This window comes from Camellia sinensis, chromosome 4 (genome assembly GCF_055761805.1).
Source record: "Camellia sinensis isolate YWXY chromosome 4, ASM5576180v1, whole genome shotgun sequence".
Lineage (NCBI taxonomy): Eukaryota > Viridiplantae > Streptophyta > Magnoliopsida > Ericales > Theaceae > Camellia > Camellia sinensis.
Window position 1 is genome coordinate 201,175,307 of NC_138964.1, and position 72,089 is coordinate 201,247,395.

The 72,089-nt window shown below is 39.2% G+C and overlaps 3 protein-coding genes across 13 annotated transcripts; all 3 read right to left on the bottom strand.

Annotated features, from left to right (window-relative positions):
* Positions 1 to 6,439: 6,439 nt before the first annotated feature.
* On the bottom strand, positions 6,440 to 7,237 carry LOC145824378 (uncharacterized). Its single transcript, XM_082924020.1, has one exon. It carries the CDS (start codon positions 7,235 to 7,237, stop codon positions 6,440 to 6,442), a length of 798 nt encoding a protein of 265 aa, XP_082780146.1.
* Positions 7,238 to 10,819: 3,582 nt separating this feature from the next.
* On the bottom strand, positions 10,820 to 18,790 carry LOC114317053 (uncharacterized). Of its 11 annotated transcripts, XM_082867337.1 has the most exons (8): positions 18,596 to 18,790; positions 16,898 to 17,114; positions 15,424 to 15,569; positions 12,735 to 12,798; positions 12,517 to 12,641; positions 12,249 to 12,343; positions 11,579 to 11,751; positions 10,820 to 11,498 (listed from the first exon to the last, which is right to left on the bottom strand). In XM_082867337.1, the coding sequence occupies exons 2-8, from the start codon at positions 16,917 to 16,919 to the stop codon at positions 11,242 to 11,244; spliced, it is 882 nt and encodes a 293-aa protein (XP_082723463.1). In that variant the 5' UTR covers positions 16,920 to 17,114; positions 18,596 to 18,790; the 3' UTR covers positions 10,820 to 11,241. The 11 variants fall into 11 exon arrangements, with proteins under 11 accessions (XP_082723463.1, XP_082723465.1, XP_082723464.1 ...); XM_082867339.1 differs by lacking the exon at positions 12,735 to 12,798 and having other exon boundaries at positions 11,579 to 11,739; positions 12,517 to 12,678; XM_082867338.1 differs by lacking the exon at positions 12,735 to 12,798 and having other exon boundaries at positions 12,517 to 12,678.
* Positions 18,791 to 28,708: 9,918 nt separating this feature from the next.
* On the bottom strand, positions 28,709 to 29,188 carry LOC145824379 (uncharacterized). The gene has a single exon (XM_082924021.1). The coding sequence runs from the start codon at positions 29,186 to 29,188 to the stop codon at positions 28,709 to 28,711; it is 480 nt and encodes a 159-aa protein (XP_082780147.1).
* Between the last annotated feature and the right edge of the window lie 42,901 nt (positions 29,189 to 72,089).

Below are 72,089 nucleotides of genomic sequence, written 5' to 3' on the forward strand. Positions count from 1 at the left end.
CCGAGCTACTCAATTTTGAGCCGACATACAGATACAACAACAAAAGGAAGACCAGGGCAACAGATTTCCTTTTGGAACCTTCACCTGAACCAGATCCAACCCTTCCACAATTCAACCTTATTCCACTAACCGAAGAACAAGAGATGACGAAGCGCCGAGCTGTGCGAGCCCTAATTACCGAAACAAATCAAGCTGGTCAAGCTCAAACCGAGGTACCACAAGCCAGCCAAACAAACGAGGTAGTGGTAGCCCTTCCAACGGCCCGAGCCTCGTCATCCCGACCGAACAAGCGTGCTCGTACTTCATTGACCGAGCCACAACACCTCGTGGATGAAAATGACACAGTGCTCCCTCCACCCCCGCAGCCGTGCCCAGAACCTGCGCATTCTGACTGGGCTAGCTCCTCAGAGTGGGTTACAAAAATAACCTACAAGAACCGAGCCATCACGAACACAGACTCAGTGGTGGCTGATAAAGACCACACACTTGCTTTCAATTTGGCCAAGAGCGTATGTCTGCCACCTGACATGGAACACCACGACCATCTTACTGAGCTCAAGGCCATCCGATCGGCTACTAAGTTGATGGTGCTGGTAAGTGCTCAACTCTATTTGTTTCTCCATTTCCATTTTTCCCAATAGTTTGCTCGGTTTTTGTCCTGATCTCACTTCCTTTTTGTAGGCCATGCAAAACAACCACGTTGCTCATAAGCACATGCTGGAGCTGCATAAGACAGCTCGGTTGGCCGTAGCAGACGTCAATACCAAAACAGCCAAGCTGAAAGAAGCAAAGGAAAAAATGACCGAGATCGAATCTGAAGTATCTGTGCGAGCTGGCCAAGCTCAAGAAAAAGAAAGATGCCGAGATCGCCAAACTAAACAAGAAAATAGAGGACGCTCAAGATAGGGGCTATAAGGAATGCGAGGCCACTTACATCGTGCAATATGAAGCTGCAAAAGACATATTCTTCAAATGCGGATGGAAGACGGCTGTGATGAAGCTCGGTTATGGCGAAGAAACCGAGGTCTTCTAGAACCCTCCACCCCACTTCATTTCAACCTGTATGGCGGGCTATGCGAACGCAGTCCAACAAAAGTTTCTTTAAGAAGGGGAGGAGGACAAGGACCCTGCTCCCGAAAACAACAGCCAGCTCGGTCGTCAGTCTATCTCTCCCACTCCAGTGGACTTCATCCCACCTTCGCCTGTTGTGACTAATGTGGTGCCTTCGATCGAGCTCAACCAAGGTGCGCTTGCCACAACCGAGCTACCTTTGGGTGAAGCCCGTGTTGATTTGGACGCCGATTTGGAAGATCTTTTCTCCTGATTTTTCTTTTTCTCTTTTTTTCTGTTATCAAAAAAGTTTGTAACCAGGCCATAGCCCCACATTTTGTAATGCACTTTGAAATGAAATCTTCAATTTCTTCATCTTTTTGTTCGGTTATGCTTTGTCTTGTAATCTGTTTGGTCATACTTGCCAAGTCTCTTCAGCCTAGATCCTTATCTCGACTGAAAAGTACTCAAGGTTGGTTATTCCAGCCAACCACTCTTCAGCCTAGATCTTTATATCGACTGAAGAGTACTCAAAGTTGGTTATTCCAACTAACCACTCTTCAGCCTAGATCCTTATCTCGGCTGAAGAGTACTCGAGGTTGGTTATTCCAGCCAACCTCTCTTCAGCCTAGATCTTTATCTCAGCTGAAGAGTACTCAAAGTTGGTTATTCTAACCAACCACTCTTCAGCCTAGATCCTTATCTCGGCTGAAGAGTACTCAAAGTTGATTATTCTAGCCAACCTCTCTTCAACCTAGATCCTTATCCTAGCTGAAGAGTACTCAAAGTTGGTTATTCCAACCAACCACTCTTTATCCTAGATCCTTATCTCGGCTAAAAAGTACTCAAAGTTAGTTATTCTAGCCAACCTCTCTTCAGCCTAGATCCTTATCCTGGCTGAAGAGTACTCAAAGTTGGTTATTCCAGCCAACCGCTCTTCAGCCTAGATCCTTATCTCGGCTGAAGAGTACTCAAAGTTGGTTATTCCAACCAACCTCTTTTCAGCCTAGATCCTTATCCTGGCTGAAGAGTACTCAAAGTTAGTTATTTTAGCCAACCACTCTTTAGCCTGGATCCTTATCCTGGCTGAAGAGTACTCAAAGTTGGTTTTTTCAACCAATCACTCTTCAGCCTAGATCCTTATCCTGGCTGAAGAGTACTCAAAGTTGGTTATTCCAGCCAACCACTCTTCAGCCTAGATCGTTATCCTGCTGAAGAGTACTCAAAGTTGGTTAGTCCAGCCAACCACTCTTCAGTCTAGATCCTTATCTCAGCTCAAGAGTATTCAAAGTTGGTTATTCCAGCCAACCACTCTTTCACTCTAGATCTTTATCTCGACTGAAGAGTACTCAAAGTTGGTTATTCCAGCCAACCACTCTGCTATTGCCCCTAGCTAATACTGTCTAAGAACAACTTTACAATGGAAAGAGAAACTACTTGTTTTACAGTGGGAAGGTTTTATGCTGAAAGAGAAACTACTTGTTTTATTGGAGAAAGAAAAAATTACAAGTATTTAAAGGAAAGCTAAAAATAAAATAATTTGAGATTGGCAGTGTTCCATGGCCTGGGTACAGCCTTGTTGTCTTCATCTTCCAAGTGATATGCCCTTTTTGCTGCTAAACCAACCACTTTATATGGTCCTTCCTAATTAGGCCCTAACTTGCCATCTCCGAATACCAGAGTGTTTCCTATTACTTTGCGCAGCACCCAATCTCCAATCTTGAATTGCCTCGGATGTACCATCTTGTTATATTTTCTGGATAACTCTTGCTAGTATGAGGCAATGTGAACCAGTGCTCTTTTTCTTCTCTCTTCTGCAAGGTCAAGTTCCAAGGTTATGGCTTCTCTATTCAAGTCTGGGTCAAAATTTTCACTTCTAATGGTAGGGAGGCCTACTTCCAGTGGAATTACTACCTCCATGCCATAGGCCAAAGAAAAAGGCGTTTCACCAGTTGACCGCCGAGGCGTGGTGCGGTAAGCCCATAGAACATGAGGAAGCTCCTCAGCCCACTTGCCTTTTGCTCTTTCTAACCTTTTCTTCAAACCATCCAAGACAACTTTGTTTTATGCTTCTGCCTAGCCATTTGCTTGAGGGTATGCTGGTGTAGAGTTGTAGAATTCTACCTTGTATTCCTTGTAGAAGCCCCTGAAGATCTTGTTGTCGAACTGTGTGCCATTATCAGATATTAGAGCTTTGGTATGCCGTATCGGGTTATGATATTCTGCCATACGAATTTATTAACATCTTTCTCCTTTATTGATGCGAGTGCTTCAGCCTCTACCCACTTCGTGAAGTAATCTGTTGCTGCGAGAAAGAACTTTTTGTTGCCAGGTGCTGTTAGAAGTGATCCTACTATGCCCAAGCCCCACATTGTAAAGGGCCATGGGCTAGTTAATGGTAGAAGCTTTCTGGTTGGTTGATGTATTTGGTGTGCAAACTTTTGACATTTCTCGCACTTCTTGACATACTTCTCTGAATCTGCTTGCATGTAAGGCCACCAATACCCTTGGTGGCTTCCACATACGCCTTCGTATATCTCGAACAAGAATGCCTCAACCTTGCTAGGATTGACACATTTCAAGTAAGATCCTATGAAGGATTTTTTGTATAACGCCAATGATAGGGAGAGCCAAAATCACTACGACTTTGCTCTGATCTTGTTGGCCTCTTACTTTTCTTCAAGCAAGATGCCGTTTTTTAAGAATGCAATAATGGGATCCATCCATGAAGGGCCTAGTTCGGCACAGCATACCTCTGTTACTTCGGGTTCTTCAATGCTTGGTATGGGTAAGAAGTCAATCAGTAATGGATGTGGGATAGATGTATCTGCCATGGAGGTAAAACCTGTCAGTTCGTCTGCTCTATTGTTTTCGTCTCGGCCGATCTGCTCTATTCGCACTACTTCGAACTTCATGATCTCCTTTCTGACTAACTCTTGGTACTTAGCCATCCTCTCATCTTTTGCCTCGTAATCGCCTGAAATCTGGTTTACTACCAGCTAGGAGTCACTGTAAACCATTAGCTCGGTTGCCTTCATGAAGAGTGCTGATTTTAGGCCTGCTAGAAGTGCTTTGTACTCTGCTTCATTGTTTGATGCTGGGAAGCCAAGGTTGACAGCTTGTTCCACTATCAGGCCATTTGGTGAGATGAGAACTATGCCAAGCCCTGCACCATGCCTATTGGATGCTCCATCCATGAAGAGCTTCCACATCTCTCCAATGAATAGCTTCCAACAAGTGGAGGGGTCGGATGATGTCTTGGGGTCATGAACGTTGCTAATGTTTTCTTCCAAGTCCATACCTACTGTTGGTGTTTACTCTTCACTCTCTGACTGTACCAAGTTTTTACTTGTTGATGAGTCTTTGCTGGGTATAGCATGGTTTACCTCTTCCTTCCTTTCTTCAATCCGGTATGACTTGGGATGTAGCTGGGCGTCTTGTTTGAAGGGCTGCGCAATTCCTGCGACACTTTTTATCCCCTTTTCGGTTGTATCAGTTAAGTCAACGGGGCAGATGTGATGGCTTCCTGGGGTGAACTTAGCCACAAAGTCTGTCAGAACTTGGGCTTTTATTGTGGTTCTGGGTTGAAACTTGATGTCGAACTGTCCCAATTCCACCGCCCATTTCAAGATTCGTCCAGAAAAGTCCGCCTTCTCAAACAAGGCTTTTAAGGGAAAAGCTATCAGGACGATTATGGTGTGGGCGTAGAAGTAATGTGATAACTTCCTTGAGGCCATCATCAAGGCTAAGGCCAGCTTTTCCAATGGTAGGTACCTAGTTTCTGCCCCCAGCAAGGTCTTGTTGACATAAAAGATAGGCAGGTGTTGGATCCCTTCCGCTCTGACCAACGCTGCGCTGACCACATGTTGTGAAACTGCCAAGTACAAAAAGAGTTCTTCTCCAGGTACTGGGGTTACTAGCAATGGAGGAGAAGTCATGTAGTCTTTCAAGCTTTCTAGGGCACGATCGCATTCTTTATCCCACTCAAATTTGGCCTTCAACGCTTGGAAGAATGGTCGACATCTGTCTGATGACCGACTTATGAACCGGTTGAGTGCGGCAGCTAGGCCAGTGAGATACTGTACCTCTTTTACTGTGTTGGGCCTCTCTAGATTCTGGATTTCCTTGATTTGAGAGGGGTCTGCTTCTATACCTCGGTTGGTCACCAGGAAGCCTAGGAATTTGCCTGATCCTACGCCGAACGCACATTTAGATGCATTTAGACACAATTTGTTCTTCTTTAGGATTTGGAACATTTCGTCTAGGTCCTTGAGATGGTCTTTCTCATCCTTGCTTTTGACCACCATGTCATCTATGTAAGCCTCCATTGTTTTGCCTAACAATGGTTCAAACATTTTGGTGACCATCTGTTGGAATGTGGCCCCTGCATTTTTTAGGCCAAAGGGCATGACCTTGTAACAATACAATCCTCTGGGCATTGTAAAGGATGTGACCTCCTGGTCTGGCTCATACATAGCGATTTGCTGGTAACCTCTATATGCATCAAGGAAGCTAAGCCGATTGTGCCCTGTCGTCAAGTTTACCAGTTGGTCTATCTTGGGTAAAGGAAAGCTATCCTTTGGGCATGCCTTGCTGACTGTTTTGTAGTCCACGCAAACACCCCATTTTTTATTCTTCTTTGGCACTACTACAGTATTGGATATCTACCTGGGATAATGTACTTCTCTGATGGCTCCTACCTCTAACAGGTTTCCCACTTCCTCCGCCACTATCTCCGCGTGGTGGAGTGCTGATCTGCGAGTGCGCTGTATGATTGGTCTGACGTTTAGGTGGACATTAAGTTGGTGGCAGATGAAGCTAGGGTCTATGCCAGGCATGTCATATGGCATCCAGGCAAACACTTTGATATTTGAGATTAAGAATTCCATTAACTCAGTTCTCTCAGTGCTGGGCAAAGACGAGCCTAGAAAAAAGAACCTTTCTGGTTCTTTTCATCCACCCTTACCTCAACCAAGTCCTCCACTGCCTTCTGTTCTGCTGCCTTGCCAACATCCGCAAATAGTTGATTGCTCTCTGGCTCTTCTACCATCTACACATATCCTTTTGCAGTCCGGCTGCCGTTTACTGTGATGAAGCACTGTTTTGACATGATTTGGTCTCCCAAGACCTCTTCAATTACTCCGGCTTTGTTGGGGAACCATAGTGCTTAATGGTAGGTTGACGCTACCGATCGCATGGCATGCATCCATGTTCTTCCCAAGATTATTTTATAAGTGAAAGGGACCTTCAATACCCAAAATTCCACTTGTTTAGTCATGGTCCCAGCTTTGACTGGGAGGATTATCTTGCCTACTGGCCATTCTGGCATTGAGTTAAAGCCAACTAGGGGGGATGTTGCAGGGGCCAACTCTTTGTCCTCTAGCTTCAGCTATTTGAAGGTTTCATAATACATTATCTCGCATGAACCTCCTTGGTCAATCAGAATCCGTTTGATATCATAATTCTTGACGCGCAAAGTAACCACCAGTGCGTCATTGTGAGGGCAATGTAGCCTTGCTAGATCTTTGTCTGAGATGGATATGACGTTGGTGGCCTCTGTTTTGCCCTTTTTGATAGCGGGTTGTGCACTTAGTACCTCCTTCAGGTGTTCTGCCTTCTTTGTCATTCCCCTGAGTTCACATACCCGCCCAGGTTCTATGATGCCATGAATAACATTGATTACGCCTTGGGGTGATCCGTCCACCGGCATCCCGTTTGGCCCGTTGAGGTCCTGGGGGGCTGGCTGTGTTCCCCCCTCAATATACTGGTCTAGGTGACCAGCAGCTACTAATTCTTCCAGATGTTGCCTCAGGAGTGTGCAGTTTTCAATTAGGTGCCCCTTCTCGTCATGGAAGGTGCAGCGAGACCTCTCATCGTAACCCTTTTGTGCTACTCCCAACTTGGCTAGCCGCCGAACGAAGGGTTCATTTTTTATCTCGCTGAGAATTCGGTAGATGGGTTTATTGAACACGGTGGTGATGGCAGTGCGAACTCTTAACCTCCTTTTTTCTAGGTCCTCCATGTTGGCTCGTCTGCCTGGCCTATTCCTGTTTGGTTGTTCTACCATGTTGACTTTTGCTGCAGTCTTTTTGTCTGGCATTATTGTTGAGCCAGATTTTGCTTTAGCCCAGGCGCTATCTTCCTCCACGCGGATATATTGGTGTACACTCTCCATTAGGGCCTCCATCGTGAGGGGTGACATCATAGTAATTGAGTCCCTCAACTTGTTTCCGACTAGTAGACCCCTTTTGTATTACGTGATGGTGAGATTTGTGGGGCAATCTCCTATCTGGTTGAAAGTCTCCCAATATCGACTGTTGTAGGATCTCAACGTCTCCTTGTCGCCCATGTCAATAGAGAGTAGCTGATCGATCTCCATTGGTATCTTAGTGTTCGTTCTGAACCTAGTCACGAATGCCTCTGCCAACTGTGCCCAAGAGGCGATGCTGCCTTCTGGTAGCCTTTCGAACCAGGTTAGACCTAGGTCGCCAAGGTTGGATGGGAACAGGATACACATCAAGGCCTCATTCCGCCGGTACACTGCCATAACCTGGCGAAAGTGGCGAAAGTGCGAGTAGGGGTCCGTTTTCCCCTCATAAGTAGTAAATTTGGAAAGGTGGAAGCCTGAAGGTAGTGGTGCGTTCTCTATTGCCGGAACGAACGGCGAGCTCTGTAGCCTTGCTAATACCTTATCCGCTGGTTCGTAAGGAAGGCGAGGCATTTGCATCCCTACTTCGACACTCCCATGTGTTCTGGGGGCCAGTCGATGTAGTGTTGAGACTCTGCGTGGGTCGCGAGCCCTGGTGTCTTCCTTCCATCGAGCCCTTTCGTCAAGTACTATTCGCAAGTCAGATGATCTAGGCAACTCCATTTGCCTAGATGTCGTCTGGTGCGTGTGCGAGGGCCGATAGGTGCTTCCCTCAATACACAACCTCTCAGTTCTCGTTCTCTCAAACCTGGAGTAACGAGTCCTGGAGGTCCTCGACTGAGTGTCGCCTGTTCTAAGGCTCATACTCTCTGCTATTGACTCCATGTCTGCTGCCATCTTCCTAATTAACTCGTCTTGTTCCCTAACGCGATCCTCCAAAACTTGGGGGTTCAACCTCCGCCTCTGTCTTTCAGGACTTTGAGAGCGACGGGGGCTGCTGCCCTGTCTTCCCCTTGCATCCCTCTGGGGGTTCTATCGCTGGGGTTCTAAATCCGCCATGGGTGAGATAGAAGGTAAACCTTCGTACCTCCCACCCTCCTCTGGGGTTTGTCCGTCGATAGCAGATTGCGGCAAATCCTTATTGTGCGCCATTGGTTTCAACTAAAGAGGAAAACTCGATCAAAAGGTTTTGTTCTTTGTGTCTTCCCACAAACGGAACCAATTGTACCAGCGCAGAATAATGTTCTTGTATAATCCTGTTGACCAAGTCTGCACTCCTCCAAACGTCGTCGCTTTACTCCCTTAAAACACAAACGTGAGCTAGTCGGCGGGTGTGTGCCGGATACCTCTCCGATGCCTAAGTCAGCAAAATAGACAAATAGACAAAAGCTCTGTGTATTCGAGAATCAAAGTTGTGATACCTGTGCATAGGTTCTGTTGTGAGCTTTTATAGTTTTTGCCTAGCACAATCCTAGTAGGACTCTTATTTCTCCATGCAGAGTTCTCCTAGGAATCACACTCTTGAAAGATAATGCTTATCTTTCAACACCCTCCTCACTACTTAAACCAAGTGAGATGGTTTTACCACGGTTGAATAGCTATATAACCGAGCTAACACTAGCCCTTTGTCATACTAAATCCGCTGCCTTTATATGCAACACCTAGCTCAACCCTTGTTTGCTTATACCTTGGTTCTGTTTAGACTGAGCTATCTGCCGCAATATCCGACCGAGCTAACAAGGCCAGGTCCAATTTGTAAAGCACAAACACTTCGGCCCATAGCTCGGCACGAACTTCACCTAGCCCAAGCTCATTAGTTTATAGACCGAGCTACAGCAGCTCCTACCTCGGTCCGCCGTGCGGCCCAACTTCCAAAGAAGCCTGTTACTTAGCTCGGCCCAATTTATTTATAAATTACCCTCTCAGAAGCGAATCCAAGATGGAGCTGAAAGTTCATCCCCATACAAAGCACTAATTGAAGATGCAAATTTTATGCTGAGAAGATGCAACTGCAGCATTCAATATATTCCAAGAGAAGCAAACCAATGTGCAGATGCACTTGCCAACATTGGAGTCAACCAAATAGAGCACCTGGTTTTCTTAGATGACCCATCAAGCTCTATCTTTTCCTTTCTAATTGCAGACATGGCTTTTGCTAGCTTAAGGAGGGTCTGATTCCCCCTGTTTACTTGTTTGTTTCTACTAAAACTCGAAACTTTGTTCTCATTTCATTTGAATAAATAAATAAAAAAGACATATTAAGCATTTTTGCTAGGAAATAGACTTTCTATCGGAAGTGATAATTTGGGTGTTTTTATTTCAACACTATATATGTAGTTAATGTCTAATGCTAAGTAAAAATGTCTCCTTGCCATTGTGTGTTGCTTGCTCCATCTCTGTTTCTAATATGTTCCAACCCATTAATCTTTGTTTATTTTATATATTTTATAAATGGAGATTGACAGTCTTAGGTGATTAGAAATTTTTACAATGGCCCCTCAAGTTTTATTCAAAGTTACTCATTTAAAAAAAATAAATAAATGTTGTTGTTGTGCAAATGTCATATCAAAGTGCTTACATGACATGCTACTAAAAAGATAGAATGTTGTTAGAATAAATGCTAGATAAAGTGATTAGGCAAAATACAGAGTCTACCTATCTTACATGCTTTAGAATCATGATGTAAAATTGATTAAACAACCGTTTGGTGGCATTTTATTGATTTATATAATTTACATAAATTATAAGGTCACTTTTATGACATTTATATTATAAAAAAGAAACAACAAAAAACAAAACAAAATGTTGTCTATGTGTACATAAAATTAATGCCACTTGTTTACCATAAAAAAAAATTTAAGAAATAAAATAAAAGCCAATAAAGTTGGGGTTATTATGTAATATGTAAATGATTTGGGTAACCTTCCCATTTCTTTTGATGACTAATTATTCCATTTGAAATTAAATGCAAAGCATAGTTTTAAGGTAAATGTTAACCAGTATGATTGAGACATTGTTGAGTATCGGAATTGAACTAAGAATTATTTTGAAAATAGGTGCAAACGTTAAAAAGTGCTTTAATTAAAATAAATAAATAAATATCAAATTCAACAAAGTTATTTTAAATTTAATAAAATACGTATAGTATTCTATTAATTTATTTATTTATTTATTTATTTTATTTTTTTTTTTGAATTCAATAAGAGGCTTGTTAGAAACAACCTTGTTTTATTTTAATTGTACACTAGTGCAAATTAAACAACTCAAATAACCTGCATCAAACTACCTCTATAAACCATACCCGCATCGAGTTGTCCAATTAGCGAGAAAGAATGGAAATTCAGTATCAAGAATAATATTATTGGGAATAAAATTCACATGTCAACATTATTCAACTATTTGATTTATTTAAAATTCTTTATGGAAAAAAGTAATACAATTTTAACTATTTAGAACCCACTTACCGTTTTAATTCTTAAATAGTTCATATTCTTCAGTAATATGAAATTCCCATAAGCTGATGTGGCAATTTTTCGAAACTTTTCAAGCACCATAGCTTAATTACTTATCAACACATATCAGCCACTATTAATTCTAGGTACCAAGAAAACTTGATCAGAATTTTACCACAAAAATAAAATGTATGGTTTAGATTTAAAATTAGTATTTTGCAAGTCACATACGGAATAAATCTTGTCTACATATTTCAAATCGAGACAATAATAATGAACAATTTTTCTAGGCCCGTATAGCCAGCCACATGACACAAGTAGAAAACATACAATCCTAAAACCTCAATCAAATGGTTATCGATGTACTTGTACATTACATATGCCTTCTAAGTTACTAAAATGGTCGACCTTCTAAAATAAATCCAAGTTTTTAAGGGGTTAAATGACGCTAATCATGTCCCTTGCCGGTGCTAACTATTTTACAACAATCCATCCATTCTCATTCCCACACATGATCTGCGTTGAGCAATATTTCAAAAGCTGATCTAAACCGTGAAAAACTGTTGAATTAGATAAAACCGCGTTAAATGCTCAAAACCAAGGAATCCGCTTAAAAGGCTGATCAGGAGTGTCTTTTTTAGGACTCAAGGTTATTCTTTCAGCATTAATAACAGCCCACTTACTGAAATCAGGAGACGAAACAAGTTCCTCAAGTGCTTTCTTGGTGGAGTCCTTGGTGAATTTTTCCCATTCATCCTTTGAGAATTTTCTTCGTTCAGGGGTCATATGGAAGCTAGAATAGTGAGTCTCTGAATCTGACAGTTGACTTGGTGGTGTCCTGATTAGGCCTGAGGGATTCATAGCAAATGTGAAAGTAAGCCAAACAAATTCTTGAACTCAGAAGACGAATCACAGACAAGAAGCGTACCTTGGATGGGACTATTGGAAGGAACCTTTGTGAAGTGTCTGGATCTTGGCTTCAGGAAGCCAGAGTTGTTGGGCTTCCAAATATTGTGTACATATTCATCATAAGAATCTTTCGAAGGCGATGAACCTGGAATCTGATATCTGTGACTGTGCTTGATTGTTCTGCATAAATTCCTACACACAGTAATCCAAAATTTCTTCTTCTCTCACAACCATGACAACCCTATTGTAGAGATTAGTCCGTTACTGCTCTTCTATGTATTCTAGATCAAATTGAGGCCGATGCCCACTGGGCCTTATATGGACTCGGATACAGGTGTCAAGTAGAGGTGTAGTTGGAATTATATGTAACATGTTTTGTCGAGAATGCCTTTTACTCTTTTTATAACAATTATACAATAATATATACATGTAATAGTGTCAAATACAAATATATAAAAAATGTCTGATTAATAGTATGAGACACACATCCAACTGTCAGGTGTCTGACGCACATTTGATTTATTTTGAAGAACCTAGGTAAACTATAGCTCTCTTCTAGTTTAATGAAGCCTTTATTTAACCCCCCAAGTAATAACATTAATATATCTATAGTACTTTATTCAGGAGCTAGGAGCAAATTTGGTAATGGATGATTGGATGGGACAATTCCGCTCTGTAAGGAGACTTACTTGTACAAGTGACGTATAAATCTTGATCTGGTAATTCTCCTAACCACTACTCCACACAACAATGCCTCTGCTGCCAGTAAAGGGTCCACGGAACTCTAGAAAGGAAAACAAACCTATCAAAATTGCGGTCTTTCATACAGAAAATGAGATTATCCAGGCCATTTGAAGGGGAACAAATAAAAGATGTTTATTCTGATGGATGGAACAAGACCAAACAAACTTCCAAAATTGGAAAAAGGACACGTAAAAATTATGAGAGAGATGGAACCTGAAGAATCATAACAGAAGCAATAATCCGGATGGACCATGCAACAAATTTGGATACGCCTATGTCAATCAATCCATCCTCTGTCAAGACAAGTTTGTGAACGACCCAGAAACCCAACCAAGCTCCTGCTAGGACAAGAAAAACCAACAGAAATATTGCCAGCTGCAGTATACAAGCACTGCATCAGTTAGTACTAGAGTTCTTGGAATATAACTTACTTGATAAGTGCAGAAAATTGTCCATGATACCAGATATGCATAAAGCAGTAACAAGTAGTACAACCTTTTTTTGCGTGAATAAAAAAAAAAAGGAAAAATTTAGAAAGCTGGATAGAGAAAACAAAATATTTGAAGGAGGTAGGAAATCTAAAGGAATACTAAGCATTTAAATAAATACAGAAAATCTCCAAATTCTTTCAAGTTTTTAGGGTAGTGTTGCCCATATGAACAATTATAAATGATGGGTCCTTGAAAAATTCTAGAAATATTCATCCAGAATGTCAAGAAAATGAAGGTTTATATCTTATTTTTGGCATAAACAAAGCTATATCACAGCAAAATTAATATTCAACAATTTATGACACATATTTGTAGTATTGCAGAAGTTCAATTCTAAATAGTCAATAAAAGAAAACAATAGAAACACAAATAAAAACATTGGAGAATTATATTAAGCATGGTGAATTGCTCCCCAGAACCACGGGTGACTTCCACATGATGACAGTAAAGAAGGCTGGTCAAGCATGTTGCAAAGAAAAGATATCTAATGTAGGCACTGTCAGGACATTTCTTTTACACGAAATAATATTTATTGAAGAAAAAGCATCAAGGAAATGCCACTCATATACAAAATAAAAGCACAAGGCAAAAGACCTATAGACTCCCTCGTGTATCAAAAAGGTCTACAAAATCTAATAATTGGTTGAAGTTGAAAGAGGGGCTACTTATTCCCAACTCCCAACCATTAAAAAATCTCATAAAAGAACTCTTAAGCCTATACAAAGGAACTTCAAAATCATAAAAGATCTATGTTCCCCCCAAATTATTCACATAATGCATAAAGTAATCAAACACCACAGCTTCAGGACACACTCTATAAAGAGATCTTTGGCTTAATATGAGCATCATCACACTATAATTTATAAATCAATCTCTGCTTGTTAGCAGAGGTGTAGCCAAACATACAGAAAACTTAACATACAGGATTATACATGTCTTCGCTGATTCCCATCTCTGTAAGAACCGAACGCAATAATCTTGGCAAGTAGCGGAGGAGAAAGAACCCAACCCAACCTGAAAAAAAGGACAGTCAAACAAACTCTCCAACCTATCATACATTAATAAAGAAGGCAAACTGATGTAGGATGAATACCCACAATAGATGAGTACATAAAAATTGCAATCGAATTCTTTCGACTTGTTGGGAGAAACTTCTATTGACAGGGGATGAAACTTCTCCCAACAAGTCGAAAGAATTCAGTTGCAATTTTTGTGTACTCATCTATTGTGGGTATTCATCCTACATCAGTTTGCCTTCTTTATTAATGTATGATAGGCTGGAGAGATTTGTCTGACTGTCCTTTTTTTCAGGTTGGGTTGGGTTCTTTTCTCATCCGCTACTTGCCAAGATTATTGCGTTCGGTTCTTACAGAGATGGGAATCAGCGAAGACATGTATAATCCTGTATGTTAAGTTTTCTGTATGTTTGGCCACACCTCTGCTAACAAGCAGAGATTGATTTATAAATTATAGTGTGATGATGCTCATATTAAGCCAAAGATCTCTTTATAGAGTGTGTCCTGAAGCTGTGGTGTTTGATTACTTTATGCATTATGTGAATAATTTGGTGGGAACACAGATCTTTTATGATTTTGAAGTTCCTTTGTATAGGCTTAAGAGTTCTTTTATGAGATTTTTTAATGGTTCGGAGTTGGGAATAAGTAGCCATGCATAACATGGATAAGAAAGAAAGAATAAAGAAACATAAGGGAAAAAAATAAAGAATTGAAATACGAGCGTGACTAATACTATAGCAGTCAGAATTATGAAAAACTACTTAGCAAAGAAATTAACAGAGCCTTGATGCAGCAAGTTACAACTTCATTCGGAGTTAAATTGGTGCCAGAATTATAAAAATAACGTAAAATAAAATAAGTCATTTCAACACTGTACATGAGAATATCGAAGTCACTTCGACAGCATAAGATGCCATACCTTGCCAGTGAAATTTATAAGCAACTAAGGATAGTTCTTTGTATGGTAAATAAATTTGCCCCCACTGTAAGTTTGAAATAATTGCAACCCCCAGTGATGTTTCTACATAAGACTGAACTCCCAAGGTTATTATAAATTACCACATCGCCCACACCCACTCCTTTTAGTCAATGTTTGATTATCAGTACAAAAACTAATAGGTATCTAATTTCTTAATACAATGCAATGCTTTTACCCTTCATTGACTTTTTGACTACAAAATGACAATTATAACATCATTTTAAAACCTTGCTTACTTCGCCTAATCTCCTTTTTTGTTCTCTATGATCCTTCATATCTGGCAATGGCATAATACAAGAGTATCAAAGTTATTTCATAAAATTGTTTTTTTAACCAAAATTAGTGATTAGCAGATTAGGGCATAAGCATCATTGCCTACTTCCATTGGAGGCAAACTAATGGAGGTATTTGATAATTTTAAGATGCATAAAAGAACAGGGCAATTTCTAAAATGCAAGGCTAGATGCCTACTGTTTTCTGAAGTCTCAAGAGAGGTGATTAAAATTCCCATGAATTTAAATAGATGATGGACTGTTAGGGAATATGACTACGAAATAGCGATGAAAATCATAATATAAATGAATAGAAATTTGAAAAAAAGAAAAAAGAAAAGAGAAGAAAAAAAGTGATCAACCTGAAAAAGGATCACCGATATCACAAGGATGATCCCAACAGCCATCGCACTGCTGTAGTAGAAGACTAAAGATTTGCTCAGAGAAGAGGCCAATGTCATGTTAATGATCCCCAAGACCAAAAATATAACGCGATATGAGAAAAATTCTGCAGATAAAATCAAAAAATAAGATAACTGAGTTGCAAAATGTTAGAAAACAAGGGAATAGTGTTCACTCATTAATCCATATGGACTTCACCTTCTGTGAGGGACACCTGAAGGATTTCTAAGGAAGAACCAACCATCCGTACATCTAAGAGCTTGTGGTCAAAAGGTGACATGGAACGAACCCAAGAACCCTCAACAAGTTTCTCCCACTGCCCTTGAGGGCACATCCCTATCCCGAGAGAGATGTTCTTGCAAAGTATACATCACAGGATTAATGGGAAAAATAGTGACTTAGAAATTGCACCATATGGTTTGAAATGTACTCCGAAACATTCCTAATTTCTTAAGCTGTCATCCCTAACTGGACAGCTCTATTGTAAGAGAGCTTATAATTTTTCAAACACGACATTAGTATGATATTTTTCTTTCTCACAACATTAGGGAATGCTCACAGATGTTTGCAATTAACATAGGAGCAGAGCATTAATAAATCTCACTGCAGACATAAAGGGAGTTGGAATCATTTCTGTTATCTCTCAACCTCTTTTTTTGTTTTTTTTTGGGTACATCCAAGAACCTCAGATATATAGCCTACAACCTCTGGGGAGGGGGAGGTGTTGTCGGGGTTGAAGCCCCAACTTGATGAGTGGCGGTTGAAGTGCCCAACCACAGGGTTACCCATTGTGCTAGTTATCTCTATATTTAGCACAAAAAACCTTCTTGTAACCAGGTTACGGTAAATTAACAAATTATTGCTATTTGCATGAAAAGAAGTAATTTCTTCAATGTGCTTCTTGCTAGAACATAGATAAACAGTCCTAGATTTTCCACATTTGACCAATTAATGGACTCCAGTTGCAATCCCAACCTACTATGAAGCGCCCTTACTTGGGCTGGCAACAAAATCCCCATGTGGCACTTCTGTGGCACATTTTGCAATTGCCACATGGGTAGCATGTAACAAAAACTCATTAAAGTTGACATTCTAACTTGACTATCAATGTAGGGGGTTGACTTTTACAACTGCAAAATGAGGGATCAATGTGTGATATGGGTTGCAAGGGCGCAAAGTATATTAAACCCATAAATAAATAAGTAAATCTAAGAAAGCATGTACAAAATCATCACGATCCTTAATGTCATTAGTACAATGTTTGTCTAGGAACAAGTTTCTCCAAAATACAGCCATAGCATTCACATTCATCAGGGACAGCAAATCACATCTTAAAAGTTAAAACAGTGCAAAAATAAACTCTTATTTGTCCCGGTATAATGCTTAATGTAATTTCAAAATTATTAAAAAAATATTATTTTGGGTAACACTCACCTATGGAAACAAACCTCAACATTCAGTAGACGGGCACTTGAACTTACAATAGAAACATTCACTTTTACTGAATGTGCAAACTTTCTAAGATTTTTAAGTCTTGACAAACCATGGATTAAAACTCTTTCACGTAGCACAATAGCACCATGCTTGGAACCAAGAGATTTTTCCACTAGCAACCTTGGAGATATCTGCAATGTGGTAGGCTGAGCAACATCTGCAAAACAGAGAAGGCAAGGCTAGAGAATTATTGAACAAGGAAATTTTTTAAACCGATTAGCCTTAAGTTATGTAGGTGTGTTATCCTAGTTTCGCTAATCAGTTTAAAAAATTTCCTTGTTCAATAATTCTCTAGCCTTGCCTTCTCTTTTTTGCAGATGTTGCTCAGCCTACCACATTGCAGATATCTCCAAGGTTGCTAGTGGAAAAATCTCTTGGTTCCAAGCATGGTGCTATTGTGCTACGTGAAAGAGTTTTAATCCATGGTTTGTCAAGACTTAAAAATCTTAGAAAGTTTGCACATTCAGTAAAAGTGAATGTTTCTATTGTAAGTTCAAGTGCCCGTCTACCGAATGTTGAGGTTTGTTTCCATAGGTGAGTGTTACCCAAAATAATATTTTTTTTAATAATTTTGAAATTACATTAAGCACTATACTGGGACAAATAGGAGTTTACTTTTGCACTGTTTTAACTTTTAAGATGTGATTTGCTGTCCCTGATGAATGTGAATGCTATGGCTGTATTTTGGAGAAACTTGTTCCTAGACAAACATTGTACTAATGACATTAAGGATCGTGATGATTTTGTACATGCTTTCTTAGATTTACTTATTTATTTATGGGTTTAATATACTTTGCGCCCTTGCAACCCATATCACACATTGATCCCTCATTTTGCAGTTGTAAAAGTCAACCCCCTACATTGATAGTCAAGTTAGAATGTCAACTTTAATGAGTTTTTGTTACATGCTACCTATATAATATTCCAATTCACAATGGATGGCAGTACAAGAGCAAATTACTGAATTGACAAGACACTTTGCTTGGTAAATTTTGATACCACAAAAGTCAGTAATGAGAAAATTTTCACACCACACCATCATAGTTTAACCAAGTTCCAATCTCCTAGCTATTAAGACTTGGATCAGGCTGACTCCCAAGAATACAAAGCAGAACATAGGAGAAAATTTGATTTTTTGTTCTACATAGGCGTTATTTTCCATTAATTTTCCCACCTATTCTCCACACACTGCCACTTAACCAGCCAGAATCGCCACTTTATCGGGTCAAACATGTATCAAAAGAACATAACCCAAACTTCAAACCTGAAACCCAATAACTATATCTGTACAGTACCAAATAAATAATACCATCAAACTGATACTATATATGAAGCAAACAAATTTCTCTAGCTCTCCTTCTCCAAATTCCTAGGAAGAAAGCAAACAAATGTCATTAGCCCTACTTCGGGTTCCCAGAAGCAAACATTTGTTTGAGGCTAACTTAGGTGACTGTTTGTAGATTTCTTAATTACCAAGTAATGAATAAAAGACTCAAATTTTCCTCCGTTTTCCCACGTTTTTTCTCATTGAGCAAACAAAGCACACATCCTGAAATCCGGCATACAATTCAAACAAGCCCTGGATTTCAAGATTAACAAAATTGGAGAGAGAGAGAGAGAGAGAGACAGAGATTTCACCTAGAGAGAGTTCATTCGCGGAGACAACGGAGGATGAAAGAGAAATTGAACCTACGATGAAGAACAGCCAGAGAACTGAAGTGATTCCCATATTGTTTCTTTTCTGCGAAATTCGAGCCAGTGAGGGAGTTTGGAGAGGAGTGAGAGCGCGAGAGAGAGTTGAAAATACGGCAACCCTATTATGAGAGTATTTCTGCTATTTTGAATAAAGGACTGGTGCATTTATTGAGCCCACAAAATGATCCAAGCCCAACTCAACAACAAGAAAAAAATGATATGGCCCAACAAATTTGAAAGAAAATTTAATTCATATTACGGTTTGAGTGGGCTGGTTTTAGGCCTGTTTGTGAAATTGGCTGGGCTTAAAATTGGCGTTGAGACCAGCCCAGCCAGGCTCGATTATTTTAGTTTCATTTTTGTTTGAATTTGTTTGGCATCGACTTTTTAGCTAAAAAAGCATAAAAGAGATTGGCAAGCTGGTTAAAAATTAATTTTTTTTTATTTTTTGACTTTTTTTTGTCATATCATTTCTTTACTTTTACACGTTTTTTTAAAAAAAAATTAAAAGTTAGCTTTTAACCTACTTCTCGAAAATAAGCCAATAAGAAAAAAAATTCATATCTAAGGGGTTGTTTGGGATGTTTTAAGGGGTTTTTTGGTTTTTGAGTTAGGCTAAAAAATCACAAAAGGACAAAAAAAAATCCACCATTCTAAAGCTAAAAAACCAAAAAAACCAATCAAGAATACCAAACGAATAAAAAAGTCTTAGGCTAAAAAAGTCATTGCCAAACGAAAGCTAAATAAGTGCACTTTTTTACTTTTTATGAAATATGAGTTGAGTATGGGTTGGATTTGAAATGATGTGGTAAAGAGGTGATATAACTTAAATAAGATGATGTGATTTAAATAGGATAATGACTTTTTGACTTTTTTAGGAGATGACAAATAAGCCCTAAATCATAATCATTTCACTTTTTTTCTTTCACAAAAAGTCAAAAAAGCCAAACCAAACAAAACTTTTAGTCACAAGCTAAGATAACTAAAAAACTAACTAAAAAAATCAATTGTCAAACGACAACCGAAGCCTCGAGTATTGTCGAACCAATGTAGTTAGCTCACCATGATTCCGTTTCGATAATCTGAGTCTCGTTTGAGAATAAGTTATTTTAGTAATTTTTTTAACTTTTTATGAAAAGATGTGCAGAAAAATAAAGAGAGTGATGTAACAATTTATAATAATTTTTTGACTTTTTAACTAAAATTGACTGCTGCCAAACAAAGCCTAAATCTTTCATTTTGTTAAAATATATATATATATATATGTATATTAACGATGGAAAAAAAAATTAAGTCTCCATTAATTTTTAGAATATAATTTATTTTCATAATCTTATCAATAATTTTATTCATCCAATCTTATAAAAATTAATTATTGTATCAAATGAAACCTTATGCTGTGTTTGGTTAAGGGATTTCATACATGTTTTCTCTTTTCTTTTCCAAATATCTTCTCAAATCTTCTAACCAAACACAACGTTAATGTATTCAAACATTAGTGAAATAAATAGGGTGAGCTAACAACTACTTTGTGAATAGTTTTGTACAATAAAAGAATCAACAAGAAAGTGGTTGGCTCGAAATTCATCTTACCGGTTTTCCAGGCAGACGTCCGGCTCGTCGTCCGGTCGGTCGTCCAGCGAGAAGGCTGACAGCTGCGGTTGACAAAGGTGACAACCACGGTAAACAAGTTTTCACCCTGTTGTTCAAGTGGACGTTTGGCCAACACCCATTCGAGCCAACCTTCTTTTCGGGCTACCAAGCATTTTTGTAAAAGAATACATAATGGGTGTTTGGGAAATTATTATTTTAGTAGGTTATTTTAGTTTTTAGCTATTTTAGTAGGCTAAAATTTTTGTGTTAAGGAAGATTATTGGATTTTTTTGCATTGGATGTGATGTTCGTGAGAGAAAAAATGAAATGATTATGGGTTTGATGTGATATTTTGTTTTATTGACTATTTTAGCCTATTTTACTTTTTTATAAATTTTAACCAAAAAGTCAAAAAAATAACCTTTGCCAAAACCTTATAAAACGTTTGTAAGCATCACTTAAAACAACCTTGCTGGATGCATAAAATGAAATCACAAGACAGAATAAAATATAGACAAGGAGAGAGTCTCGTCTCTATTTTATAATCCATTATATATGATTAAATTTTGTTTAAGAGAGATGTTACCCTGTAAATCCTAGAAAAGGTGTATATGGTATGGTTTTCATAACCTTTTCACAAAATTTAATAATTTAAACTCAAAATATCATAACTTTTTCACTATAAAAGTGCTAACTTTTTTTTACTGAAAAATGTTATAACAAAATCTTAAAGTGTCATAACATTATCATTCTTGACTTTAGAATGCACATCATAAATTCACTAATTATAACTTTACTACAAAATTTCATAACACACATCATAAACAATTATTACATTCATCATAAAAAGTCACAACTTTTTACAATGTGCATTATTTAAAAGGCTACGTATCCCTTTGCAAGGAATCAAACCTGCGTAGTTCAGGGGCAACATGCAAAATGACATGCTCAAAATGCAGTTTGAAAGTTGGACTTACACACTTCGCGAAACCAGTTGTTTGAAAATTCATGATTATGCAATGCAATGCAATGTCATGGAGTGATGATAAAGATATGAAGATGACAACATAAGAGACAAGCTTTGTGCAAATGATATGAAACATAACAGGGGGTGCATCGCATTAAATGTGCCACAAGATCACATACAAATATGCCACAACACAAATGATAGGTGAACTCGAAATCCAAACGTGTCTTACACGAGAAGAGAAAATAATGAACTCGAAATCCAAATGCGTTTCACGCGGAATAAGGTATAGTGGTGTAACCAACAAATGTTCCTAGCCGTATTTCATATGGAGAGGAGGAAGGTAAACATCAAATCCTAGCACGTTTCATGTGAAAGGAACAAAGGTGGTATAACCAACAGACGTACCTAACCATATCTTATACGGAAAGAGGAAAGGTTTTAACCAAGTAAACATCAAATCCTAACACGTTTCACGTGAAAGGTGCAAAGGTGGTGTAACCAACAGGCGTACCTAACCGTATCTCATACGAAAAGAGGGAAGATTTTAACCAGGTAAACATCAAATCCTAACACATTTCATGTGAAAGGAACAAAGGTGGTGTAACCAACAGACGTACCTAACCGTATCTCATATGGAAAGGGGGAAGGTTTCAACTAGGTAAACATCAAATCCTAACACATTTCATGTGAAAGGTGCAAATGTGATGTAACCAACAGACGTACCTAACCATATCTCATACGGAAAGGGGGAAGGTTTCAACCAGGTAAACATCAAATCCTAACACGTTTCACATAAAAGATACAAAGATGGTGTAACCAACAGACGTACCTAACCGTATCTCATACGGAAATGGGGAATGTTTTAACCAAGTAAACATCAAATCCTAACAAGTTTCACGTGAAAGGAACAAATGTGGGATGTGATGATATGCAAAATACATATTACATACGTATACGTATACACACAGGCAAACTATATACATATAAAGATACACACATATACATATACAGAAAAAATATATAATATTTACATGTACACAGACATATACGTACATAATATATATACACACACATATACACGTACACATACATATACATATACGTATCTCTCTCTCCTTCCCTGTTTTTGTCTCACTCTCTCTTCATTTATCTTCTTCGAGCGTCGTGTCTGGTGCGCGATTTCAACAATCGTGGCGCCTGATCGATAGGCTGCCCCAATTCTTCGACGCCTTATCCCAATTTTTCTCCTCTTTGTCTTCTTATTTTTCTTCTTCTTCTTCGCTCTCTTCTTAAGTTGAGGCCTGCGGGAGAGAGGCAGAGCAAAAGCCTGCAAACTTTCTCTGCCGCCCCTCTGTAACCTCTTTCTTTTGAATTACTCTCCTCTGTCATGGCCTCTTTACACGGTTCTCTCACTCTTTTCCCAGACTTGAACGAGTCCATGATAGAAATGAACGATTCCGACTCCCCTGAATCTCAATCACGTGCTCCTCTTCCTTCCCCTGTTTTCAGCTTTCCAACGATGTCAGTTGAGCAAATAATGGCGGCACAGTCTGACATCGAAGCAAACTAGTATACGCTGAGGTCATGTGTGGAGACTGTGACTGCGGTCTCCAACTTGTCTCGTCGACTGCAGAACAGGATGTTTGATGTACATCAATTAACTGCACAACTCTCCCTGCTCCAACATATGTACAAGGACTCTCGAGTAGAAATTAGTGCACTGAAAAAGTAGAACAAAGAACTGAAACGACAGGCCACCTCCACGGCCTGATTCGGAGTTCATTCGCATGACTAATTTGATGGCCGGCGAGGAATAATCTCATTTGGAAGCTCTACCAAGGCCGAGGCAGAGTCTTCAAGAGCTTCGAAGGAGTAAAGATAAAGCGAGGCAACTGATGGTAAAGTCGGGCAACGAAGCTATGTGGAAATGAAGCCAGTTGTAATCTTCGTCGCCGAGCTGCTGCCGAAAAACTGAGAAAATGCTACTCTCTCTCTCTTATTATTATTATTATTATTATTATTATTATTATTATTATTTTGTTGTTATTATTGTTGTTGTCGTTTTTTTTTTTTTTTTTTTGAGTGGGCACCTATAGTTTCAACTCCTTTTTTTACAAGTTTGATCGGGGTTGACCCTTGGCATTTAATAAAACGAGTTTATTTTGCAAATTCGGATGGCATGAATGGCACAACACTAAACATAAAAATCATTTTGTTTTGAATTTTGAACTTTGAAAATAGCTGCATTTTAATGAATTCTGAACTGAATATTGAGCCTATCACTAATCAAAACACAAAACACAACTCAATGAAATAAAAATGAAGCAAAGACCATCCCGAACACACCCCATTGTGCTTGTCGAAGCAAAATGAACGCAAAATACAGCAACACCGGTCAACTGCCCGACAGAAAAGCATCGTCAGCGATAACTACTGTGCATTTTCCGGCGATTGCTTGATTAAGGTGACGAGAACTTGACAGTGTGGGTAAATGACAGAAAACTTGACTCAACTGTGCCCCTAGTTCATCACTTTGCCCTTTTTTGTTTTTCCTTTCTGCTAAAGTGATTTTGATCAACATGAGAGGTAAATTAGCACACTTGTTCCATTTTCAATCTTGAAATCATATGAGCCAAATTATGAGCACTGAAGATTTTCTCTTTTTGGTCCAAAGAATAGTCTAAATTTTGCAAAAACGAAATAATTTTTGAGAAAATCAATGAACTTCATTAAAAAGTCCTCAAAATCTATTTTCGCAAATGACCACTACTCGATCAACATGAAATCAACCCTTGAGATGTACAACTGAATTCATTTTTCCACTGAAGTCGTCATGAAGGAGAAATAGGACAACTGAATCAAATGGGGACAAATCAATCAAATATTGATAGTTGAGTCAAATAAAGATACATCAATCAAACATGGACGAGATGAGTGAGTTAAAAAATTATTAAGGCCAAACTTCAAAATGAAGCTGCCTACGTATCCCAAAGATAGGAATCACGCCATACGTAGTTCCGGTTAAGGTTCACTCGGGTATTGACACTTTCTTTTTATGCTCTAACTTTTGCCGAAGCCACCCCTTCGGGTTTTCAACCTTGCGAGCTTTTCATTTTTTCATTTTTTTTTTGTTGTCATCATTTTTATTTTATTTTTTGCTGTAACTTTTGCCTGGGTTGCCCTTTTGGGTTTTCGGCCCAGTGAGCCTTTCAAAGGTAGTACTTCTTCAACTTGTCCATGTTGATTGGTTGTGAGAACTTAAACCATCCCAATCCATGAGAATGACTGCTCCTCCTGACCAGATTGATTTAATGATATAGGGTCCCGTCCAATTGGGTCTAAACTTTTCCTTAGGGTCGTGAATAAGAGCTCGGTTGTCTTTCAACACTAAATCCCCTTCCCTCAAATTCCTGGATCTAACCTTTTTGTTGAATACTTTGGCAATCCTACGTTGATACCCCTGAACGTGGTATAACGCCTTCAATCTTCGCTCATAAAATAGCATCAGTACCTCAAATCGATTCTGTTGCCAATCAGCTTCTGTTATCTAACATTCAGCCATAATCCTTAATGAAGGCACTTCCAACTCAATCGGCAAAACAGCCTCCATTCCATTTACCAAAGAGTAAGGGGTTGCCCTTGTAGACGTTCAGATTGATGTCCTGTATCCCCAAAGTACAAAAGGCAACTTATCTGGCCAATCTCTATAAGTTTCTACCGTCTTACACAGGATGTTCTTGATGTTCTTATTTGCAGCTTCAATGGCTCCATTGGTTTGTGGCCTATAGGTTGATGACCTGTGAAAAGCCACGTTATACTTCTCACGTAGAACTGTCACTTCTCCTTTGAAATGTGAGCCATTGTCTGAAATTAATTCGTTTGGCACCCCTTATCTGCAGATAATGTTGTTCCTAATAAATTTGGCCACATGTAATGCTTTCAATACTGAATACAACTGTGCTTCAACCCACTTGGTAAAATAGTCAATGTAAACCAAGATGAACTGATGCCCATTTGAACCTTTCGGTGTGACTGCCCCGATGACATCTATGCCCCAGCCTGAGAAAGGCCAAGGCGAAGTCATGTTGTAGAGTTTTGATGGCAGGATGTTCATGCGATTGGCATGGATTTGACATTTGTGGCATCGCCTAACAAAGTTGGTACAATCACTGTCCATGGTTAACCAGTAGTATCCTTGTCTAAGGATTTTTTTGGCTAGCATTATACCGTTCATATGGGCTCCGCACTCTCCTCCATGGATGGCTTCCATGATACGCTTTGCCTCTTGTTCCTCTACACACAGCTTGTGCATTCCTAGATGCCCTCTTTTGTATAGCTTATCTCCACAAATGACGAACTGAGTGGCCAGACATCGTATCCCCTTTTTGTCTTTAGTGTTTGCCTCTTGTGGGTATATACCACTTTCCAGAAAATTCCAAAGATCAAAGTACCAACGACTTTTATCTTGAACTTCTTCCGTTGCGGCTATCATTTCATACGCAGGGGCGTACCTTTGTTTTATAAGGATCAGACACATCTTGATCCCGACCGGTATATCTATCATTGATGCCAGGGTTGCCAATGCATCAGCAAATCAGTTGTTATCTCTTACCAGGTGTGTAAAAGTTAGTTTTTTGAACCTCGGGATCAACATGTCCAAGGTCTGATGGTAGACTTTCATTTTTTCCTCTTTAACTTTCCAATCTCCGTTGGCTTGAGAGACAACCAAGTTCGAGCCCCCAATCATATCCAACCTTATTGCCCCTAGTTCCAGGGCTGCTTCTAATCCGGCAACGCACGCCTCATACTCTGCTTGGTTGTTGGATACCCTGAATTGGAGTTTGAAAGCTAAGGGAATATGGGAATCATCCGGCACTATGAGCAACACGCCTATCCCATAGCCAAATTGATTGGACGCTTCATCAAAGTACAACTTCCAGGTGTCTTCTTCCATCTGCATGACCTCTTCATCTGGGAATAAATACTCCACGTCTTCTCCTCCTTCAATTAGGTGATCAGCCAAAAATTCTGTTACAGCCCTTCCTTTGACAGATTTGCAAGTGACATACTTAAGGTCAAATTCGGAAAGCAAAAGCAACCAACGAGCTAGCCTACCGGTAAGTGCTGGTTTCTCAAAGAGATATTTGATTGGGTCTAATCTTGAAACCAGAATTACCGATTGAGCTAACAAGTAGTGTCTCAACTTCCTGGTGGCCCAAAGCTAAGCAAGCTTTTTCCAAAGGAGCGTAGCAGGTTTCATATTCAAGCATCTTTTTACTTAAGTAGTAGATGGTCTTCTCTACTTTCTCATCTGACTCTTGTGCAAGCATACATCCTATAGTTGATTCGGTCACTGATAAGTACAGGATCAGCGGTTTCCCTAGTTCAGGCGATGATAACACAGGTGGATTCCGGAAATACTGCTTGACTTGCTCGAACGCAAACTGACATCAATTATTCCATTGAAACTTCTTCCCTTTCTTTAGGAGACCAAACAGTGGTTATGAATTGCACATTTCCCAAAAAACCCTGCACCTCCTTTTCAGTTATTGGTAGCGGCATTTTTAAGATGGCCTTAATTTTAGATGGATCAACTTCGAGTCCCCGTTGTGTGATCAGCAATCCCAACATCTTGCTCGCAGTTATCCCAAAGGTGTATTTCTGTGGATTTAGCCTTAGCCTGTATTCCCTAATTCTCCCAAAGAATTTCTTTAATGCAGTGTAATGGCTTTCTCGATCCTTGGACTTGACAATCATGTCGTCTACATACACCTTAACTTCCTTGTGGATCATATCATGCAAAAGAGTAGTAGCGGCTTTGTGATAAGTGGCCCCGTCATTCTTTAAACCGAATGGCATAACTCTATAGTAGTATGTCCCCTATGGTATGGTAAATACAGTCTTTTCTCTGTCCTTTGGAGCCATAAGAATCTGGTTATATCCAAAAAAATCATCCATGAATGACAGTAAGGCATACCCTACAGTGAAGTCTACTAATTCGTCAATATGTGGCAATGGGAAATCATCCTTCAGACTAGCCTTGTTCAAATCCTAGAAATCAACACAAACTCAGATTCTTCCATCTTTCTTCAGAACTGACATAATATTGGCTAACCAAGTAGGATATTCTGATACGAGCAAAAACCAGCATTGATTTCCTTGGTAACCTCTTCTTTAATTTTCAATGCCTAATCAGGATGAATTCTGCGAAGCTTCTGTTTGACAGGTCGAGCCTCAGGGTCGAGAGGGATCCTATGTTGTGCAATCTCAGGGTTAATTCCTGGCATGTCTTCGTAGGACCATGCAAAAACATCTTTAAATTCTGTTAATAAAGCAACTAATTGTTCACATTCCTCTAAAGACAATGTAGAACCAATTTGGATCAAGCGAGAATCTTTTTCAGTACCCACATTTACAGAAACAATTTCATCAACTAATGGCTTAGCATGCCTTTCTTCCTCTCAGTCGATTAAATTTTTCAAAGCCCGAGGAATTTCTTCCTCTTCATTTTTATCAAAATCTTGAAAATTTTGGTCAATGTTATGAACTATGGGCACAGAAAAGTAAGCGGAAATCACATCTTCATTCAAAGCCTTGGGCTCACAAGTTGCAACAGACTCAAAAGAGAAAGAAAAAGAAGACTTAGACATTTTAGACAAACTTAAATTTGCCTTCAACCCCACAGGCCCACCAGACTCAGACTCAACAGCCAATTCAGAACTCTCAATACAACGCTTTTCAAAATGCCAATTTATTTGTGAGCCATTCACTGCATCCATGATGAAGCTTGAGCAGTCAGCAGGTACCTCTTCCCCGATCACGGCAATGGTCATATCCCCCAAATTCATTGGTTCAGCGCTAGTACGCAATTCTGTCAGTAAATCAGCCAGTGTTCGACCCAGGGCTTCCTCTGTGCTGCTTTCCGAGTTGACTTCTCTGTCTTGTCCGTTGTTGATACTAGGATCTACCCACTCATCGTCACTATCAAAGAGCTGATGATCAAAGAAGATCTCAAACCCAGAGTATCTCTTCCTCTCCACTTGATCAATCCAGGGCTCAGGAAAATCACAAAAAGGGAAGTCTTCTCTTTGGCAAACAAAACGTCCGTTCAAGGTCCCATGGATTGGCCTATAAACCAGCTTATACTTTTTTCTCGTCTTCTTTGCATTGGTTCTCTCTCTTATTTCCTTCCATTTCTTCTCCCAGTCTTCTACTATTGGTTCATATCCCAACCCAAATGCATGTGGGTTGTGGATTACCTTAGTTGTCTCCGTGGTGCCTTGTCGGCCACTTCTTCCCAATCCAGATCCTGGGATGTATCCTAACTTGTTCATCGTATAAACTGACTGAGCACTCAGATGTGTACCCTCCTCTTTTTCCATGATTGCCTGCACTAGCCATGTTTCTTCCAAGGTAAAACCCGAGAAAAAACACATCTTCACTCCCATGTTATACTTCCATTACTGGCGTTGTGACTTCTGGAGGATGGTGGATCATAGAATTGCCAAAAACTGTGGCAATCCCTCAATTGTGGGATATTTCACCAACTGGTGTACGGTTGAAGACATTGCTCTTATCTTATGCAACCAAGGCCAGCCCAACAATAGGTTGAAAGTTGCCGGGACATCCATGGCATGGAATTCTACCTCATGCTCAGAGGGACCAACTAATAGCTGGACCTTGAAAGTCCCCATAACATTCCCGCTGGTGTTGTCATATGCCTGAATAACTTGGTTTGTTGGCATGAAGTCAGCCGGCTTTAAGCCGATCGCATAAGCAGCCCTTACTGGGCACACATTAACGGCTGAACCGGTATCAGCCAAAACTACTAGAATCCACTTCTTTCTACACTCCAAGGCCACATATAAAGGCTTGTTGTGGTCAACCTCCTCAAGTGGTAACTCTTTGTCTGTAAATGATAACATAGGGGTCGTGTCTTCAGGTGTGATAAAAGATACTAACTGATTCGGCATTGTCTCAATGGATAGCTTGGCCTTGTTTAAGGCTAACAACATTGCTTGTCGGTGTTCTTGGGAAGCCATGAGAAGACGCCAAATAGAAATGTTTGCCTGGATCTTTTTCAGTTGTTTTAGAACCAGGTCTTCTTCTACCTCTTTTCTCTTTCTCTTTCTCTACCTCTTTATCTTTGCCAGAGGGCTCTCCTTGGTCTAGATGTGGAGGCTTGAAGTAGCGTCTACTCCTGGTCAAATGATCAATTTTATCTGCATACCAAGTCTCATCCGGCACATTGCTTACCCATTCATCATCAGTGTGGGCGAGCTGTAGGTCATTATCATCCCACCATTTGCCTTCGTTGACCAAAAGGCAATTATCTAGCGCTGCTTGAATCATTCCCACAGTATGCTTTGAATGGCTTTTTAGTTCTTCTTTCTTTTCTCTAAAACTCTTTCCTTTACCATATTCAACAGGTTTTCCGAAATCAAGTCGCAATTCATCTCCTTTTCTTTCAGTTTCCTCATCAGAAGCTTCGTCACCACTTGACCAGCCATGACTGTAATTCTTCGGTTCCCACCATCCCATCTATACATTCCCAAGGTCTAATTCTTCAAAGAACTGAGATTAGCCATGTCCTCCTCTTAGTCAGCCAAGTTATCCAACCCCTGTTCAAGTACATCCTCTCTGACAACATGATAGAAAATGAGTCAGGTGGATCAACCTCAAGCTTTAGTTGACCACTGGGAACAATATACCGGCTAGGATCATACTTTTTTTGATAGTTTGTGCGCTACCACCATAGGGATTTTGGGTTTTGGCTGGGTTGGAGGTGCATCCATCATACACAACTTGGTGCCTTCAGGAATATGTACCTTAGGTTTTGGTAAATAGATGGGTGTGATATAGATACTGGGGTTAAAGATGGATGAAAGTGTATGGATATGGTTAAGATGAAGAGGTCGTGGAACTCTGTCATGGGGTGGCATCGGGTTAGTAGTGACGTTGGGTTTTGGTGGTTGTGGGGGAGCTATGACTTTATTGTCTATGAGATTTTAGATCTCATGACGGAGACGAAAGCAACGGTCTGTGTCATGTCCAGGTTATTGGTGGAAAGCACAGTGTTGGTGGGGTCATGTTTGGCTAGGAGAGGTTCGGGAAGAAGTCGGGGGTCCAAAGGCTTTAAATACCCTCTTTTTGTCAAGATTTTCATTGCGTTGGAGAGTGACATATGAAAAGGGGTGAATGTTCTGCTTGGGGCTTGGGTTGTGTTTTGCAGGCCAGCATGAGCAAAGGGGTCGACTATTTTAGTGGTCATGGCAACCAGGTTGATTTCAGAGGGCTTCACAGCTGTGCTACCACTGGTGGTAGCATTGGAATTGCGACCAAAAAGCTTCCGAACAAGTTCCTTATCCTCCACAATGATTTCCTATTTGATGGCATCCTTTATCTGGACCCATATCTCATTTAAGTCATTAAAAGTGAAGAGCAAGAAGACTATCATTTTTTGTAACATTTTTCCATGCAGATTTCTGACTATCATACTGATTTGGTCTTTTTCAAGTGGTCTGTTGGTCATCATTGCTGTTTTTGCCTTCCATCTGGTGATAAAGGCCACGAAACTTTCATTGGGCTTTTGACGGGTGGCCTCTAATTCTGAGTAGTCACTTCAATCTGGGTGTTATAAGCATACTGGGTGATAAAGGCCCTGGCCAACTCTTCCCAACTTTGTTTTACCGAGTCCTCTAACTTGGCATACTAGATGGCAGCCACTCTTGACAAAGTTCATTCAAATAAAGAGAGCTTTTGCAGACGAGTCAAACCCACAGGCTTTAAGACATCGGAGAACAAGCGAATGTGCACCATTGGGTCGTCGGAGCCATCAAACCTATCAATGTATGGCATTTTGAACTGTTCTAGCAACTTCACAACTGTCTCAGTGTACCTGTCTTTGATGTCTGGGATTGATTGACTCCTTGTGCCTTTTTGAAAAGTTTTTCCAATTTGGCCAGCTTCAACATAATTGAGTCAAACTCAGGTGCTTCAGAGGGAAGGAGCCCTTCCACTGGTTGTGGAAAAGGAAATGATCCTCCTGAAGTTTGTGCATGAACCCTCAGATCTTCTGGTGAGTTAAGTTCGGGAAACTCGTCAGCTAGTGGAGGTGGAGGTGGAACTGGATGAGTCACCGGAGGTGGTTGAGTAATGGACTCCCCAGATAAGCATTGCAGTTCAGCAAGAGTATTGCCTTGAGCGACAAGAGTAGTGCCTTGGGCAACAACCGTAGTGGCAACGGTATCCATGCTCAATTGAAGGGCCAATATTATGTCTGCTATATTTTCTGGAATCTGAGCCATCACTAATTCTGGTGAGTTGAGTGGTGATGAGCTAGCAGGTAAAGAAATGGTATTTTTGATAGTTGATGAAGCTTTTGCTTTTCTTCGTGTAACCAGTGGCAAAGAAACTAACACTTGCTGACCCTGAACCAAATCTGCACTTTTGCAAAGTCTACCAACGCGAGTCCACAGAACTTGGGGGATATCAGACCTTTCGGAAGATATAGTGCTCGATTACCTTGCTGAACAAAACGGGACCCCTAATCAGAATTTCATTAGCATCCCAGCTCAACTGATTACTGCTAACTCATGTTGAAAAACTAAACTCAACCCCACAAACTAAAATGATTGAACCACTCATCTAAATCTGAGAATTCTCATACATTGCACATAACACATAGCAGGAAAGAGAAAAAACACCCCTATGGGGGCTAGGGTTACCCTGTCCTAACTTTGAAATGATCTAGGGTTTCACTATTCAAACAAGCGGCATCATACATTCTAGAAATGGGAGAGCATCCTGTCTTAATTTTGGAAGGTACTATAGCTCATTATATGCACAAGGTTAGCTCTACTCTAGGGTTGAAGTCAAGGTGACATTACCAAAGAGTCCTTTGGGTCACAAGCAATGAAGATCTTAGGAAATCAGAAGAGTCAAAATAGCCTCTCTTCAAAGTCTGAGAACCTTTAGATCTCAAAAGATTATAACACAAGGCCTCCAAAGTAACGTAGAGATAGGTGTAGTGTCACAAAAAGTGTGCCTGTGCTCCCACCAGTATCTAGGCAACACAAGAACTTTAAGTGCACCAATCCATGCAATGTAATAAACATATAATTGAAAATAAAAGTCATATCATGGAATTCGAGTCAAGGTTTCATAAAATCCCCAACGGAGTCGCCAGAAACTGTAACATGCCCGGAGTTACCTGTGTGTGTTAAACAGTTCAAACCTTCAGTCTCTTTGATCTAGTCTCACTAGTGCAATGTGAAACATAGATGAGAGTCCAGATTTGACAACTTTTAGAAAATCCATTTTATTGTAAAACCTTTTGCCAGAAATGGACTACGTCATCAGATTTCAAGTCACCACCTAATATTTTTGGAAAATTAGGAAACCCATGACTCGTGCCAAGGCCACTGTTCGTCATAACCAAAGTTGTCTCGGTTTGAAACCTTAGGTATGAGAGGGGAAGGTCATTAATTGAGCCCCCCCACTCACCCAATCAAAAGATTGGCCTTTACTAAACCATGATATGAATTTTATTTATTTTATATATTCATATTTCGATTATTTAACAAATCCTAAAAATTACTATGTGAAGCATACAAGTATAGACTATGTCATTTATTTTGGAAGAATTTCATTTCATGTAGTTTTGAAAGAGTTTTGGAGATGTACAACCCAAATAAATTGAGTTTACAAATATGAAAATCAACATTATTCCAAATTAAGCGACACAACCTCCATCCACTGGCATTCATACAGTTATATCAAGTAAGCAAGTAGCCACATAGTAGGATGCTTAAACATAATAAGAAAAACGCACACAAACGGGATGCTAAAGCATAAAAACTTACATACCGACGTCCCTTGAACAGCTACAAAACAAAGTTAGTAAAACATGCATGATCTTATATACAAAATCCTAATGCAATTCACTCATGAGATGCAACTAAAGATTTGGCTTCTAAGATATGACATGTGAATCATCTCAAGAACATGAGGTAGCACACATAATCACATAAGAATTGATTAAATTCATAAATGCAAACTTAGTCGAATCAAGATGCATGAAACATAGATGCAAAGCATGGATATAACGACAAAAAATAAAATAAAATAAGCATGATGCATATTTACAAATAAGGAAAGCCAGTAAAAGAACGGGATAGAAAGAAGTGGGGCGAGAAATTATTACAACACTTTGAATAAATTATAACAAACCAAATTAGAGGCAAGGAGGAAAATATTACAACAAAATAAAAACCTCACAATACACTCAAAATAAAATAAACAAAATAAAAAAAAGTTTCATGTGCCTTGGAAACCACCGAAAGTTGTTAACATCGGAAGACAACGTTGTCTTGTCCAAAAGAAGCTAACCGGCCGGCCAACTAGGCCTAGCAAGACCTGTCTTATTGCGAAACCAAGGAAAGGAACAAACAAGAAATATGTAGGTGGCTCAACTAATGTCACGACCCAAACCCACCCATGTAGGTTAAAGTCGTAACCGGCCAGTAATTTGTGATTACCGAAGGCCTGTTTAACAATAATGACAATAATACCATATAAAGGGGCTGGCGGAAGCCAATCAATAATAACATATATCGTCTAATGAGCTGTGAGGACCTAAATGGAAATAAATTTTCATATACATAGTTATATACACAAACACTTATGTCCAATAAATACATATATACAAGACAAAACACAATGTAGGGAATTAAATCCCATTATCGAAAACAGTATTAAAAAAATTCATAAAACATTCATTTCACTTGACCAATATCAAAGGGGTGAATTTGAACCTCCCAAAAAGCCTTGACACATGTTGGTTCGGAACCTCGCGGTGAGACACAATAACTGGCTTGACAAAACAAGGGTTCGGGTCAACGCCACTAGCTGTGATCCGATACTCGATCACCTACATATATATATAATAAGCAGTGAGCTAGAGCCCAATGAATAACATATGTATAAAGAGGTTAAGAATGATGTCCTTACGGCCTTTGAAACAATCGATTTCAATCAGTATCTTTGTCAATCAATCGTTTAATCATTCGATTCAATCAATCACTTTCAATCATGTTCATATTCATATAGGTCATACGTGGTACATCCAATAGCAACAATACAATACAATAGGTCTTAAAGACCGAACAATCAATTGATGGCCATCATACAATAACAATAGTTCTAAGATTTAGAACTGACAGAGATCTCTGTAACAATAACGATATCAATAACAATAACAATAACAGTAACAATATGCTATAGATGCCACAAATACAATTCAAAAGAGGATCACCATTCAATCGATAAAAAGTAACCATTTAGAAACAATATAATTTATTATTCAGAAAATAAATACAATTTGAACATATCTTTACAACATTATTACTCACAGTGGGCTCCTCGGTACACGTACTAATGGTTCAACGTCCGACCTAAACAAATAAAGTCAAGCACAACACAATTACAATTACACTCTTACAATTCTATTCAATTCGATCATTCGATCTCTATTCGTTTTCTCTCATTTGATTCTTTTTTTTTTCCATTCGGTTATTCCTATTTTTTTTTTCTTCCGTTCCTTTTTAAATATGGATGACTAGTATTAGGAATAAATTAGATTATTAACCTCCAATTAAAATATGTTTAGCTATGTATTAACCAAACTAATTAAATATAAATAATCTAATCATATACCAACCCTTATTAAGTTCACTAATTACACAATCAAACTTAAACTAGGCTCATACACATTAAATTACAATTATTCAGTCATGCTTAAATTACTTAATCAGAAACTCATAATTATGTACATTATGCAATTTCAACTCCATTTTCAAGCAAATCAAGGCCCAAATAATTAATCTTCACATTTATTTCCATAATCTTAAGCCTAACTCAATTTCAATTGAATTTAATTAATTCTCAATTTAGGCTTAATTTGACTACATCTAATTTTACAAACCTAAATCAAATTTTTAATTGAATTCTTATAAGGCTCTAAATATCAAATTCAACTCATTCATCCATTTTTTAAACTCAATTTCCATGCAAAATAAATCAAACTCTTGAATTCAAATATAATCCCATAAGTTTACATTCTTGAGTTCAAATCCTCTATTTAAAACTTAGTTACATGAAATCTCTATTTTCATGAACGCAAGCTTAATTCATGTTTAATCTCTTCTCAAACTCCATGAATCATGGTTAAAAACAAGTTTAGAACCCAAGTTCTCTTAAGAATATGCCATGCATGTATGGATTATGAGTTAAATTGATCAATTCTTCAATTTGTTTTTACATGCATGCCCTAAGTTCTCAATTACATGAGCCAATCTCCTATTTGAGGACAAATTCAATTCATTTAAACTTATATCTTGGAAGATGATGTGTAATACAGCTTCAATGTCAAGAATTGGGAATGATTTCTTACCTTAATTGATGCTTCAATACCAAAATCCTAGCTTTTCTTAAGGTTCCTCTTCCACTTTTTCAATTTCTCTTCTATGAGCTTAAGCTTAAACTCACTCTTCCCCTCATTCTCTCTCTACGTGGTCTGTTTAGTGGGTAAAAAGATGATTAACTTGGGCAACCAAACACTCTCTCTCTTAGTTTATATTTATGAGATGAGTAGAAATATAATTTATTATTTATTTTTTCAATTAGTTTGTTAAATTGAGGTGCCAATTAAATTAAATAAATATAAATAAATAATTAAAAAAGAAACACTCATTTCTGCCTAAATAAATTAACCCTCTACATTAAGTGATCTCAATTATACTAACGTAAATTAGGCTCTAATTCCTATCCAATGAATTAATTCTAACTTGTTAAAATTAGCGAATCAGACATGTTTAATTTTCATTCTAACCTATCTGTTCAAACAATACAAGTCAATAAATATCATAACAATCAATAACACTTAATCACATAATTAACATGTAGGAATATAATTAATAGTTCTAATTAAGGCTTAATTCAATCATAGACAATTTCAGTAAACTGAATCAATTTTCAATTAAATTTCCCAAATTGCTCTAAAAATTCCCATAAGCCCATCTATGTACTCAATTTCAATTTGTACACCCAATAAGATTGTCGATTTTAGTTTCAAAGTTGTAACCTTAATAGGTAATTTTTCAATTTGGATAGATATGCAAAAATTAAATTACTAAGCACTTAGTTCAATTAGAATTAACACATAATTAATTAATTAAAATCACGATTAGCAAGTTTGGGTCATCACAGCTAACCACTATCGATTAGATTAAAAACAAGAAAACAAATATAAAATAAAAAAAATGCAAACTTACAACAAAACTAACATGAACTTAAAATAAGAAAACAAATATGAGGTAGAACATGCAAGATTACAACATAATTATTATGAAACTAAAACAAGAAAACAAATATAAGATAGAACATGCAAGATTACAACAAAACTAACATGAACCTAAAACAAACAAAAAAAAGAGCAAATATGAGGTAGAACATGCAAAATTAAAACAAAACTAATATGAGACCAACACAAGAAAAATATAAGCTAGGAAATGTAAGATTGCAACATAATTACTATGAAACTAAAACAAGAAAATAAATATAAGATAGAACATGTAAGATTACAACAATACTAACATGAACCTAAAATTAAAAAAATAATAATAATATGAGGTAGAACATGCAAGATTACAACAAAACTAATAAGAGACTTAATACAAGAAAAATATAAGTTAGGAAATGCAAAATTACAACATAATTACTATGAAAATAAAATAAAAAAGCAAATATAAGATATAACATGCAAGATTACAACATGAACTTAAAACAAGAAAGCAAATATAAGGTAAAACATGCAAGATTATAACAAAACTAATATGAAATTAAAGTAAGTGAATAAATACAAATAAATAAATAATTATGAGCTAAACAAACCACTTAGATTACAACAACACACTATGAAATATAAAGTAAAAAAATAAATATGAGATAAACAAACCACTTGAATTATAACAAAACACTATGAAAGAAGAAGTAAGAAAATAAATATGAGATAAAAAATATAAGAAAATGAAAGACTAGAAATTCACCTTCCAAAGAAAGATTGAACTTCTTGATTTCCAAACTTCCTCTTGATCACCCTCAAGTTGTGGAGTACGTTGTTAAAATCTCAACAAAAAGTTTAAGTTTTAGTTTTGGTGAAGTTTTGGGTGGTAACAAAATAAACTCTTTATTTGATCAAAGTTTAGACCTCTCTCTAAAAATATTTTCACTCAATTGGAATAAAATAAACTCTTTCTTTGATCAAAGTTTAGACCTCTCTCTCATCAAAAATTTTCACCCCCTCTTATAGTTCTAATGGTCTTCTATATATAGGCCAAAAACCAAGATCCTTTCATGTTCTGAAGGACCAATTTTGAAGAGCCAAAACCTATTCATGTTTTGAAAGGCTAATTGTGAATAGTCAAAATCCATTCATTTGTTTGAAAGACCAATTGTGAAGCGTCAAAATCCATTTAGTTTTTTGAAAGGTCAATTGTGAATAGTCAAAATCCATTTAGTTTTTTAAAAGGCCTATTGTTTCAAACTGCTAAATTTTCTAGACAAGAGAAAAAAAAGCAGAAAAAGATTTTTGAATAGGTCTCTACTAATTTGGCCAAAACGTGTGTAAACTTGGGATTGAAGCTTAAATCTGATTTTTTTGCTGAGAAATTCATAAAATAGCACATTATAATTTTCATCATTCGATGTTCAGAAGAAAGCGCCCAAGTCTTACGGCTGGTCAAAATGGATTGTCTACACAACCAAAAATGAATTATCAAATGAGAGGAATAATTTGAAAGCGCTTTTTTTTTTTTTTTTTTGCACAGCTACCCAGCTGATTTCTGCAGGCGAATTGAAAGTCAAAAACCAAAAAGAAATTACTTAAATTTTCAAAAAAACAAAACCCTTACTACTGAAGCCATGTTCTCTTATGTCTAGCTTCCCAGTTAATTCCTCCATGTAGATCTAAGCCTGAAAAACTTTAAAATTAAAAACAAATAATTAAATTTGGCAAAAATAAAACCAAAAAAATGAAACCTTAAATTCATACCATTGTAGGAAGCAAAATTTTGGGAGGTGGACATTGTATCAAGCAAAACTAACATTGTCTTTAATCTCTTTATCAAATATAGTTCACAAACACTTTGTTTTGTATATAAACATATATAAATAAAATAATAATAAAAAAGTCCAAAAATTATTTAAAAACAGTAAAGCTGTGGAGATGCAATAAAAGAAACAAAAAGTTGGGACTGACAATAGCATATAAAAGGAATAGGTAATTGTGTTTTTTTTTATTTTCAAATTTTTAGTTGTGTTGTATAATCTTTCAATTGGTAGTTATGAGGTATAGTAAAAGTAAAATGAGCAAAATATATTGCATTGAAGGAAATGAATAATCAACAAACAAATGGAACCATTGCCAAAGAAGGTGAACACTTTTACAATTATTAAACCAAAATATATTGCACTGAAGGAGATGAATAATCAACAAACAAATGGAACCATTGTTGTGACGCCCCAAAAATCGGGAACATCAGAGAATATGTTAACAATTAAATGCAGGGTTTATCTAAGGTTACAAGAGTAGAAAATGTCACTAATGAGTCTTTTGGATAATAACCAAGCAAGATCCTAGGAAGATTGGAGGAGTCTATATAGCCTCCCTTCAAAGTCCAACCACCTTAGATAGCAAAGCTACCGCTTTGACAGATCTTAACAAGATATTAACACAATGTCTAAATAAGTCGACGAGACAATTAGGAATAGGTAATATAAAAGATATGTATAGATATATAATAATTACAAAATCAAGTCTTAAATACAACACGGGATCTCTCACTTACAATCTCAAAGCACATTTACAAACTAGTTACTAATCTCCCTAAGGTAGCCGTACGTCCTCAAATGCTTCAGCTTTTCCTTTGATCGGTCTAATAGTCTTCAATACCTGGCATCAATACACCATGAGTTTTGAATGCCTAGTAAATGCGCACACACCCCGTCCCTTTTTTCCCAATCCAATACACCATCATATTTATAGCAAGCAAGTAGTGAAGCATGATATTCAAGTCAATAACAGCAATTTCAATAATAAAGGAAAGGAACATGTCATTAAAATAGATAACATGGTTATAATGTTAGTGGTTAGTATTCTAGAAATCCCCCAAAGAGATTTCATTCTCCCAACCACAAGAATTGGACACCAGACTATTCGAAACTCCCCCTTTTGCTGCTTTGTTGCATAACTTACCTCGGATGCCTACCAATGGTTATATACCGCGTAGCGCCAACCGCAGGGCCTCAAAAGGGATAGCGTAAAGAAAAAGGTTTTATCACCCAGAATCCAACCTTATCCTTCCAAAAAAACTTTATCATCCTGAATGTCCCATCCGGATCCAACCTTATCTCATCAATCAAACCATCACAAAGAGTCTGAATACGTCTGTTCCATTCTAGGGTTTACACGACAACCGCTTGCACAAGACTTAACCTTCAATTAGGGAGCACATCCCATCAATCCATAAATAACACGTTATCATCTCTTCATTATTCAAGTGATCGAAAACCCAATACCATCCCAATTAAGTTTTCCGTTTGGATCAATGTTTTAAGTCAAGTTAGAACAAACTCAACAAGATGGTAATATCCACATAAGCATGAGCATCATTAAAATGAAGAAGATAAGGAACATAACCATAACACATGAAATATCATTCCAAGACATGATCATAAACTAATAAGCATATTCATGTACACAAGAGCATAAAACACCCATGCAAAACTAAATTTCCAAATTCAGTACCATTTAAAGATTAAAATCAAAAGGGCTATTTTAGATTTTCCCAAACTTGGCCTTCCTATGGCTCGCATAGAATTTAATCTAGTTTTTAGAACATGTTTCGGAAATGGAATAGCTTTTCTAGTTTTTTAGTTATTTAAGAAATGCTCTAGCGCTGTCCAGATTCATCGACCGTTATGAAAATTGGATTTTCTTTCAAACCGCTCACTTTTGTTCAATGAAACCAATTTTCCTTGAATGCTAACTCCTTAAGGAAGATTTTGACATAAAATGGATGTATAGAATATTTTTATTCATTTTTGTTAGGATCCTTTGTTGTCAAAATCCATGGATCAAAACCGAGGTTGTTAAAGGTTTCAGTTTTCCAGTTTTTCAATTTTTGGTCTTCTCGCTCGAGCGGGGAAAGTGACGCTCGGGCGGGAATTGGAAGCTCTCAGCATCTCTGCAGTCGCCTGAAAAAGTACTGGATGGTGTGATTCGACGCTCGAGCCTGAAGCCTATATGAATCACACAATTTTGTAGCCTCCGCTCGAGCGGGAATTCCCACGCTCGAGCGGACCGCACGATCCCAGATTCTATAAATTCGCTTGTTGGGTCTGTTTTAGGTTTACTTTTCCTAGATCTTATTCAAGAGTCCTAGGGTTTTGTTTGAAGGTTTCTTCTGAAGTTTTGATGAGTTTTTTCCTTGAAGTTTTGAGAAAAGTTCTTCACTCATGATTTAAATACATACATCAAGGAGTTGGTTACTTTAAATTCAAGAGAGAGTTCTCTTCGGTGGATTCCGAAGATTCAAGCGTATAGTTTCAAAAGGCGTTTGATTCTGACGTAGTCGTTCATTCGACAAGTGAAGTTGTGGATTCAACTTCAGGATTGATCAGTTCCGAGACGAAGGCGTAGTGAAAGAGTTACAGAAGATTCGAAGACAAATTGACTGAGTGGGGTAATTTGTATGTTCTTTGTAATCTTTCTTACTTTAGTAGTGGATTGATTAGTGGCGTTTCACCCGTGGTTTTTTAATTACAGTTGGAGGTGTCCAATTGTGGTTTTTTCCACGTAAAAATCGTTTGTGTCGATTTATTATTTATTCTGAAAAACAAACAATCTAAATCACTTTCGTAAATGCTTGTTGATTTAGATTGTGTGTTTTGGATTTTTGGGATTTGGAATATTTGAATCTTGATCTAATCACGAATCACTTAGGATTTTCAATTTGTATCAGAACAGGTCACTCTTTTTTTAAAAAAATATAGGAGTGTGATTTTGTGTGACTAGTGATATGGATTCTATTCATGAAGGTAACTCGACCCATAGACCTCCTTTACTCGATGGTACAAACTATTCTTATTGGAAAGCTCGTATGAGAGCATTTTTAAAATCCATCGATGAGAAAGTTTGGCACAGCGTAATCTATGGGTGGAGTGAACCTACTATCACCATTGATGGTGTTGATATTCCTAAACCCCTTGATAAATGGGACACTACTGATTACCTAAACTCGAGTTGGAACAGTAAGGCTCTCAATTCCCTGTTTTGCTCCGTCACACCTGAAGAATTTCGTCGTATCTACACGTGTGAGGTAGCAAAAGAGGCATGGGACATTCTTGAAACAATTCACGAAGGTACTACTTCTGTCAAAAGGTCAAAACTTCAACGTCTCACCTCATCCTTTGAAACCTTTTTTATGCACGATGAGGAGACGTTTGATGATTTCTATGCAAAACTTAGTGATATCGTGAATTCCTATTTCACACTCGGGGAAAAAATCCCGGAAGCTAAAATTGTTGGAAAAATTTTGAGGTCTTTACCCGAGAGGTTCCAACCAAAAGTGATAGCCATTGAGGAGGCTCAGGATGTTGATACCCTCAAGCTTGATCAATTGGTTGGAAACTTGCAGACTTATGAAGCCCACCAGATTTCAAAGAAAAAACAAAAAGAAAGTATGGCTTTCACTAGTGCTCATGAGTCTGCAAAAACTCCGGAGGTTGAATTTGATTTAGAGTCTGAGATGACGGCTATGTTTACTAAACAATTTAAAAAAAATTTGAAGAAAAAGAAGCCTAATTTCAGAGACCCTATTTCTAAAGACAAGAGTAATGAAAAACCCAAAACTTTTCCACCTAAACTTGCTCCAAAAACTGAAAAGAAGATTGTAAAGGGGCAAGGGGTCAAGTGCTATGAATGTCAAGGGTTTGGTCACATTGCCCTTGAATGTCCTTCGAAAAAGAATCGAAAGAAAGTCTACACTGTAACTTGGGATGATGAAAGCGGGTCGGAGCAAGAACCCGAAGAACTTGAATCTGGAGAAGACGGGGATAGTGCTTTCATGGCATTTTGGTCCACTTTCACTCAAACTCTTCCAAAGCCTGCAGAGTTAGCTCGTGGTCAGAACCTGCATCATGCTCCTACCTTTGATGGAAGTAACTACCTGTTTTGGAAAATCAGAATGAGGGCTTTTCTGAGAGCTTTTGATCCAGAAGGCTGGCAGGCCATTGAAGAAGATACAGACAGGGCTGACAATCCGAGCAATCAGAGAGCCCTGATCACTATTCGTGGAGCAATTTCTACTGAAGAACAGCAACGGGTTGTTCATTGCACAAAGGCTAAAGAGGCATGGGAAATTTTGAGCCAATTCCATGAAAAAGGAAATTCACCTTCACTACCATCCAGCAACCTTCCTGTCTTAGTTGCTAGACTGGATGAGGTCAAGGAGAATGAAGAGCAAAAAGAGGATGATAAAACATCTGAAGATAATGATGAGATCAATGGCGATGAACTACAACAAGCCTACGAAAAGCTGTACGAGGAATCTCTGAATTTGTCCAAACTCAACGACAAACTCTCTCTCAAGCTCAAAACATGTGAGAGTGAGAATGTTAGGCTGAAAAGAGAACTTGCAACAGCAAAGCAGAATATCATCAAGATCTCTAGTGATAGGCTAGAATTATGTGGAAAACTTCTATCCTGTGAAACTGAAAGGAATGAACTCCTAAAGGTGTATTCCACATATGAAGAAAAGCTTGAAAGTCTTGAGATGTCACAAGATACACTGGAAGAGAGAGTCTATCAAAAAGATGAAGAACTCCGTATTGCTAGAGCCACTATTGCCATGTGGAACAAAGGTTCCAAATCTTTAGAGGACATCCTCGGGTCTCAACAAATGGGTTGTGACAAAAGCGGGCTAGGTTATGGTGCAACAGCTCACAAGGGACAGGCCTCCACTTCATATGACATGAAGACTCAAGCAAAGGGAAAGTTAATGGTAGACCAGGCTGATCTCTCTCTTCATCCACCTAAAGTTGGTAAGATCAACAAAAGGGAGGTAAAACCTGTTTTTATTTGTCATCACTGTGGTAGGTATGGCCACATTTGTCCTTATTGTTTTGAATTGTTTGGTAAGGTGTCTCAAAAGGGTAGAAATTCGAAAACTTTTTGGGTTAGGAGACAACCTTATATGTCTAGGCAAAATACCAAGACTAAAAAGATTTGGGTGAGAAAAGATGATTTGACTTGTTTAGTTGTTCACACTGCTCTAAAAGCATGTGATTCCCACATGTGGTATCTTGACAGTGGGTGCTCTCGTCATATGTCCGGTAACAAATCTTACTTCACCTCCCTTGAAAAATATGAAGGAGGAATTGTTACTTTTGGAGATGGCGGCACTTCTAGAGTCATTGGTAAGGGCTCCATGAGTGTTGCTGGTCTTCCTAAGCTCGAAAATGTTCTTCTTGTTGATGGTCTTAAAGCAAATCTTTTGAGCATTAGTCAAATGTGTGATTCCCATCATGAAGTATTGTTTTCAAAAAATAAATGTGAAATTTTGGATAAAAAGGGAAATATTGTCTTACATGGGGTTCGCACATCTGATAACTGCTATGGGATTGTTACTACTAATGATCTCACGTGTCATTCTGCCATTATTAGTAACATTGACCTGTGGCATCAAAGATTAGGTCACATGAATTTCAAAGACCTAACTAAGATAGCCAACAAAGAGCTTGTGAGAGGAGTACCTAAATTGGGTAAGAATTTGAGCCATGTGTGTGGACCATGTCAACTTGGAAAGCAAACCCGTGCCCCTCATAAAAAGGTGAACAGCTTTACAACCAAACGTCCTCTTGAATTGGTTCACATGGATTTAATGGGTCCTACTCGCACTGAAAGCATCGGAGGTAAAAGATACATTTTTTTAACTGTTGATGATTTTACTCGATTTTCATGGGTAAATTTTTTAAAGGAAAAATCAGATACGTTTGATGCTTTCCAGACCTTAGTCTTTAAAATCCAAAATGAACAAGGTATTTCCATTGATCGTATCATAAGAATCCGAACCGATCATGGTCGTGAGTTTGAAAATAGTTCGTTTTCGGATTTTTGTGATATACATGGAATTAAGCATGAATTTTCTGCACCCATTACTCCACAACAAAATGGAGTTGTTGAGAGGAAGAACAGGGTTGTTCAAGAAATGGCTAGGGCCATGCTCCTTAGTAAGAAACTTCCTCCAAAGTTTTGGGCTGAAGCCATAAATACTACTGTTTATGTCATAAATCGCGTGTATTTAAGGCCCGGCACTTTACAAACTCCATATGAATTGTGGAAGGGCTTGAAACCTAATGTAAAATACTTCAAAACTTTTGGGAGTAAGTGTTACATCTTCAAATATAGAGAGTCTTTGGGCAAATTTGACTCCCGATGTGATGAAGGTATTTTTCTAGGGTATTCAACCACTAGTAGGGCTTTTAGAGTCTATAACCTGCGAACTTCATCTTTAATGGAATCTATCAATGTGGTTATAGATGACACAGGTGCACCTACTCCAGCAACAAATGAGGATGATAATGATGAGTCTCCAATCTTGGATACGGAATCACAAAATCAAGGAAAAGGTGCGGACCCATCACAAGAAATGGTTACAGAACCATCCTCATAGGTAAGGTCAAGTCCAAAGAGTGCTCCAAGGGACATCACTCCTGTTGCCCCTGTCACCGCAAGTCTTGAGCTTAAACCATCAGCTAGGGTGAAACTGAATCATCCAGCTCAACAGGTGATTGGAAGTGTCTCGGATCGAATGAAAACCCGAAGACAGATTCGGGATGAGGTATCACATATGTGTTATGTTTCATTAATTGAACCTAAGAATTTTAAAGAGGCCTTGCTAGATGATAGTTGGGTCAATGCTATGCATGAAGAATTAGGTCAATTTGAACGTAACAAAGTTTGGACTCTAGTTCCCAGACCTAGAGACATGAATGTGATAGGTACCAAGTGGATCTTTAAAAATAAATCTGATGAGAATGGTACAGTTGTTAGGAATAAAGCTAGATTGGTTGCTCAAGGCTACACACAAGTAGAGGGTGTTGACTATGATGAGACGTTTGCCCCAGTTGCACGTCTCGAATCTATTCGTATTTTGCTTAGTGTTGCATGTTTTCGTGGCTTTAAATTGTTTCAAATGGATGTGAAAAGTGCCTTTCTGAATGGGTACTTGAGAGAAGAGTCATATGTTGAGCAACCAAAAGGGTTTGAGGACCCTAAATGTCCTAATCATGTCTACAAGTTAGACAAGGCCTTGTATGAATTGAAATAAGCCCCTCGAGCTTGGTATGATAGACTTACTACATTTCTTCTTGATAATGATTTTCAAAGGGGTAGTGTGGATAAGACTCTATTTGTGAAACATACTAAGTCTCATATTCTTGTTGCTCAGATTTATGTTGATGATATTGTGTTTGGATCCACTGCTGAACATCTTGTGAAATATTTTTTGGATTGCATGACACATGAGTTTGAGATGAGCATGATGGGAGAGTTGTCTTATTTTCTGGGTCTTCAAATTAAACAGTCTCCTTCAGGTATGTTTGTTTCCCAGTCTAAGTATGACAAAAATCTTGTGTCTAAGTTTGGTCTTGAGTCTGCCAAACATGCACGCACTCCCATGAGCACCAGTCTTCACCTCTCCAAAGATTCCTCTGGTATTGATGTTGATCCTACCCTTTATAGGAGTATGATAGGGAGTCTTTTGTACCTCACTACCAATCATCCTGATATTGCTTTCAGTGTAGGTGTTTGTGCCCGTTACCAAGCTAGTCCTAAAGAGTCTCATCTTCTTGCTGTCAAACGCATCATTAAATATGTTAATGGGACATTGGGGTATGGGGTTTGGTTTTCTACTGATACTACAGCTGAGATTACTGGTTTTTCTGATGCCGACTGGGCAGGGTGTGCTGATGATAGGAAAAGTACATCCGGGGGGTGTTTTTACCTTGGGAATAATCTGGTTTCCTAGCATAGTAAAAAGCAAAATGCCATCTCTCTTTCGACTGCTGAGGCTGAGTACATTGCTGCAGGGAGTTGTTGTGCACAAATGTTGTGGATGAAGAAAATGCTTCATGATTATGGGATAGAACAGAACACTCTTACTCTTTTCTGTGATAACACAAGTGCCATAAACATTTCAAAAAATCCTGTCCAACACTCTCGCACCAAACACATTGACATTCGTCATCATTTTATTCTAGAGTTAGTGGAAGAGGGCCTTGTTGTTCTTGAGCATATTCCCACTGAGCATCAAAAAGCTGATATTTTTACAAAACCCCTTGATCTTCTTCGGTTTGAGTTCCTTAGAAAGACCTTGGGTGTCATGCTCAATCACTAGAGTGTTACTTGTTACTTGAGTAGGTGTAAGTGTTTTTGCCTTATGTATGCTTGGATGTCATAATCTCATTGTCATTGATATCTGTTGTACTTGCATCCAAATTTTTGTGTACACTACTCATGCTGCTTACAAGATCTCATTGTTCATTGGTCATAGCTCATTTTGAATGCCCATGCTCATTAACCTCATGATCTCATTCTGTACACATCCTTGAGATTAATTGTTGCAGGGGTTTCCGCACATGTGATCAAAGTTCTCTATGGACCACTAACAGTGTTTCTTGTACTTTTACAGTGGAATTGACCGATACTAGCATATCATGGGTGATGTTGAGTCTCTTAACCATCTACCATCTGTTTTCACTTCCACGGTTTCTCCCTCAGTTCCTTGAAGTCCGGGCATTAGGAAAAGGCTACCTCAGAGGCACCAACCAGGCCATCCTTTATGATTTCATTCTTCTCTGGTTTGGTTTCCATACTCTTGAGAGTGAAAGCCACCAGTGAGTGCCCACAAGAAAGAAAATGTTTAATAAAAAAAAAAAAGGGACCCATTGCTTGAGGGGAAGCCTCCGCATTTACTCAACAAATACCCCGTGATTCCTAGTAGTTTGACTTTTCTCTGTATTGTTAAGTTACTCATGATGGAGGTCCAGCCATCCGATCACTACTAGGATTAACTCTAGCTCAATGACCTCTCATGGATTGCACACACACACATTTTTTTGTGAGCTCTCATGTTGGATTTTGAGTTGTACATTCTCATGTAGCTTATGATCATTGATTTTATCTTATCTGCTTTGCTCATGATTTCCAGTGTCATTTTTTTAAAAAATTGCAAGTTTTACGGAATTCATGAATTGCGGATTATCTCATCTTAGTATTCAATTCTGGCTGAATGTGCTCATCTACTTTTGTTTCGGGTCTCACCTCTTGTTATTGAGTATTTTGTTTTTATTTAAAGAAAAAAAAAAGTTTTTTTTCCGCTCGAGCGGCACTTTTTACGCTCGAGCGTAGTTTTGAGCCTTGCAGTAGTTTGCTCTCTGCCTTACAGTTCTGAGAGGGGTGAATTGGAGCTCGAGCGTATGTGTTCACGCTCGAGCTGGTCTCTGCGTGTTTTGTCTCACGCTCGAGCGTTAAATATTACGCTCGAGCGGACTGGTTTTGTATATATTTCCCTCATTCGTCCTTTCAGTTCATTTTTTCCACAGTGCTCTCTCTCTCCTAGGTTTTTTTCTTGCGCTTCCCGTCCTCTGCTCTTCCATGGTGTTTCCTTGGTGTTTTCGTGTGTTTCCACATCTCAGGTTTGTCTCCTCTCTCTTTCTCTTTTGCTCTTGTCGGGTCCCTGTTCTTTGATTTATTCGTATTTAGTTTTTTTTCTTAAGTTGTTTTACAGTATGTCGATGGGTCTGTTGTGCCTTTATTCATCTTGTTGAAGGTCTTTCATTTTTGCTTTTGATTAGTTAGTAATGCTATACTGTCCATGTCTTGCATCTAGGGTTAGTATTTTGGGCACTTTGCTAGTTTTTTTATTGACTTTGAAATTGGGAATTTTGGTCTACATCTATTATCTTGTGTTACTTGATCCTATTTTTTTTTCTCTGAATAAGTCTCTCACCATGCTGCATACATATGTGTTTGACTGTTGTTTTCTTTGTCCTAGTACACATCACCTTTACTCTGCTTCATACTTGCAATTTTTGAAATCCTTTGCGTACATTTTTGCATTCTAGATTTCTTTTATTGCCTCATGTTGCTATATCACTGTGTTACTAATGTTTCTGTTGTTTCTCTTGTCCTTGTTGGTTTTTGGTTGTATTGGGTTGGGGTTTGTTTGTCCTGTTTAGTCATGTCCACCTTCAAAAGACATAAGTCTACAGCCTCTCGCCCTACATATAACACTGAACGCTTCCCGTCAGCTGAAAAATCCAAGTTATATCGCGAGTCCTACTCCTCCCGCTCCATCCATCTTGAACGAAATGTACAAACCTCCACCTTTGAGTCCATTTCTATCCGATCTTTCTTTGATTCTTTGGGTGGGGATCAGGTACTTTTGTTCTCTGGGTCACAAAATCTTACTTGGGTACGGGAATTTTATTGCAATATGGATGGTGTACGGGGAGCAAATATTCCGGCAAGCCCGTACTCCTTTCTCCCGAGCTCCGTCGATGTCCGATCACCTGCGAGCAAGTAACGGTGAGCTACCCGGCGGTGTGTGGCCGGAAAAACCCTCCGACGATCAAATTAGCACACACCTTAGGATGGATAGAGAGAAGGGAGAGAGTGTTTGAGTGTAAGAAATTCCTTACAGAGTGTTCGTGTATCGCGTATGGGGGGCGCAGACAGGCTTATATACCTTCTGTGCCCCATATCCACTCCCTGTCATCTCCTGACACGTGGCTCTGCCATCCCATCTGTCAGCTTAAACCATGCCGTTCATCACCTGCTCTCAACTGCCTGCCAGCATAGCTGGAGCTCGGCAGCCGAGCTGCCCTACCTCGGTCATACCATGCTTCATACCTTAAGCGCCCGACCAGATAACCGAATGAAGGATCGGGCTAGGCGGCATCTCGGCAAAGCTTAGCCCGGGATCCTCCTTTGGTCGGTCTTCTCGCCGGTCAGTCAACTACCTCGGCTGACCGCGCCTTTCCGAGCGCCGGCCTCTCGGTCTGTCTGATCTCGTCAATCCTTGGACCGAGCATCCTGGTCTGACCGGTCACTTCCTGGCCGAGCACCTTCTGCACGGTTCGGGGCAGCACATAGTCCAAACTCTGCCCGGCCCAAGTTCTGGTAGCCCATCTCCGGGTGAACAGTCGATCATCTCGGCCCACTGCTCTGCTGGGCCCCCAACCTGTTCGGTTTATACCTCGGCCCAACGCCGGAGCATAAATCACCCTCTCAGATGGTATTGATGACATTGGACCATCTTTTAAGACCTGGGTTAGATCTAAGGAAATCACTGTTACCACTGACATTATCTGTGAGATTTTAGGGATTCGTGAGCGTTTTCCTATTTTTTACCCTTTTCCAGTGCGCCCCACGTGTGATTTTGATAAGGTTGCTCAGTTTCTTTGTGGTTGTCCTCGTTCTTGGCCTTCTGGTTCCTTGATCAAACAGAATGAACTTCTTCCATAATTTAGGTTACTCAACTTAATTGTGTGTGCCAATATCATAGTTACCACCCACTGCTCTGAGATTAACCAGGATCAAGGCTTTGTTCTTCAGTGTATAGCCCAAAACCGTCCCATCAATCTTGCCACTCTTATCATTCAAAAGATGGTTGCTCCTTTTGAGCGTAGTAATCTTGGCTTACCCTATGGCTGTCTCATTAACCGACTTTTAGCAAAATTGAAGGTCCCTGCCTTTGATGAGGACGAATTTGCTTCTCCTTCCCATCCGTTTACCAAAAAGACTGTCTCCCAGAGTCAGTCTCACATTAGGGGGCTTCCTTCTGGTTCGGGTAGATCTGGTGCAGGTTCCAGTGCTGCTGCGGCCATGGCAGAGGAGGCCGAGTATGATGCTGTTGCTGGTGGAGATCTTGGTGAGGGGGAGCAGCACCCTCCAGTTCGTACAGTTCGTGGTCAGCTTCAGTTCCTCGAGCGCTTTGTTGGTTCTCGGTTTGACCATCTTGAGGCGCGGATGGATATATTTGAGGCTAGACTCACAGATCTTGAGACCACTACCGATGCTCATTTCAGTGCCTTGGAGGCTTCTTCCCAGCGGATTGAGGATTCTGTGGCACAGTCTTCATCCCAGTTGGCTCAGATCTTGACCTTGCTTCAGATGCAGTCTCCCCCTCCGGCTTCGTGATCTTTTCTCTTTGCTATTTTGTTTTGTTTCTCTTTCTTTTGTTCCCTCCCGGACAAAAATGGGGAATGTTTTTGGTGATGTTTTGGTTGATTTTGGTACAGTTGATGTTGGTACAGTTGCTTTTATCTTATCCTTCTTTGGTACAATTGGATTGTCTTTTTGTTTAGATGATGTTGATGTTGGTACAGTTGCTTTTATCTTATCCTTCTTTGGTACAGTTGGATTGTTTTTTTGTTTTGGATGATTTTTTTTAGCCTTGTCATTGGTTATTTCTTATTTCATCCATCTAATCCAGTTCCACATATTTTTGGTTGGCTTGTGTGTGTTTTCTTTCAGGATAATTGTTCACAAGCATGGATTTGAGATTTGGTTGTGACTGTTGGATCGTCGTTGGGGGTGTTGTTTTTTTTTTTGGATTTTTGATTGGAACATTATTTTTTAGACTAGTTTGGAATATTGTTTGAGTTCTTTTGTGATTTTGTTAGGATAACTGTTTTAGAATGGTTTTGTCCGGGATTTGACAAAGGGTGATATTGTTAGGATCCTTTGTTGTCAAAATCCATGGATCAAAACCAAGGTTGTTAAAGGTTTCAGTTTTCCAGTTTTTCAATTTTTGGTCTTCCCGCTCGAGCGGGGAAAGTGACGCTCGAGCGGGGATTGGAAGCTCTCAGCATCTCTGCAGTCGCCTGAAAAAGTACTGGATGGTGTGATTCGACGCTCGAGCGTAGAAACTGACGCTCGAGCGTGAAGCCTATATGAATCACACAATTTTGTAGCCTCCGCTCGAGCGGGAATTCCCACGCTCGAGCGGACCGCGCGATCCCAGATTCTATAAATTCGCTTGTTGGGTCTGTTTTAGGTTTACTTTTCCTAGATCTTATTCAAGAGTCCTAGGGTTTTGTTTGAAGGTTTCTTCTGAAGTTTTGATGAGTTTTTTCCTTGAAGTTTTGAGAAGAGTTCTTCACTCATGATTTAAATACATACATCAAGGAGTTGGTTACTTTAAATTCAAGAGAGAGTTCTCTTCGGTGGATTCCGAAGATTCAAGCGTATAGTTTCAAAAGGCGTTTGATTCTGACGTAGTAGTTCATTCGACAAGTGAAGTTGTGGATTCAACTTCAGGATTGATCAGTTCCGAGACGAAGGCGTGGTGAAAGAGTTACAGAAGATTCGAAGACAAATTGACTGAGTGGGGTAATTTGTATGTTCTTTGTAATCTTTCTTACTTCAGTAGTGGATTGATTAGTGGCGTTTCACCCGTGGTTTTTTAATCACAGTTGGAGGTGTCCAATTGTGGTTTTTTCCACGAAAAAATCGTTTGTGTCGATTTATTATTTATTCTGAAAAACAAACAATCTAAATCACTTTCGTAAGTGCTTGTTGATTTAGATTGTGTGTTTTGGATTTTTGGGATTTGGAATATTTGAATCTTGATCTAATCACGAATCACTTAGGATTTTCAATTTTTATAGAATTTTCGCAAGTTGACTGTAAAACAGATTTTTCTGGCACAGTTCTTGAAATAAGAAAGTTAGTGAGGAAACAGGTCAACTAGGGGAAATTTTCCACTTCCTTTGTGATGAAAACATGATAAATAATATGTATTAAACTCAGAAATTTAAGGTGCAAGTGTGCCTTTGGAAAATTTGAGAGATTGATATAGAAAAAGGTAGTCTCATATCGATTACGAGAAATACAAGAAAGGTAGAATCAAGGCTCAACTCTTTTCATTTTTAACACAAAAATACCATCAAAACATATCTGAAATGAATGTTTAAAACTTCTAAGAGCATGTATTTGAAAGGAAAAATAAGAAAGAGTTGTGTTGTGGCTTACTTGATTGCCTAGTGAAATGTTTGCACAATTTTCTCCTCTTTTCCTCTCCTCCACTACCAAAGTTCACTGTCTTCCTCTTCTTTCTTTCTCTCAACTGAATGTGTAGGTATGTGAGTGTATGAGATGTGTAACATGTGGAGGGTGGTGGTGTTTTTATAATAAAATTGGTGTAAAAGGTCCAAAATGCCCATTGGTTGGAATGGAATGGAATTGAGATGTATTTAGTTGGAATGTAATGGAATGAGGGATCATTAGGGAGCCTAATCATGTATTAAGGCATGATCTAGTTAGGGTTAGGGTTAGGGTTAAGTAGAACCAAGATAGTTACAAGTACAAGACAACTTTCCTTGAATTATGGTACCAAGGTCAAATTTTCCTCCATGAATCATGCAATGTTTTTTCCAAAAGTACACTACAAGTGTACATGCTAAGGTGGCTGGCCATGTGATATAGATTTGAGGGTCTTTTCTCATTTATTTATATATATACATATTGTAGATATTTTAGAAAAGGATTATAATATTGGAGGTGTGCTTTTATATGTATAAAGAATGATTTTGGCTCAAGATGCAATTAAAATAAAATGTGTGGGTTTGGAATTGATTAGAATATCTATTTCAAGTGTAGTATTAATTAAAATAATGTTAGGAAAAATAATTTGGTTCGAATGATCTTGCTTTGAATTAAAGGACACACAACCGAATGAAAATGATAAAAATCAAAAATTAGGATTTTAAGCTACTAATATAAAATTTGAGGGTTAAATAATTAATATTAGAGTGTTAGAAATGATTTCTAAGTTAATGAGATCAATTAGGGTTTGTACGGGTTCATTTGTGAAACGTTTTCAGTTCTAGGGTTAATTTTGCGAATAAACAGGGAACTAAGGGCTTTATTATAATAACTCAAAAGTAAGGGTCTTACTAGGATTTACAAAATTTTAGGGTCTCACAATTGTCAAAGAAGGTGAACACTTATATAATTCTTAAACCAACAGTATCCCAATAAATCTCAAGTCAATTTAGAAGACTACTCAAAATATGCACAACATCCTTATGAAATAGTTTGCATAAGATTCTTGGCAATTGAGAGACAGAGATTTGTGAAGAAAATTAGTAGCAAATAAATTATGTACTCGCATATTGAAGAAAAATTTTCAACTAACATGCATTAATCATTCAAGCTAATTTTTCAACTCACTGCAAATTAAAATGAATTTAATTTTAAAAAAAAAACAATAATTCAATAAACTAATTTTTATACAATCACATGCTTTCAAAATTAATTCAAGAACTTGAAGTTCCCTTAAGGGTTCTCTAATTTTTGATTCAAGAAATTAAATTTTTCTATATACAATCACAACGAAGTTAAGGATCCTAATGTTCGTAACAGAACACCAATTGTTTTAGATTAACAAATTTAAAAAAAAAAAAAATAGTGTTCAACCCATTATAGAACCCAATAAGCAATAAGCAATTGACATTGAAGATATTTTTCCCAACTCACATTCAAGAAGCTTTTTTTTTTTTTTTTTTTTAAAAAAAAAAAATTCACAACCTAAAACAATACAATCACATGCTTTCAAAATTAATTGAAAAAATTGGAGTTCCCTTAGGGTTCTCTAATTTTAGATAATTTTGGAGTTCCTCAATCAAAACCCTAGTTTTTCAGTGGAAATCCCCAAATCAAACCCTAGTTTGAATCTCCAAACCTGGTTGAAGGGAGGAAGCATTTTTCTTGGTGTGCGTTCGTCTCTTCTATCTCCTCTCTCTCTCTCCGTCGTTACTTCTCTCTCTTCATTCTTCGCTTCTGATTCAGAGCTCTCTCTCTCTGTGTATTTTGTTGGTTGATCTTCTCTTTCTCACTCATTATATCGGTTTCGGTTTGGATTTGGGATTAGGATTGTGATTTGAGGTCAGAGAGAGAGAGAGTTTGAAGAATTTTTGCAGAGATGAAAACAAAGAGAAAAGAAACAAAGAAGATAAGGGAGATCATCTTTGAAGGGCAAGAGAAAGAGAGAGAGAGAGACTGAGAGGGAGATGAAGAGGGAGTGAAGAAAAAGATGCTCTAAAGATCATTCTGGATCATTCATCTTAACTGTTGGAATTGGTAGAGATGGACGGTGGCGATCTATCTTGGAAAGGCAAAAATGCCATTCAGAAAACACTGTTCATCTTTGGCTGAAAATATTGCTCACTTTGATCCATGCTTTATATATATTGTATAGATATAGATATAGAAATATATATAATCACACTTATTTAATTTGATGACCGGCCTTCTTTTTCCCTTTTCTTCTTTCTTTCTTCGCTTCGTTCTCTTTTTATTTTTGTTGGATTGAAGCTTCCGGGAATGGTTTCCTTGTTCTTATTGCGTTCGGTGTTGAATTTCTGTTGTTCCGGAGGGTGCGCGGGTGAGTCTGGGGTGCCCAGGGGCGAGGTTGAATTTTTTGGCTACTGGACCAAGGCCGCACGTACGAAATTGGGCCGCTCGTGCAGTGGGAGAGGCCGCACGAGCGGTGGAGGCTGCCACTCATAAATTGCATACTATCTAAGGGCGCTCAAGCGGAGGAAGGTGGCCGCACGAGCGGCGGAGGTGGGCGCTCAAGCGGTGGGGAAGGCCGCACGAGCGGCCAACTGGGCAATCCATGCCCTGTTTTCTTATAACGTTTTGGTCCGAATATACCACCCATTATACACATCTCACTCTCACTCTAAACCCTATATTTCTCCCCCTTCTCTCTAGAAAAACACCTCAAACATCCAAAACACTTTGATTTTGCCAATCTTGAGTCAAGATCTTCATCTTCTCTCTCAAGATCTTGAAGATCCAAAGCTAGGGTTTCATTTGGTAGAGGCAAATCCAAGGCTCTCTCTCATCTTCTAACTCTAGGGTTTCATCTTGTTCCTTCTCAAGCTTTTGAGGTAGGGTTTTCTTGAGTCATATATACAAGTTTTGCTAGATTAATGTTGATTTAAAAAGGGTTTTGAAGTTTTGTGTTGATTTCTTTGTTTTTGATTTCAAAATGAAGAGGGCCTTGAATGTGAGTTTGTATTTCAACCTTTTACTATTATTTTGTGGGTTTTCCTCTATTAAACTCATGGAAAATGGTGTGATGGAGTTTCTATTAGAAAATGATGAAAGTTTGTTATTGATGAAAACCCTAGAAATGGGGGATTTTCGGTAAAATGGAAAATGTCTTGAAATTTCTTTTTTTCTTGTGTTAAAATGATGAATAAGAGGGTTTTTATCAAAGTTTACCAAGATGGCAAATTTACTTGATGAATGAGAAGGAAGTGTTATTCAAATGTTATTGCTAATACTTAAATAATGCAAGCTTGTGTGTGATAAATTGTTAGATATCATAAATGGTGGGAAAATTGTAAATATTGCGGATTTGTGTTTGAAATATGTCACTTGTAGCCATGGAGAGACTAATTTGTTATGGCATATGAAATGAGAATTGTGGCAAGATGTTGATGATACATGTTAATTTTGTGGATGAAGATTGAAAGGAGAATATGAGAATGTGAAAGTTGACATTGTTGTAGAGATATTTAAAATGGAGAAATGTTATGAGGTATGGAAAAGATCTTTGCATTGCATGTTGCTTCATTGATCATTGTGCATTGTGAACCTAAATCAAAGAGACTTATATCATGAAGAAAGGTATTATTGTAATGTGAACTATGAAATTGCGTAAGGGGTAAATACGGTGGTAAGTTCGGTTAGGGGGTGTAGATGAATTTTGTTAAGTTGGCCTGAGTGTCCAAGGTGAAAGACCAAAAAACCACGCGAATAGGTGTCGAGCCTTCCGGTTAATACCGGTAAAAATGACAGTTTGGTAGTACTCATTGAGTCTACTTGCAGACACCAGCCTAGGGATTACCAGTGTCGTATTTACCGCCCCTATTGAATTAATATTGGAAGTTTAAAATTGTTGAGATTACAAGATATTATTGAGAACATGGTGATTTTGAAATGGTGCATTGAAATGAATATTTTTTCGTCATTGATTAGCTTGGGCATGGCATTGCATTTATTTATTTTATGTTAAGAAAAATGCATAACTGTATATACTTTGTGAGAATTCTCTACTGAGCTTTATGCTCACCCCTATGGGATTTGGTGCAGGTAAAGATGTGGTGATCCCGCTGAGTTGAAGGCATGAACGTGATTGTGAAGAGTAAGTTGCTCTTATATTTTTGTGTAAAATTTTTGTAAAGCCAAGGGCTAATGTGTATGGGTCCGAGAGACCATTTTGTATAACCGGGCTATTGCCTTGGAACTTGTAAGCCCTTGAGGGCCTTATTCGTTTTGATCTGATGATGTTACATGCTATAGATTCATGTACTAGTCTCTCAATGAATGTATAACCGCATGTGAGATTATTTTTGTAAAACATTTGATCTTATGTAAAGGGTTCTGGTTGATATCCTATTTTGGAAGTGAGTTGATGTAATAGTTATGTGGGTGGTTCATGTCGAATTATTTTGGGGCGTTACATTTAAATTGTGTAATTAAAAAAAATATTATCTCACTCATTAAATTAAGTGTGATTAAAAAATTATTTTAATTTTTTAATCACACTTTTAATAAAAGTGAGATATTTTTAATTCTTCTTATGTGATCTTTAATCACATATTAATTAGAAGGTGTGATTAAAAATATATATATACAATCACACATAATTGAAAAGTGACATAAAAAATAAATATTATCACACTTAATCAAATCAAGTGTGATTAAAATATCAATCTAATTTTTTTTATCACGCTTCCAATAAAAGTGAGATATTTTTATTTGCCAAAGTATGATCTTTAACTATTTTTGTAGTAGTGATAGGATATGTTCTCACGACTTGAACATATCCATCATGTATGAACCTTAATAGTTTGTATGGAGCAATTTTTGTATACATATATGATATATGTTATGTGATATTTTTATTATTATGATTATTTTTTATAATAAAATTCACTATATTTATAAATGAAAATAATGTCACGTAATACAATAAGAGACATATATAAGTAAAAAATAATATCACGTGACACATGTTAGCATACAAAAATTTCTCATTTGTAAATGAATGTAATGTCAATTCACATTAAAAAAAGGGCACTAAAAATCCACAAACTACAATAATAGATATTTCCAAGAATCCCATACATTTAAAAAAAAAAAAAAAAGGTCTTCCAATTTAACTAGAATATCCAAAAAGGCATAAAACCTAGGAGACATCCTAAGAAACATCGAAGATGACCAACAGTATATATATATATATATAAAGCATAAATGAGTTGGTTGATCGTTCTTCTCCTCTTCAGAGTCCTCAAAAGCAAGCTTCAAGAAAACAGAAACAGCAAAGTGCAGCCAAACTTCACATTCACAAGTTCTATATGTTAGTTCTGTCTACTAAAAACATAGTTCAAATTCAAAATAGACTCAAATAATTTGTCAACGAGTAAATAATTGAGTATTCGAACTAATACGTGTGATGCTTAGATTGAGTCTGACCAATTGTGTGATACAACTTTCCTTTATTTATTTCCCTTCTTACATTTTGTAAGGGAAAAAAATCTAACACAAGAAGTGGATATTTCAAAAGCGTGACATTGTAGTAGTTGAAACTCCCCAATAAACAAGGCATTGGTAGATATTAAAATGTTAATAACCACTACATATTGGAGTTACCTACTTTTTATTGTCAGTAAATTTGTTTTAATATTTATAGATGCTAAACCAAAGGAGATATCAATAAAACAAAGAGAGGAGATTAGAAAAGGTAGGCAAGGTACCAACCGACTCTTAACCCCAACCAGATATAATTAGGTGTTTGACTTGGGCAAGTTCAGATAGTTTGTGAGATTGTTCATCTCCCTGAGTTGTGCTGAGAGTTGTCTACACTCGCCCTAGTACTCGTTGCAACCCGAACTTGTCTGTCTTATCCTGACCCAAACATTAATATATCAACTCAGCACAAAAGTTTGATATATATATATATATATATATGTATCTAAGTTGATTAATTTGTTAAATGTAGGGGATTTTTTTAAGATCCCTAATATTAAGATTTTATAACATAAAAAATATCTAATATTTTTATAACTTCTTTGGGAATTTCTCTGGACTTCCCAGAGAAATTCTGGGAGATCTTTCATACAACCACCCATCCAATATTGAATGGTTCCTATTGAGCCAATAGGCTTTGATATCACTTTCGCGAGAGAGAGAGAGAGAGAGAGAGAGAGAATGAGTGAGTGACTGACTAAAAGGATAATTTCTCTAGGTTCAAACTAGAGAAATCCAGAGAAAATTGAATTTTCTCTCGCTTTGTTCATAAATTTCTCTGGCTTTGTTCAAAGAGAATTAAATGTTGCATTTGGTAGAGTTTTGTAAATATGATTTGAGAATAGAGTTATATTTTGAGTTCGTGAGTTTTGGAATTATGATTTAAGTGTGGAAAATTTGTTTGGTAAATGAGTTTTGAAAATAGTTTTGAATTGAGTAGGGAATTTTTGATGTGACATATGATATTTGATACAAAAACTTACAATTCATAACTAAACACACAACTCAAAATTCCATTAAAGCTCATAAAAAAATTTTAAAATTTTGAAAAATATTTTTTACTGAATAAATAAAAATTAGCATGTGTCAATTGCACAAAAAAAAGGAATAAATAAATAAATTCCACTGTTTCGATCAATCGGCCGGTCGACCAGTGGGACGTCCGATAGGATGCCCGATGGGACAACCGGTTAGTCCAAATTTTTCCACTTTCGACCGCGTTTTCAAAGTGAGTATGGAATTAATTTTTGAAAATCATAAACAAACACCATGTTCAAATCGAGCTCTACATTCCAGAGCTCCCCCAAACAGAGCCAAAATTTTTCTGGGTTTTCAAATTTTCTTTGTGTTTTGACCAAATTTTATATGTTTATAAAAATTCTCTGCAAATATGGCTAGAGAAATTTTACTGACCACTTCTCACAAGCATAACAACAAACGCCTTCAGTGCATAATCAAACAGACTAGGAATTATAGACGTCCCCGAACGTCCCGAGAGGGAAATCCCGTTTTGTTCGTTTGGGCTCACTACAGTTCAGGACTCAAATGTCACGGTCTTGTATCTAATCCCGCATAGTGCAATGCAAGACCGATGAATCATCAAAGAGTCCAAATCCGGCAAATCGTTTTTGAAAACAGATTTTTTTTTAAAGAAGTGCCAAACATGGACTGTTTTACCAGATACAGAGTCGCCACCTAAATATTTTATTTTTGGGGAATTTAGGAAACCCTGACTCGTGCCTAAGGCCACGTGTCCGTCATCACCAAAGTTGTCTCGGCTCGGGAACTTGGGTACGATTGGGGAAGGTCACTTCGTGAGCACCCCCGCTCGCTCGATCAAGGATCGGCCTCTACTAACCATGATATCTAGTTTTGAAAACATTATGCGTTCTTATTCCGGTTATTAGCCTAGATTTACTATGTGATGCGTACAGCATACAAGTATAGACTGGATCGCCTGAATTGGAACAAAACATTTCATGTTTGTTTTTGAAAGCGGTTTGTTACTCGCAAGTAGGCTAAAAATGCAGATTTTGCCACCCTCGGGTGGGCTTAGAAAAGATGGTTTTGCAACTATCTAGTGGGCTTAAAACTCACAGTCAATGCATTATTCCAATTCAGATAATCCAACCTTCACCCACAGGCATTCAGGCAGGTATATCACATAAGCAAATAGCCTCATGGTAAGCATGCTATCATGGCAGTCACTCACACGCATGCAAGGATGCTAAAGCATAAAACCTACAGAGTACTCCAAGCCAACACAGAAACTGATTAGAAATCAAACATGAATCCTAACTATGCTGGAATACCTAATGCAACACATGCAAAATGCAACTAAAATAGGCTCGGCTATTCTACAATGGCATGTGAAATGCTACAACTAACACGTATTCAACTCGGAATTGAAATACAATGCAGTTAGTATGATGCACCGAGCCCGGTGCATGCAAGACAGATGAATGAATACAAACATGCGAGCATAAGTATGCTAATTGAAATATGTCCTAATCTAACCATCATAAGCTGACAAATAAAAAGGAGAAAGACGTAGGGTTGGAAGACATACATCACACACACGCACACTTATTACAACATTGCCCCCCACGAGGGGTCCGAATAAATAACAGCTACAGCTAATTATTACACAACATTAACTAATTAACAAACTGGCTAAGTAAGCATGTAAACTACATGAATGTGACTACCTCGGCTCTGTTTTGGGTGACGATGGATGCATGCATGCTCGAGTCGCCTCGTCGGAAAATTCCATCGCGATGCCTCGTCTCGCCTTTGTTTGCAACTGATTTTAGAAATTTGCACAAGGCTCCAAGAGGCTGAAACTCCACCCTGGGAAGGCTGCCGACCAGGTATTGGCTTGGGAAACATCTGCCGACCACCCTTTGTGGTGGAAACCAAAAAGGTGGTCGGCCTGCCAGAAAACCTGGTCGGCCAACCACTTTCTGCCCTTGGATTCTGGTTTTTCTGCAACAAAGGCAAGAGGGAGAGAAAGCAAGGTATTTTCAACATATGTGTGCAAGACCACTCTCCCCATCCTTGCACAAGCTCTAGGGAGTGTAGTCCTTGATCCACGTGCCATCAATCACGCATCTCGATGCATAATGACCGAGGAGTCGAATTGCATGACTTGATGTGAAATGAATGCATATGAAAACACAACAAGACCTAGACTCCATCATGGATAATCCGGAGTGTCGGCGACCGGGAATTGAGACGCGTTTCATCACTTTGAGTACGAAACGTTCCTCGTTTCCCGTGTTTGGACTAACTCTACTCCAAACACAATGCGATGAGATGGCATACACAATGCGACTAACATGCAACCTAGCATACGCAATGCTAAGGACTAAAATGGCATACACAATGCACATAAGCTACATGGCATACACAATACACACATACGAAGATGGCATACGCAAAGGCATGATCAAAGCATACACAATGCAAGATGGACTTATACCAACATGAGTGGACCTCAGCCACACTCACATCAGTGGCCATGTGATGAAAATGAGACAACCGAGATACATGCAAATATGCACGAATGCAAAAGACCGATCCTAAGGCACAACATGCAACTCTAACTAAGCATGGCAAATGATGAAATATGGCATAGAATGGCACATGATACAGCTCTGAAATGGCATAAAAGATGGTCCCAAAACATGCAAATATGTCACCCAATGCATGCTAGATGGCCCAGGTACCGAAACTAGTGAAGTGCGTTACACTAGAGGTATCCAAAGCAATGCACAAATGGAAAAACCAACCCCAAACAGACCCTATGCAGGTCTGAAACAGTGGGGAAATGGCCTAAAATAATGGCTCGGAATGCAAAGAAATGGAGCTCATTCAATGGTCCGAAAACAAGGCATTCGTGGACAACTCTCAAGCACACTTAAGGAGTAGAAAACATGACAATATGGCATTCATACAAGCTCTTAAATATGATGTATAATGAACCCAAATCATGAACACACCTCAGTATATGCATGGAATGAGCCTCAAAACTCAAAGTTAAGCATGGGTATTGAACTACAAGCATGCAAAACAAACATCATTCAATCATAAGACCCAAAAACAGAGCTAGGGCAGTCCAAAATACGCACAATATCAGTTTAAGGCATGGCCAAAAAGTGCTAACATGATGGGCCAAAACAACATGCAACATAGGCTAGTAAGCATGGTTTTCACTACATGTATATGAAGCACAAGAGAGGTTACCAAACCAGCCAAAACTAGAAACATGGCATGTCAAATAAACCCAAAAACCCAAGTAAACTAGTCAACACATGCTAGAATTAGGTGCTCCTTTGAGAGGCCAATAAGAAGGTTGTTCAACACATACAAGATAGACACACACAATGGCAAAACCACCTCTGGACAGAGGTTCTGAGGGTCCTAAAACCCACTAAAAAGAGCCTGAAAGGGGTCTAGGAAACATGCAAATAAAGGCCCCTTTGAAAGTCCTTGAATGGGATTGTTCTACACATGCATCAAAGACACAAAATATGGCCAAAAGGGCTCTGGACAGAGTCAAGGCAGACCTTGAAACTCACAAATAATGGCTTCAAACAAGACTTCTCAACATGCAAAATGGAGCTCCTTTGGAAGGCCAACAAAGCTAGTAAAGAGAACAAGGGGTGAGAGGGTCACCCCTCTCTGATTTTAGGGCTCAAAAACACATCTAAGCCACTGAAAATTCACTGGATTTCAGTGGCTAAAAGGCCAAACCAAGGCCAATGCAAATGCTCAAATGCATAGCCCTAAACATGGGGAAATGAAGCATGCAAAGGGGAAGGTGACCCCAAACAGAAAAGTGACCTTAATCAAACTTAAAGAGGAGCTGAAAAGAAAACTTTTTTCAGTTTATGTCGAAACCCAAAAATGCTTGCAAATAGGGCTAAGATATGAAGCAAAATAATACAAAAATAGAGAAAATAGAGGCTTACCCTTGTAGAGCCGACCCTCAGCAACTTCTGGACCAAGGTAAAGAGCCTTTAACCTCTGCAAGTCGGTTCCAAGGTGCTTGGATGGATGGTGGAGGTGTTGTGCTAGGAGGTGTAGTGAAAATGGTGCAAGAACTATGGGGTTTTAGAGCTTGGAAGAGAGAGATATGGAGGGAAGTGTATGTATGCTCTAACCAAAAGGTTCAACCCTTGTAAATGGAGAGGAGGGTTGGTTTTATAGAGGAGGAGGTCCAAGGCTTCTTGAAGAAACCTCAAACAAAAGGGCCAAGCTTCTAAGAGAAGCTAAACAGAAGGGTCAAGCTTCTTGAGGAAGCTAAATCAAAGGGGTCAAGCTTCCTCAAGAAGCTTGTCAAAAGGCTAAGCTTCTCTTAGAAGCTAAGCAAAAAGGACCAAACTTCCTTAAGAAGCCAAACAAATGGGTCAAACCCGGAGCAAATGCCTCCTAGCTAGCACAGTTGTATGCAACTCAAGAAGGCCAAAAAGGAGATAGTTGGCCAACCAGTTCAAGTGGCCGATCGACCACTTGCCCTAGTCGACCGACCAGGGTTCAAAAGGTTCAAAATGAAATGCTGGTCTGCCATACCAGAAAGGTGGCCTCCCAGATGAGTACAACACAGCTGTATGGTGGGAGACCAGAAATTGTGGCCCAAGAGAGAGGTAAACCAGCTTTCTAGCAAGGTTCAAAAGGGTCGGGAAGAAAAGCTGGTCGGCCTACCCATATTGGTGGCCTCCCAGATGAGTACAACACAATGGTGGTATGGGAGACCAGAAATTATGGCGCAAAAGTGAGGAAAACCAGCTTTCTGTCAAGAAAACCGACTGGAGGAGAGAGAAAATGGTCTCCAAAAGAATTGCTGGTCTCCTACTATAGTACCACCTTCCAAATAAAGAAAATAGGGTCCATACCAAAAATGAACCCTAACCGATACAAAACGAGGGTTCGAGGGCCAAAACACGCGGCCTGGGGCCCTGAAAACAGGCTGTTAGGTACCGAAAGTGGTGTGCGACCACGAAAGTGGTCTCTCGGGCCACAGTGTGCCTCAAAAGAGAGGAAACAAGGTGTGTACCAAAACCCGGAGCAAACGGAGGTAGTTAAGCGATCCCGAACCGAGGCACACGGCCGACGGCTTCGAAAATTGGAAACTGGTCTCCAAACGAGAAAAATGGCCCACGACCACGAAACGTAGCCTACGGCCACTGAGAGATGGTCTACGAAACCTCTCCCTCCCTTCAAGAAGAGAAAACAGAGAAAACAGGACCTGGTTCGCAAACTGAGGCAAAGCACAAAAAAGCCTCGAAGTCCGGAGGCAAGGCTCGCTGCCGAGACTTTGAAACCTCAGAACGAGCACAATATGCAACATCACCGAGCGCTCAGTTGGTGACGTCTGAGTCTTAAGGTCGGTCAAAAATAGGGTGTCTACAGTTACCCCTCTTTGACAGAACTCAAAAGTCATAAGTGACGGGAGTGAATGTCAAAGCCCAGAGACAACCCATTTTTGACAAGGCCGAAGACTTAGACAAACAAGCAAGATAATCAAAGAGATGTGCCCTCAAGCAGGGGCAAAATGCAAAATTATATGTGATATTACAAAACAATGTAGTAAACAATGCAAATAATATGCAATGCATTTGAGATGATCAAACCACAAGCAATATAAAATCACACAAATATCATAAAGATGATGGAGATGCAAAATTCGTCTACCATAGAAAAGGTGCCAACACCCTCAAACCACAATCCCATCAGTGGAATAGGCGCGTACACATGCAGAACTATGTGTGTGTAGACGGAACACAAGATACAAGTAATTGGGTGGCATGATATAAGTGAGGAATGATCTACTGAGAAAAGATCACGATTTTAAATGCTGGATGCAACACACTACACTACAATGCAATGAATGCAATAGATAAGGCGCACGGCCAAACCGTATCTTGCCTAGAAAAGGCATGGACACAAACAAACCACATCTAACACAGAAATGGTGCCGTCACCCCCAAACCACAATCCCTTTAGTGGAATAGGTGCGTACACAAAATCTCATAACTATGCTTTGACATGAAAAGTATGGGTACATGCCAGACCAGGCTTAACATGGAAAGGATGCATGCGATGGATGTTATATGCAATGCAATAAACATAATATGATGCAATAGATAGGAAGTGAAGGTACCTTACAGGGGCAATTGGCAATAACCTACCTCAACAATGTCTTACCTCATGCTGATGTGGGAATCTTCCCCTTCTTTTCGGTTGAACCACAGGTACTACTTTTCTCCCTGACTATGGTCGTAGCTTTCCCTATTCTCCAACAGAGTGACAGACTAGGTTGGTTCAGTATCCAGAATTGAGGTGCATACACATGCTATCTCAATTATGGGGCTGCCATATAGATTTCAAGCCGAGGGTATACCTCTAGGTATTTAAACCAGACTTTAGTCTCGGAAATTCCGAACCTTTGCGTTCTAGGCAAGAGCCATTCGAACTCTAGTTTCCACCGTCTAAGTTGGTCTCCTAGGAGCTCACCGCAAACATAGGCAAGTGGCTATGCCAGACCACCGGAAGTCGTTCGGGCACGACAAACACCAAAGGAATTGCACCTTTAGAGGATTTAAGGTATCCTAGACCAGAGAGTGCACAAGACAGTGCGAATGAAGATGCGGGATTTAAGGTCTCCTACACCAAACGATAAAATAGATATGATGCAATGGATGTAACCGATGTGATGCAATAGATAATAGATGCGATGCAACAGAGAGTACAATAGATGCAAAGGGTGACATACTCCAACCACGCTGGACTCGTGAGTGGAGGCAGAACAAAGAAAATCAATCAGGAGCACGTTCCACGCAACCTAACATAAATTCCAAACATGCTGAAAATCGTGCGAAGAAGGGGAGGCTCCAATTACGCTGAAATCATGAGAAGAGGTAAACAAATTCCAAACAAGCTGAAATCGTGTGAGGCAAGGAGACACTCTAACCATGCTGAAATCGTGAGAAGAGGTATGAAAACAACCGCTCGGGCTCGCGCTTCACGTGTCCCGAGATAAATTCCAAACATACTGGAATCGCGTAAGGAATAGGACACTCAAACCACGCTGAAATCGTGAAAGGAGGCCTGGAAAAAAAAACTGCCCAGGTGCGTACACAATGCAACCCGAGATAAATTCCAAACACGCTGAAATCGTGTGAGGAAACGGGCACTCAAATCACGCTGAAATCGTGAGAGGAGGCCTGAAAACAACCGCCCAGGTGCGTACATAACGCAACCTGAGATAAATTTCAAACACGCTGAAATCGTGTGAGGAAACGGGCACTCAAACCACGCTGAAATCGTGAGAAGAGGCCTGAAAACAACCGCCCAGGTGCGTACACAACGCAACCTGAGATAAATTCCAAATACACTGAAATCGTGTGAGGAAACGGGCACTCAAACCACGCTGAAATCATGAGAGGAGGCCTGAAAAAAACCGCCCAGGTGCGTACACAACGCAACCTGAGATAAATTCCAAACACGCTGAAATCATGTGAGGAAACGGGCACTCAAACCACGCTGAAATCGTGAGAAGAGGCCTGAAAACAACCGCCTAGGTGCGTACACAACGCAACCTAAGATAAATTCCAAACACGCTGAAACCGTATGAGGAAAGGGACACTCAAACCATGCTAAAATCATGAGAGAAGGTCCGAAAATAACCGCTCAAGTGCGTACACAACACAACCTGAGATGAATTCCAAACATGCTGAAATCGTATGAGGAAAGGGCACTCAAACCACGCTGAAATTGTGAGAGGAGGTCCGAAAACAAACCGCCCAGGTGCGTCTACAACGTAACCTGAGATAAATTCCAAACACGCTGAAATCGCGTAAGGAACGGGACACTCAAACCACGCTGAAATCGTGAGAAGAGGTCCGAAACAAAGTATCACGCTGAAGAAGGGGAGGCTCCAATCACGCTAAAATCGTGAGAAGAGGTAAACAAATAACAAACAAGCTGAAATCGTGTGAGGCAAGGAGACACTCTAACCATGCTGAAATCGTGAGAAGAGCTGCGAAAACAACCTCTCGGGCTCACGCTTTACGCGTCCCGAGATAAATTCCAAACATGCTGGAATCGCGTAAGGAATGGGACACTCAAACCATGCTGAAATCGTGAGAGGAGGCTCGGAAAAAAAAAACCGCCCAGGTGCGTACACAACGCAACCCGAGATAAATTTTAAACACGCTGAAATCGTGTGAGGAAACGGGCACTCAAACCACGCTGAAATCATGAGAGGAGGCCTAAAAATAACCACCCATGTGCGTACACAATGCAACCTGAGATAAATTCCAAACACGCTGAAATCGTGTGAGGAAACGGGCACTCAAACCACGCTGAAATCGTGAGAGGAGACCTGAAAACAACCGCCCAGGTGCATACACAACACAACCTGAGATAAATTCCAAATACGCTAAAATCGTAAGAGGAGGCCTGAAAACAACCGCCCAGGTGCGTACACAACGCAACCTGAGATAAATTCCAAACACGCTGAAATCGTGTGAGGAAACGGGCACTCAAACCACGCTGAAATCGTGAGAAGAGGCCTGAAAGCAACCACCCAGGAGCGTACACAACGCAACCTGAGATAAATTCTAAACACGCTGAAATCGTGAGAAGAGGCCTGAAAACAACCGCCCAAGTGCGTACACAACGCAACCTGAGATAAATTTCAAACACGCTGAAATCGTAAGAGGAAAGGGACACTCAAACCACGCTGAAATCATGAGAGGAGGTCCGAAAACAACCGCCCAGGTGCGTACACAACACAACCTGAGATGAATTCCAAACATGCTGAAATCGTATGAGGAAAGGGACACTCAAACCACGCTGAAATCGTGAGAGAAGGTCCAAAAACAAACCGCCCAGGTGCGTCTACAACGCAACCTGAGTTAAATTCCAAACACGCTGAAATCGCGTAAGGAACGGGACACTCAAACCATGTTGAAATCGTGAGAAGAGGTCCGAAACAAAGTATCAGGTGCGTGCTCGGCACAACCAGAGAAAGTCCTGGAGGACAACGATCCTAGACGCAACTCGGCGTAAAAGGATAAATGGTACAAGATAACACAAGATGCAAATAAACGCAATAAGTACGATGATACAGTACATGTTACAAGCGATGTAGAGCATGATGCTAAGGGAATGCAACAAACAGACAAAATGGCACTCTAGAAAGCACCTCATGGAGTGAGTGGCAGTAAACTGCTTTACTCTGACGGGGAATGGTACTCAGGGAGAGCACTTCTGATCGCCATTCTGGCTTGCAACAGTAAAACAGTTAACACAGTACTCTGTTCACTTTGAACACACAGCTCGTATCAGCACACTGCTCATTCTGAACACGCAGCTCATAACACAGTATTCTGTTTATTCTAAACACACGGCTTATACAAGACACTGCTCATTCTGAATACACGGGGTGCAATGACGGAACTTGTAGAAGCTGAAACAAACTCAGATACCTGATATTTTCCCTTTTTTCTTTTGTTTTGCAACCTAGAACTTTCATAGCTTCAAATAGGTCCTGGTTTTACTGTTCCCACATGACCCGGGTTGAACCCTGTGGTTTTTGAAAGAACAAAATCTTGTTTTACACAAATGTGGAGAACGGCACGACACTCTGAGCACAAAACGATTCATTTTTGAAATTGAAATGAGAAAAGGGTTCTCAACCGGGTATTGAGCCTACAACTGACCACAGCCACAACGACTCAACAACGGAAAACAAAGGTGGAACAACCTAAATACCACTCAACAAAGGAAAAACAACCTCAACACATCTATTGACACTCAAATGACTCAAAACAAGAATCGAGACAAACAAAAACACACAAACACCACACTCAACTGTGTTACAAAGGCAAGAGACCTCTTGGTGCACGAGGAGCCAGTTTCTCTGGGTATTGTTTCCCACCCTTTCTCATTTGTGATTCTCACATCACTCGGCCCTCAGGCTCTGTTTTTCTGAAAAAGCCATTTTTCTCACTTTTTCTTTCAACGCACATCTCTCTATTCTTCAATCTCTCATTTTTTATCCCTCCCCTGGGTAGTTGATGGGTAAGCATGAAGTTGCGAGCTCTTGCCCCTAGCATGCTACTAGATTCTCTTTCTTCCGCTCATAGCCAGTGAGTTCCTCCCACAGAGGGGTTGCGCTAAGACTGGGTATGTAGCAAATCTGCAGCTGACATTGGTTGACGATGCTCTGCTGGGGAGTTTGGACATGATCGGATCTGTCCAGATGAGGGAGTGGAATATCTTGATCCATTCCAGTTCGTGCTTCGCACTTGATATGATACCTTGCTGCTTGGAGGATGAGAGAGCTTTTCGGCCCTTTATTGTTAGCTTCAGTTGCGCCCCTTTCTGGCAGGTAGAGTGCCCTTCTCGGCAAGTATGGTGCCGTTTCTGGCAAATGCATTGACAACGGGGAAAAGACAGGACACTTGACTCAACTGTGCCCCTAGTTCATCATTTTGACCATTTTTTATTTTTTTTGGCATTCTACTAAAACAATTTTGACCAAAATGAGAGTTAGATTAACATGCTTGTTCAATTTTCTGATTTAAAATCATGCAAGTCAGGCTATGAACACTGAAAATTTTCCTTTTTTGGGTCCAAGAAATGGTCCAGTTTTGAAAAATAGGATACTTTTCGAGAAAATCAATCAATCTCGGTAAAAATTCTCGAAAACTATTTTTGCAAATGACTACTTCTCGACGAGCACGGAACCTACTCTTAAGATGCACAACCTCAGATCCGAAGGAAAATTGCCCCTTGCTTGAAGGACACTGCATGGCAATGGAAAGTTGCCCCTTGTTTAAATAGCACCGCGGCACACTGTATGGCAACGGAAAGTTGCCCCTAGTCTGAATAGCGCCGCAGCACATAGCAACCAGTCCTCACTAGCGCCGCAGCACATGGCAACCAATCCTCACAATGACAATTACAACCAAATTCTCAGATACAGAGAAGACAAAGATGACCAGAACCATCACATGGACACAGTCGGATTTGAAGTGTTTTACGGCTGGACTTCAGAGTGAAGTTGCCTACGTATCCCAAAGATGGGAATCAAGCCTTACGTAGTTCGGGGGTAAGGTACACTCGTTTATTTAACCTCTCCTTTTGCGCTCTAACTTTTGCCAAGGTCGCCCTTCCGGGTTTTCAACCTTGCGAGTTCTGTTCTTCTTTTCTTTTCATTTCTTTTCTTCTTTTTTCATCTTTTCTTTTTATTTTCTTCATTTTTCTTCTTTTCTTTTCTTCATTCTTTGCATTTTTCTTTTTTTTTTTTTTGTTCTTTTTCTTCTTTTTCTTGCTCTAACTTTTGCCTGGGTCGCCCTTCTAGGTTTTTGGCCCAGCGAGCCTCTCAAGGGTAAAAGTGTAGCTTTGTCCATGTCAAATGGTTTTGAGATCCTGAAGTCATCTGAATCCCGGAGAATGGCTGCTGTTTGCTAACGATGCAGGAGTCTATCCAAAGGGGGGTTGAATCTGCCCCTAGTGTTGTGGGTAAGAACTCAGTTATCCTTCAACAATACTTTCTTCTTTACTCCCTTCTGGGATTTGGCATTCTTGCCGATCTTTGTTAGCTTGAGAAATATCTCAATTTTTTGACTCTTCGAGCACATCCGACATCTTTGCCCCTAGTTTGAGGGCTTTTGATCTAGCTTCGCAAGCTTCCTTTTGATTATTTCTGACCTCCTTGCCCCTAGTTCAGGGGCTGCTTCAAATCTGGCTACACAAGCCTCACATTGTAGTTGACTGTCGAACATTCTGAATTTCAAGTTCAAGGTTTGAAAGTGAGGGGTTGAGTCTCAAGGCTGAGAGCGATCCTAAGCTGCACAATCTCAAGAGCGATTCCACACAAGTCTTCGCAGGACTGCGCAAAATATTTTTTAAAATCTTTTAAGAAAGCGACTTATCGCTCGCATTGAAGATAGTGTGGAACCAATTTGGATCAAGCCAGAGTCCTTCTCAGTACTCACATTAACAAACATGATTTCATTCATTAAGGGCTTAGCACGCCTCTCTTTCTCCCAGTTGATCAAATTTTCAAATCCCGAGAAATTCCTTCCTCTTCGTTTTCATCACAATGTTAGAAAAAGTTTTGAAAAACTTAGGTCAATGCAATGATTTCAAGGCACAAAAAAGTAGGTGAAAAGCACTGGTATTTCATTCAGAACTTTTGGCACAACTGGCACAAGGCGGAAGCGAACACAAGAATGTGAAAATCATTGTTGTTCATTCAAATCTGTTGTCATAATTGGCTCCCTGGCAGAAACAGACTCAAAAGAGAACAAAAAGACAAACACAAAACAAAATAGTGATGCCCGAGGTAACACCCCCTGAATTACCTGACTCTAACAAAACAGAACTGACCCGATACAACAAGACAGACCCGACTGACTCAGCACAAAAAGACTGACTCTATACAACACAACAAAACTGACCCAATACCCAAGTCAGAAAGCACAAAAGCTAGCATTCGCAAATGCTCAAAACAATGCATGCCATCCATCATATCTGGAGTTAATCGAGCGCCGCCCATAGGTGGTTCATCCCCCGATCATATGGTCACATTATCCCCCAAGTTCACCGATCCAGTGCCGATAGACTTTGCGAGACTGGTGTGACGATGACGTTGTTGTCAATCAAATTTTGTATCTCGTGGCGAAGACGGATGCAACTGTCAGTGTCATGACCGATTTGTTAGTAGAAAGCACAGTATTGGGCAGCGTCATGCGTAGCTGGAAGAGGATTCGGGAGAGGCCGAGGCTCAAGGGGTTTGAGATGGCCTTGTCTAACAAGGATTTGGAGAGCTTTGGACAAAGGCATATAGAGAGCATGGAAGACCCTCTGACCTCGAGGTAGATACTTCAAGGTTTATGGATTTTTGCTGGACGCACCAGTAAAAGGATTAGCAGGTGCTGGCCTGGTTTGTTGATCTCTTTCGAGTGCAGGATTGTAGCTTAAAGGAACGTTTCTGATACAACGACCCTTCTCCCGGCTTGCCCCTTGATTCAAACTGCTCTCATTTTGAGTGGCAAAAGTGCCATCCACAATCTTTGCAACAACTGCAATTACTTGCTGTTTATTCAACCCTTCGGCTTTCA

Coding starts and splice junctions, on each gene's coding strand:
- LOC145824379 (XM_082924021.1), bottom strand. CDS start 29,188: ATGCCGAATCAGTTAGTATCTTTTATCACACCTGAAGACACGACCCCT.
- LOC145824378 (XM_082924020.1), bottom strand. CDS start 7,237: ATGGAGGCCCTAATGGAGAGTGTACACCAATATATCCGCGTGGAGGAA.
- LOC114317053 (XM_082867329.1), bottom strand. CDS start 15,797: ATGTGCCCTCAAGGGCAGTGGGAGAAACTTGTTGAGGGTTCTTGGGTT. Junction 15,570..15,661: donor TCAGGTGTCCCTCACAGAAG/GTGAAGTCCATA, acceptor TTTTATCTGCAG/AATTTTTCTCATATCGCGTT. Junction 12,799..15,423: donor TATCGGTGATCCTTTTTCAG/GTTGATCACTTT, acceptor ACGCAAAAAAAG/GTTGTACTACTTGTTACTGC.